The following is a 72,089-nucleotide window of genomic DNA, read 5'->3' as shown; positions in this document are numbered from 1 at the left end:
ACGCATCGCTTCGGCAATGGTTTTTTGTCTCTTTTTTTTTTTCGGGAGTGTTCATTTGTGAAGTGCTCTGCTGTACATACTTTCTCTTCTCCTTAGGCTGTGTTTAGATCCAAAGTTTGGATCAAACTTCAGTCCTTTTCCATCACATCAACCTGTCATACACACACAACTTTTCAGTCACATTATCTCCAATTTCAACCAAAATCCAAACTTTGCGCTGAACTAAATACAACCTTAGTGAAATGAGATGCGTATGGCTCTTTCGTTTTGAGAATTTTTTTCTTGCTTTCTTCTGGAACTATCTAGAACTCGCATCATTGCTGGAAGTTTCTCTGTGAATTGACGTTTTGACATTGCTCATACCTTTTTAGTGTATGGTAAAGATGTGAGTCTCTCAGGGCAGACAGAATTGGATCCTGTAGACGTCAGTAATCTACCACACCATTGCTTGAACTAACTTATTCTTTCTTTGTATCTGATACTCTTCCAATGTTCTTATCAGCGGTTTTTCCTCTGTTGACAAGTACTTATGAGATCTGAGAAATCCTTTTTCTCCTGTTCGGGTTAGTTCCGTGTTATGCTCTAAGTCCAGCCATGTAATTTACTATCTCTTGTAATTTTCGTGTTACTATCATGACACTGACACTTCTAACTGCCTCATTTATATACCTTTCCGAAACAACTCAGTAGATGTGACATTGATTCAGAATTTGTTTTCCATTGTCCGTTGCTTCTGAATGTTACTTTGGTGACTTCCCTGTTTCTTTTCTTTAGCATTATTCCATTTCACGCTTCCCTTGGTCAGAATCTTCTGTTAGCTTGGTCACTCTTGCCAGCTTCTGAAATTTGATTCTAACCAGTGATCAGTCCTGATTCTGTTCCACTGCTAGTCTGCTATCTTGATTTGGATATGCATAATTGGTTGCTTGTATTGGATGTGACTGAAAAGTTGTGTTTGTATGACAGGTTGATGTGATAGAAAAGCACTAAAGTTTGGATCCAAACTTTGGATCTAAACACAGCCTTAGTCTTGATTTTCGTCGAACAACCTTAATTCCTGCAATTAATAGAGGATATTGGATGTTATGGAATTTTGTACTTAGTCTTTTTGTATATGAGTCATCATTTTCAATCTCCTGACGATTACAATGATATAACTAAATATATATGTTACTGCTCCCTTTTATTATATTGCTTTTGAAAGAAATTTTTTTTAAATCTTCTAGGTATTGTATACATGAATAATTCTTATGAGGAAGAAATTGTGTTGCTTAATTTGGAAATGGCTTTCCAAACTTGCTTCTGTTTCAGCGAAACACAATAAATAAAGGGAAAAGTCGTTTTACACCCTCAAACTCTTACGCTTGTCTATAATAGACCCCCGAACTACAAAATGGGGTATAATACACTCTCGAACTGTCAATACTGGACACTTAACACCCTTGCACTATTTTTATCGTGGTTTTTGACACGTCGGATGCTACGTCAACCCTTGCCGCGTCAGTGCATAAGATTATATGGGCTAAGCCCATATTGGCTCGATCTGCTTTGAACTAGCCTAGCATTCTCATGAGTGGCGGCGGTGACTGTGGTGGCAGTGTTTAGTTGCGAGGTGGTGGCGCTTTCAGGGTTGCGCTGAGGCTTGCTGGGGCCGGTGGTGCGGGGAAGAAGCATCTCCGATAGGTTGTGCGTGGTTACTGGAGGAAACCTGTGTGCGTCATCGCCGCGTGTACCCGTGGAGATGGTTGAGCAGGGAAGAAGCAGCTTGATGTGGGGCAGAAGCAACGACGAGCTAGTGGAATGTTTAGCCAACGAAACAAGCAGATCGAGGGGCATGAGCACCTATGGAAATGGCAGCAGATCCAGTCAAGGTAGAAGCGCGTCTGTTCATCTGCCACTTTAGAAAACCATGAACAGGGGGAGAGAGAGCATGTGCGTGAGAGAGAACCTCGACCCACACACACTTAAGCCAATCCTATGTGCTTACGTGGTGAGGGCTGACGTGTCAAAAACCACGGTAAAACCTACCGATTGGGGGTGTGGGGGGAGGGGGGGGATGGTGTTGGTGGTGGTTAAGTGTCCGGTATGTATAGATCGAGGGTGCATTATACTCGGTTTTTTAGTTTGGGGGTGAATTTTAGACAAGCGTAAGAGTTCGAGCGTGTAAAATAGACTTTTCCCACTTACACTATTCAATGACTTGAGTAGTATGAACCAATACCGACCATTGTACTCTTTGGCTGAGTTTGGCTCGAGTTGAAAACTCATCCCACACGCATGCAAAATGGAGCGACTCATTAGTACATGATTAATTAGGTATTAGTTTTTTTTCAAAAAGAGATTAATATGATTTTTTTAAAAAAACAATTGCTTATTGATTTATTTTAAAAATATAACTTTCAACAGTTTGAAAAGCGTACGCATAGAAAATGATAGGGATTAGTTGGGAAATATGGCTGCCGGACACAGCCTTTGTGTGTGTTTTGATGTGTACTGGTACTTCTAAAAATTAGTACAGCCTGAAAGCAAATTCGTAATCATCTTCAGTTACATGATGCATTTCAGAATTAATTGGCTTGAATGTTCCTTATGTGCACAAACATGTAGTCCGCACATTTTTCTGTCTTATATTTTATTGAAGAGTTTTTTTTTTTAAAAAAGTTTTTGGGCATTCGCGCGTGACATCAAATCCTTGTTATTACATTTTGTTTCAACATGTATATGAACTCAAAGACATTTCATACTGTTTTTTTATGATTATTATACATAAATATATGTGAGGCAAAGGAATGATATAATCTTGCTCCTTGGGTTTTACTCAACATTTTTGTCCCAATATGGGATTGCTTTGAACAAATCACAATACCATGGGTTTTACATTATGGAGCCCCTATAACTCGGGGATTTGTCAAATTTGATGTAACGTCTTCTGAATGAACATGATTGAAGGATAGATGTGTATAGTTAGGTTTTGCCCCATTTTATAGATTTGGAACAGTCTTTTGGGAAAAATGTACATCAACTAGATTTGGAATTTTGGATGCCATCAGTGAACGAATATGTTCTCATCCTTATGGATGTTTTTTTTTTCTATGCTGGATCCACCTTATTTACCACAGCTGGCATCAGACATTGTGCACAATATCAACAATTACTACTACCTGATATTAGGATCCACACTATTACAAAGTTGCGCAAGATACATTGTGGTTGCCCTCCAATAGAAACACGTTCTTGCGGTGTTCTTTAGCGAAGAACACAAAGTTTGAGAGAACTGTAGCAAATTTTATCAAAATAATTATTTCCCTATTTTTAACAAATGATGATAAAATGGTAAAACAAAGTCCCTAGCTCGTGCGTGCACTCACGTTTTTTTTCAATAACCATGACACATGCTGTTGTGGTGCTATTCGAATCATGAACATCTCGAATATTTTCATATATAAAAAATGTCACCACCAAATATAATTGAACAAACAACTCGCTTTACCTGCAGTTAGCGGTGGAGATCGATACAAGTGCCGACGGAACCACGTGCAAGAAGCGAACCAAACACGTGGGTATATCATCGTGTTCGTGGATGATTTAAATATAAACACAACAAAAATGATGTAAAATATATATGTGAACACAACAAAAGGTTGAGAACGATGGAAAATTTAACTGAAACTACAAAAATATATTTTGATCCTGACAAATTTGTAGATGATTTAACATTATTTGTTTTTAACTATACGCGTCCCACACAAGCTCATCATAAAAGTCACTAGTAGAGAAACCATCTTTGGTTGGTCGACCCAAATCCACAATAGTCCCGGTTCCATTAAAAACCGGGACTAAAAATGATTTTTAGTCCCGGTTTATAAGAGAAAGATCTTTAGTACCAGTTGTTGTTACCAACCGGGACTAAAAATCAGTTGGTAACTCCAACCGGGACTAAAGTTTATCTTTAGTTCCGGTTGATTCCATGTCAGACCGTATCAGGGTACTAGGATCTTTAGTCCCGGTTAGTAACACCAACCAGGACTAAAAACCTATTTTTAGTTCCGGTTGATGTTACTAACCGGGAATAAAAATAAAAAACACACTATATAATCCCTATCACCGATCCTCTTTTCCCGTCTACACAACAAACTCCTCCCTCTATCTCTTTCTCCCTCTCCAACTTCTTTATCTCTTCCTTATCTCTAACTCCTACCTTCTCTTTCTTTTTTTTCCTTCCATTAGTCACAGCGAAGCAGACGGCGGCCGGCGAGGGGGCGCGGGGGGCCGGTGCGGCGGCGGCCGGCGCGGAGGCGCGGGGAGCCTTGCGGCGGCGGCGGCGCGGGGGACCACGCGGCGGCGGGCGAGGGGCCACTCGGTGGCGGCCGGTGCGGCGGCGCGTGGGGCCGCGGCGGCCGGTGCGGCGGCGCGGGCTCCCGCGCGACGGCGGCCGCCGTCGTGGAGGGGAGGAGGGGAGGCGGCGGCGGTCGGCCGTCGCGGAGGGGAGGAGGGGAGGCGGCGGCGGTCGGCCGGCCGGCTTTTCTTTTTTTCTTTTTTACGATTTATCCTGTGATGTATTTGATTTGTGTGTGATGCGGATATGTGATGTATTTTTTAGAACTTGTGATGTAATTTTTTAAAAGTTTGTGATGTATTTGGAGATGATCTATTTGAGGATTTGGAGATGTTCTGTGATATGTGAGAATTTGGATTTGGGATTTCTCGGCATGATTAGGGGATAGTGTGAAATCAATATTCAATACTAAAACAATGAAAAAGAGAAAAAGAAAAAATATCTTTAGTCCCGGTTGGTAACAACAACCGGGACTAAAGATGCATCTTTAGTCCCGGTTGTTGTTAGATCGATTTTTAGTCCCGGTTATTTGAACCGGGACTAAAGATAGCGATTTTTAGTCCCGGATTCGTAGTCTGGGGGGTTACGAACCGGGACTAAAAAGTATTTCTCCACCAGTGAGTACTCCCTAATACACGCTCAAAAAGAACAACCACAATTCTTTGGTCTTTGCTAAAAAAGCTATGGGCGCGTAATATCTATGGACATTATTATTTAAACCTTAAAGGGAGCAGTAATACAACCACGATTTCACCGCTGTACTACCGGTATTAATTTCCTGATTTAACACCTTATTTTAGTTCGTAAGTACTTAGGGGCTAGGGTTTGAATTTTCGATTTCAGCCAAAATTTCAGTAGCACCAAAAATTTATGAAATTTCGTGATTTTTGGCACTTGTCGGACCAAAATTTATTGAAATTTTACATGTTTTGACTGGATTTGAACAAAATTTGACCAAATTCAACAAACATTTGGTAAAATCCAAAAAATTTGGTTGATATATTGGAACGCGCACAGATGTAGCCTAGGAGGGGAGGACTCAAAAACAAATTGCAGCGGTAAAATTCAACAGGCCCGGAATCTCCTGGTGTAGAACACCGAAACCTCCTTTATGTTTAGACAGTCTGGAACTTCCGGTGTTCTTGGACCGGAAAACATACGAAATTCAAATTTCACTTCCAAGAATTTAGCCAATTCTCACGAGTAGAAACACAGGTAAACAGAGAAGCAATAGGATCACAGATACAATCACAGAAACATCAGGACAAGGAGGATATTTTTTCCCGAAGTTCGGATCTCGCGATCCTACTCTCCGTTGAGGAGCTCCAAAGAGCTGGGTCTCAATTAACCCTTGCCTCACTTGTGCAAAAATCTCAGAGGAAATCCACAGCCTTCAATCCCAACATCTCTAGATCATTTTCTAGAATTGAGTGACTACCAAGATCCAACTCAACATACTTCTAGAAAACACCACAAGTGTGAGTTGCTTTACTAGGAAAACCACTAGGACTTCAACACAAGATTCTTTACTCACTTACCTCGTTCCCTTACGGAGGTAAGGAAAACATTCACAAACTTTCTTGGGACATCCACAATTGCAAAAGAAGCTCAACGGTGACACCTAACCGTCTAGGAGATGATCTCCAAGGGTAATAAGCACCGAAATGTCAGCCCACAAGATACCCCAAGTGCTCACACCAATCCTAGCCTTCACACCTTCTCCAAATATTCTCCTTCACCCTCAAATTCTCACTCTCTCACAAGAATGGCTCAAGATTGGGCGGAGGAGGCAAAGAAACACTTGGGAGAGGCTTGCAACAGTTATGGAATGGAAAAGCAAAAGTGAAATGGCCAAAGGATGAGCTGGGGATGATTGAGATATATATAACGGCTAGGTGACGTCATCTAGCCGTTACTCACATTTTTGAGCTGGAAACAGGTCCGGAAGTTCTGGACAACACTTAGGTAAATTTCACCATTCATCGATCCGGAACTTCCGGGTCCAAAGGACCGGAACTTCCGGCCGAGCAGATCTGTCCTGGGCAGAGCTATTCTCAAAAATATTTTGACACTTGGATCTCACTAAGAGCACTTGTTGTATCCCAGAACCACATCTGGAACCCCTCTTAATAGTATGGTTTTTCGTAAAACTCGATTGCAAAAAGTAAACTAGCCTATGCACACTTGGAGTTCCATTCCCGCTTGAATTTGTGTTGTGGGGGGTCTCCAAGTATCTCTTCACCACACAATGACATCTTGGGACTAAAGCACCTGAGTATAGCTCAATAAAACTCATTAGTCCCTTAACCACATTGTTATTAATCACCAAAACCCACTAGGAAGATAATAATGCACCTTCAATTTTGATTTGCCAATGGGGGTATGAAATTACTGAAATTGCAATCACTGTTAGGGACAAGCACCGAAGTGTAGTCCTGTCCGCTTACCTAATAATGTAACATACCCAAAATATAATCAAATTTGGAAATATAATTGCTCCTGAAATTTTTAAAGAGTTTTTCCTTTGAAAGGTTTGGTCAATAAAAAAAAAATGTCGAAGTAATTAAACCAAGTAGGAATATCTTCATATTCAAATAACAGCCCCAAGTAACTATATAAATTATAACAAGCTAGGATGCTAAGGAAGACAAATTGTGTGAAACAACATTTTAATTGTCATGATTGAATATGTGGTGAAATATTTGATGCAATCGGTCCCCAAGCCTTGAGTGCTAAGAGCGTGCCGGTTGGTTTGATTTACAACCAACAAGAGAAAATAGAAAACATAATTAGATGAACGATAGCCGATCGGCCGATAGGGCCGATGACGTATCGTCAGGACCCAGCCGATAGGGGTAAAACCTAATCGGCTGCTGTAACATCCTGAAAATTCCCGACAATAAAAATCACTAAAATTTCGAACTTTTTAAAACGTTTGCATCATGCTGATGTTATGGTTGTTATTGCTTGCCAAACTATAAATTGTCACCACTGAAAATTAAGCTAAAGCTATAAAACTGATTAATAGTTATAAAAATAAGATATTTATTATGAACCCTATAAATATTTACGCACAACACAACAAAGCCATACAAAGAGAAGGTTAATTACTAATTTAATTTATAGGTCAAATATTAAAATATAATGATTCATATAGAGGTAAAACCAATTTAAAAGGACAACCTATCCACATGAAATGATGATCACCACTGTAGTGATCCTATTTGTAGATGAGTATTTCATTGGAATATTTACATTAATATTTAACATATCTTTCTGGGCATAAAATTCACTCATATAAAATATTTGGCCATGTAAATGAATTGAGCTTTATATATAGAATACATTTATGTGAGTGTTTAATTAAACATTTAGATCAATATTATACCAAGTCTCAATATACTTTTATGGAATAATAGATTAAACGTGTCCTTGTAAAATACATTGTTATACAAATAAACTCGACCAATGTGCTATTGTATTATTAAGGTCACATTAGAATATTTAATTAGTTTTTAAGAAATATCAAAGCTTATAGGTTATATTGGATAATTTTTGGATAATTTAATGGAAAGCAAATTCATTTGGGAACTAATGAATAACCAAATAAATATTCAAATCAAACATTTGAATTCTCAAAACCAAAATATATAGATTACATTTCAATTCAAATCCAATCCCATTCACTTTTGCAGATTAGCCCCTCCCTCTCCCTCTTTTCCCCTTTTCTTTCTTTTGGCACACTATTCATTGTCCGCCAACCGTTTGATCTCAGCCCAACCAGACCGCAACCGTGTCGCGCCTCCCTCCCGTGTACCGCGCGCCGCATCCATCCGCTACTGCCGTGTCGCGCGCCGCACCGTGTCACGCCGCGCCGCGTGGGCCCGCCGCCCGACCGAGCCGCCGGATTCTCGGCAAAAGCTGCGCCGTCACGCGCGCCGGCGTCACCTCGTCCCATCGCGCGTCTCCATCGATGCTGAGGGACAATGGCCGCCACGTCACCCCGTGTCACCCTAGAGATAGCCCTGCATCTCCTTATCGGTGGCCGTTAACACTGCCTGTCGCCGCCTATCTGCGTCGCCATCCCATCGCCCCTGGCCGAGACCGCTGGGTAATGCGGCGCCCCTTCCCCAGCTAGCGATCCGTCTCCTGCGACCCTACCCGTAGGAAATCATGCCAAACATATTCAATGAAACCGAATCATGGGAGGATCGAACCATAGCCGCGTCATTCTCCCCTGTTGCTCTTATGCATTTCATCGAACACCTTGCGATCACCCTCTCACCACCACTAGAGATCACCATTGTGAGGCTCCCCGGCCGGAGCTGGAGGTTGGAGGGAGTGGAGGAAGAGCCGTGCTGCCGCCGTCGCCATGGGGGAAGCCGGGTAGCCGCTGGACATCAAGAAACGCCGTCGAGCACCTTACGTCGCCGCCGTCTGCCCCTGTCCTGCACCGCGTCGAGCTCCACTTCACCGCGTTTCGCCGTCTCGCCGTCTCGCGGTACACCCTCGCGCCCGTAGCGTCCTCCGTACATATAATTGCTAGCGCCGGCTCCAAAATCGGCGATTAGCGCCCATGGCTGTGCCGCCCCGGCCGCCGTTTCGCCGCTGGCGAGCTCTCCGTGGGTAGGTTATCCCGGGAGCTCCCCTCTCCATCTAGTTTGTGAAATCGAATCCCCATACCCCGTAGATTCTCCTGCGCCCTTCAATTCGGCCGGAGGATGTCCCTAGCACCGAAGCCCCTTGTAGCCGAGCTTGGGCATGGCGTCGCCTGATGGCGCCGCGTGCCCCCGTCTCCTCGCGCGCCAGCTGCCACCGGCGGGTGGTCAACGGACCATCTCCGCGTCGCCCCTGGCCGTCGCCGAGTTGCCCTCGCCCTGACCTGGCCACGCCGCGTGTAGTCGCTCACGAGGTTGCGGCTCGGCTGGAGGAAGAAGACGATGGGAGAAGAACGAAGAGAGAGAACCGTGTGGGACCCACCCTGATTAGTGCACAGTAATTACTTAGTTCACCCCGGATAAATGAGCCTATGACGCGTGGGTCCGGATGATTAGAAATCTAATTAAAATCAAAATTCATCTAAATTCATCTAAATTCATAATCTTTCCAATGGTATATAACTCACTATTTGATAAAATATATTTATAATTATTAAATAATTAATATCAAATGATTAGATAATGATTAAACTAAAAATGTGCTAGCAAATAAAAATTTTCATTGTACAGTGAACTAGGTAGAGGAATATTTGTTGTTAACATGTTCTGTCACTATGGGAACCATGTGTAGCTATATGTATTAGTTCAATTTAAAGCAAAGATAGGAGATATTAGTATCATTTACTATTCCATGATTATATATAGTCAAGTTCATGATTTAGTCATTGTCTAAATAGAGGATTAACTTAATGAGTTTATAACTGAAAATCTAAGTACACACATAACAGTCCTTAGTTTGTCCATGAGGTATAATGACAGAGCTAGGTGTGATGGAATCAATCGAATGATAGATTTAACCAGTAGTAGTATATATATAATTTGGTTGACACCTATTATTTAACAGAACAACAAATAACTCATGTTTGGTAAATAATCCAATTAACATATTATTGAACTCGCATGTACAGTACATCCATTTAACACATACACAGTAAGTCAATCACCTACTGTTGCACCTATTAAACTATGAATTATTTGATAAACATCAAAGTTAGATAAAACACTAATTATAAATCTTGACCTCGTTACGAGACCACACAGACAAATAATCTGTACCTATAACCTCACCGATCTAACATATAGAGCATGTATGATTATTAACCCTTTTATAATTTATAATGACAAGTAAAATATGATCGTAATTAAAATAATGCCCCATTGGTAAAATAATAATATAAATGATTCCCTGTGATTGCTTGTTGATCCTAATTAAATTAATCCATCCAACAACAGAACCTTAAATTAATCCATCCAACAACAGAACCTTAAATTAATCCATCCAACAACAGAACCTTTAGTATAAGTCCATTTATCTGAATAGATGCATGCGTAGTCATATAATCCTCCCATAACCCTGTAGGTAGACTAAACCACATATTAGCAAAATGTGTATATCATATATTGTGCTAGTTAGTACCAATAGAGCTATCATGACAATATAAAATACTAAGAAACCTTAGCTCTAGCTTGATTAGAATCCATTAGCAAACACGAGTAGTATGAGCAACCCTATGTTCGACCTTAACAATTATATTTTGTTTGTGCATATTGATTGTTGCTTGAATATTGGTTTCTCTTGCGTATTATAGTATTGGTGTATCGATTAGTCATGAGGCAACGTATGCAGCTTCCAGGAGGTGAAGGTTGATCAAGATTACACCAAGAATAAGAACTATCCTGAGCAGGCAAGTCATCACCCCATTCCTTGAGCATGTTGATCCCAATTGTGAAACTGTTTTGTTTAGAAATAAAATTACATGCAGTGATGAATATCCTACTTGTTATTATGCCATGCCTTTGATTATTGCTTATCTCATTATTCCCTTGTACCCATAATTACGTATGAGTCCCTAGTTACTTATGACAAATGCTTAGTAATGCTAATTTAGATTCATGCATTCTCATATTTATCAAATGCTTTATGCTTGGGCAACTACCTTGGGGAAGGTAGTTGAGATAAGGCATGTGGAGACATAAGCGCCACATTGCCATGACATTGATGAGATGATTTGTGAAAGAAAGTTAAAAATAAACAAATGTTTTCGACTAGGGCGGCTGGAGGACTTGGGTGGTGTCCGGTAAAGGCTAGTGCTGTCCCTGGTCAATTAAGGACTGAGCCATGAAGCTAAGCATGAAACGACTCCAGTACAACCGTACTTCTCGTATGGGTATAGACCTAGCAGAGTAAATAGCCGAGCGGAGGCAGTATCTCTGCATAGTGGTTTTCTTGACGTGTGCGAGGCAGGGCCTATGGTGGGGCAGCCATTGGTAGGACCGCGAGGGGCGGGTGCCTACAGTGGTGTCGCCATCTATAGGACTGCCATGTGTAAACCTAAACTTAACTATAACTTAATGCATGTGTGAGTCTTCCCTTCCCGGGAGCGCTAGAACTCCTCTCACTGCTAGAAACTGTCACACCCTAAAAATCTCAAATATATAAATTGTTGTTTAATTGGAACTACTAGAATTTATTTTAAAAGCCTAGAAGAGAAGATCTAATTTTTAAATAATAAATTCCAATATAAACTGGGGCCAGATAAAATTTCATTAAATACTTTGCTTAATTCTATAATTCCTAGATTTTTCTGGGATTTATTTGAGCTAAGGAAGTATTTTTAATAAATGGAATTGCATTTCATGAATAATTTAAATTGGAAAAGGTTTTAAAAAGTCTCTTTTGGCTTTGGGCCGAAAGTCGGCCCAAAACCTTCTCTCTCTCCTCCTCGGCCCAAGCCGGCCCGCAGCCGCCGCTCGCGTGCACGTCCGCCCGCTGACAGGTGGGGCCCGCCTGTCAGGGTCGTCGTCTTCCTCCCGACGAAACCCTAGCCGCGCCGCGCCGCCGCCGCCATTCCAAATCCGGTCGCCCCTTTCCGTTCTGGTGAAATTGATTGAGGGGAAAGGATCCCCGTGATCCACTCTACCTTTTCCCTTTTGGAATCTTCATCTAAATCGCTTTGGAAATTCGTGGATTCGATCTCGAATCGGATTCATCTCTCTCCTCCGAACCCTAGACTTTCCTTCTCGTCGCCGGCCGCCGTGGGCCTTCGCCGCTGTGTCCTTGCCCCTATAAAAGGATCCCCGGTGTCTTCGCTACCCGTCGCCACCCTCTCCTTCGCCTCTCGTCGTCCGTAGAGCCCTAGCGCCGTGAGCCCTTGCGCCGCCGTCGTCGCCGCCGCTCCAGCCGTGCGCCGCCGTCGCTCCAGTCGTCGCCGTCGCTCGGGGAGGCCACTGTCGTGGTCGCCAAGCCGTCGCCGACCTCGTCCGCCCCTCCGTCGTCGCCGTAGACCGCCGGAACACCGTCGCCGTCGTCAAGCCGAAGGTCGCCGCCGCTTCTTCCTCGTCGTCGTCGCCGTCCGTTGATCTTCCGCCGCCGTTTTGGTCACCGTGAGTTCGCCGTGCCGTCCGCTACCCGTAGGTGCTCTCCGTTCGCGCCGCCGCGCCGTCGTTCGCCGGCGAGCATGCGCGCCCGAGCCACCGCCGGAGATGACGTCACCGCTGACGCCATCGGTGCCGACCGCCGTGGTCTGGCTGTGGACCGATCGATCTCGGCCGTTCGTTTTGGATGGATCGATCTCGGCCGTCCGTTCCCGTGAATCGTCGCCGCGCACCCGGTCCACCGCAAACCCTAGCCGCTGACGCAATAAATCCTCTTTTCCTTTTCAAAAATAATTCATTATTGTGTCATAATTCAATTAAAATCTAAATAAATGATTTAATCCGATTTAATCTTTGAAAATTCATAACTAATTCATCTTAGCTCGGATTTAGTTGGTTCAAGTCCCTAAATTTTTCTAAAATTGAGATCTACATGTTAAAAATATCCACATGTATTGTTCATGCTTGTTTATGTGCTGTTTGGGTGATTTTGCTCTTTTCTCTTTAGATTCCGACATTTCCGGAGAGTCCGTTTTCGCAGGAGAAGAATTTGAAGAGTTCCAAGGCCAGCAAGGCAAGTCACCCAGATCCCAAAACAACCCTTTGAGCATGTTGATCCCGTTTAAAGCTATCGTTTTTATTCAACTATTGCATTTAATTTCGAATCTCATTGGGTGGAATTAACCTATTGTTTGTTATAGCCCTTTTGTTCTTGATTACTTTATTCCTTGATACCTTGGGTTATTATAACTTGACTAGTTGGGCTTTATATATTTGTTCAGCTAGATATTAGAGGTGATTGCTTAGCCATGCTTAGAAACATTAGCACACTATTGGGATAACTTTTAATTCACTAATATTTAATGATGGCTTAATGATAGCTCATGATGGTTAATCATGATTAGTTAATTAATTGATTTGCCAACTAAAACCTGATAATGGTGGGTTGTGAGCACATGGTTTTGATGGTCGTGCTCATGACAATTAAGGACCGGTTCACGAGTTTCGGTTGTGAAACATTAACCGTGCCAACCACAAGCCAGCGTGGGCAACGGCTTTACCTTTTGTATAGCATGGTTTGTTGCGGGGCACCAGACTGAGAAGTGGCGGAGATAAGCCCACGGGGGTCGCTGGGGAGTCCATGCCTTGTTTATAAGGGGGTGATTATGATCCAGGAACGGTGCGCTGTGGTGGATTGTGTTGTGCGAGGGGTACTGTCACAGCTCCTTTCCGAGGTACCGTGGTGGTATCAAGGCGCATGGTGACATGTCGTGGGGCTGTGTCTTGTGGGTACAGTGGTACACCTTTGGTCAGAGTAAAACTATTCGAATAGCCGTGCCCACGGTTATGGGCGGGTCTAACAATGTCTTTTGTGATTAGTCCCACACCTCTCACCATAATAAAAGATGCTATAACTGGTAATAATTTGATGAGCTCCTAGTTTGGAATGGTATATTCCTGGTTTGGAGATAGAACTGTGCAGCCGGGTTGGTTGTTCAGAATGGTTGGGCCTATGCAACAGGGTATGTTGTATAGCGTTAGATTAATATTGTTTAATTATTACTTAACTGTTTTATTAAATTCTGAAATGTTTATTAAATGCTGTTTATGCAAATGAAACCCTACTATGCCGTCCTTTGTTATCCTGTGCACTTGCATATTTGCTGCGTGGCTTGCTGAGTATGTCATATACTCACCTTGCAATCATTCATCAGAGGAGGAGTTCTACAGTGATGCCGATGGTGTGGAGGATTAGATGTAGCCCTGGTCAAGCTGCCTGTGGAGTGGAGTCGTCTGCGCCGTTTACCTTATTTTCCGCTGCTTAGATCTTTATTGATTGAGAGGAACTATCTACCTCTGTAATGACATTTTATTCGCTTATTAATTAGAGTAACAATTGTACTCTATTATCAATTTGTTATTGTGTGCCTCGGCTGATTCCTGGACGAGGGTTCACACACATGTAAGCGTTTGGAATTTTGGATAGAAATTCCGGGCGTGACAGAAACCGTGTACGCCTAGAGTGCATGAGGACTCAAGTTCATGGAGCAGGTACTGCCAAAGTGAGGTTGTTGAAAGGCTTTGCCGTGGCAAGTCTCATTCGTTGCGACGTAGGCTCATGTGTTGGGCAAGTCGCGGAGTACGGGTAAAGTGTACATCCACTGCAGTGTGAGTAAACCAAATCTATTCGAATAGCCGTGCTCGTGGTTATTGAGCACCGGGACATGTATTACACTTGGCTAGACTCTAATTTCTTAATCTGATTGGGATGGGATATGCATGATGATATTGTATTGGTGGAACAACTTCTCGAGAGGCGAAAAGGGGTAGACCCCAGAAAACCATGACGACCAGTGGTGGGAAGCTATCCTTGGGAACACAATGGATGGTGGATAGAACTGTCGCTGTTTAATGAACAATGGAATTAAAACTTGATCAGTTCATGCTAGGTCTTAGGTTTGTGAAATGATATTTGAAAACTTAGCTTTACGCAAAGTAACCATAGCCACTCCTTGTATTATCCTGTACATTACTTCATTTTGTGTGGTGGCTTGCTGAGTACTTTTGTACTCATTGTTGCTCTATATATATCTTTTAGCAGAGTGTTGAAGAGAAGCCCTTGTTAGTATGCTTGCGTACCTAACAAGATGATCGGAGTGCGGTTCCGTTCTAGGTCTCGTTCCCCAGTCGACTGCTTGTGGCATGTCAACTGGGCCCTTGTATTATTTTGTCTTCCGCTGTTGTTTCTCTGATAGTTGTTGGCCTGCCTTGCCCTAATGTAAGCATTTAACTCTCTTAGCCTGAATTCATTCGTGATATGTTGTGATTCGGCTATGTATGTGTGTACCAACTACTGATCTAGGGATTGGTACTGATAAACACAGAAGATTTCCGATTTCCAAAATCGGGGGTCGACAGCTGCGGCTTTGAGATAATCAATGAAAGCAAAACCTTAAACATGCTCTATCGACTGTAATACTATCTCTTTCAATTTTATCAATCGTTTTAAGACAGTATTATGGAAATAGCCGATAGATCAATATTTAAAGCAAAGATAGATAACATACTAGCTAATACTCCAATATAGACTTATATAAGTAAATCACTCTATATAAACATATCAAATAGCAATCGATCACCAGATATGAAGTTTGAGCAAGATCAATCTAACTTGATGCATTTTTATAAAGCAATTCGATCATATAAGTGGCAAATATACATAAACAGATCATGAAACATGCGCTATCATGCATATTAGGTAACATCAGCTGAAACCCCGATGCTATCCTTAATTATGGTTAACTCCAGGTCAGTTTTTATGATTCTAAATATGGCTAGGGATGATGCATCAAAAAGTATATAAAGAAGCATAAAGTCTAAACAATCAAGGAGTTAATCACTTTTTAGGATGGTAGATAACTTAGTTAATCTAATCTAGTAAGACGATTTAGCTGATACCAACATAAACCCTAAAACGAGTATCAACCGATAGGACTAAATCGAGATACTAACACTAGATTAACTAAGATATATGATAGCAATGACTACGATAAAATGACTAATACATCTAAAATGACATAGTAGCCTAGACAACGCAAGCCATCGAGACAAGTTACCTCTTGTCGAGAGATCGCAGCCGATGCCCCGACTCGAAGCAAGAACTCGTCGAAAAGTAAAGCAAAAAGGGTGGCGATGCGCTGAAAGTTGTATTGATTGGATTCGATCCCTTATTACAATGGTTTGGGGCTTATATTTATACCTCGAGTACAAAACCTGTCCATTACGGACATGACTCAAAACTTTGCTAAAGATAAAATTTGAACAAGTCCACATGGCGGATTGTTACCATATCTCTAATTCAAACCGACATAAATATCCTAATTAATAGATACAATTGCCTTAAATTAGCTCATTCTCTATACGACAATATCAGCTATTCCAATCTAGGCCCAACCGAGCCTAAATCAAGCCGTATTGGCTATCTGGCATATTGGCTAAGTCTGTTTCCATCTCTATTTCCAGTTGATACGATATCCAGCCGATGCACAGCCTATCTCCTAATCCAATTCGATTCCGCACCAAATCCGCCTCGATTTGTTCCTCCTTCTCCAAGTATGATGCAAAATTCTGTTGTTAACAAGGTGCTGGTTTTTAGTAGACCGACACCTGTAAAAACCAAGCCGTGAGCATTGAGGAGCAGAAAAGGAGAGGAGCCGTTATCTCTAGAAAGTTATCTCTCTCTCTCTCTCTCTCTCTCTCTCTCACGCACCTTTCTCTTTCTCGAGAGGCAGTGGCGGCGACGCCTTCCCCGTCTCTGCCAGATCCGATGGGAGGGGAGGTATTGGCAGCAGTGGCGGCGCCCTCCCATCTACTAGATCCGGCGGGAGGAGAGGCGGTGACAACGGCGAGCTCTCCACGGGCAGTGGCGGCGGGCTATGCACGGGCAATGGTGGCTCTTCCCTCCGCCAGATCCGGTGGGAGGGGAGGTGGCAGACTACCCACAGGCGACAACAACTCTCCCCTCTGCCAGATCTTGCGGGAGGAGAGGCAACAGGTTTACCACGGTGCGGCTCCCCTCCTCTCTCTCTCTCTCCCCTGGCATCCCACCGGCGGCTCTCCTCCTCTGCACCGCAGTGGGTTGCGGCCTTCTCCGCTGTTACCGCGCGTGGTCTGCTCTCTGCCACTAGCTGCCGTGACGCGGCCGGATCGACGACGTGAAAACGAGGAGGGCGGATCCACGACGGCGACGGTGGGCATGTGTTTGTGTTTGCAATTTTCTTCATTTTGTAGCTCTGCCACTAGCTGCCGTGACGCGGCCGGATCGACGACGTGAAAACGAGGAGGGCGGATCCACGACGGCGACGGTGGGCATGTGTTTGTGTTTGCAATTTTCTTCATTTTTGTAGCTGTGTTTGGATGATTTCTTTGATGATTTTGATTGTGTTTGGTTGATGGGGATGATGTTGATCCCAGCGATGATGGAGAGCTTCCCCCACACTATTACACAAAACATTTTCCTGGACACTGAACCCTTTTGTTTCTAGGTGGGTCGTAAGTGGAACCGCACGGGAAAATACGGAGACTGGTGCAGGCCGTTGCTCGCATGAGAAAATGAGTTTTCCCGTGCGGGCGTCTTAATCCGACCGCATGAGAGAATCCTCATTATACTGTGCGGTCGACTTAAGAGGACCGCACGGAAAAATCGATTTTCACATGCGGGCCTCTTAAGTAGACCGCACGGGAAAATACATTCCCTCTTTTCCCTCACACCCACTTCAAATTTTTCACACTCTCTCTCCCCTCTTTTCCCTCTCACCCATTTCAAATTTTTCACACAATCTCTCTTCCTTTTCTTTTTATTCTCTCCCACACACCTATTTCCTCTCCTCCCCTCTCTCAGGTTCTCACATCCCTCTCCCCTCTCTCTCTCTGGCTCCCACCGAGCGCACGAGCGCCATGACGACGGCGACGACGAGCGACGCACTACTACAAAAGTGATTTTTCTGTACGAGGCCCCATCATTTTTCCATGCGGACCATAACTAGTGGCGTCTGTAAAAATTGAGAGTCATTTTCCCAAACGGCTGCTTAAGTGGCCCGTATGGAAAAATCGATTTTCCCATACGGGCCTCTTGAGAGGGCCGCATGCAAAAATGAGCTCATTTTTATATGCGGCTCACTTAAGCGCCTGCATGGAAAAATCAATTTTTCCATACGGGTATGCAAAAATAAAATTTGAAAAATTTGAAACTAGTGTATCTCACTCATATAAACTCCAACTTGAATGATATTTTTTTCCTAAACGTTTCTAAAATCATGCTCTATCATGTTATTGTGTTCTTACTGGTATTATTTTGACTATTTTTTCTTGTGACTTTGTTTTATCAATTAATAATTTGAATTTCGAAACTTTAAATAATATTTTGAAGCAGTAAATGATTTCATCTGAAAAAGTTATCAATAACAAAGTTGTAACTATATAAGAGGTGTACATTTTGCGAATAATCTTACAAATCACTTTGTCAGATGAAGAAATGACCAAAATAGAAGTTATAGATCTGGATAAGTTATACAACTTTGTTATTGATGACTTTTTCAGTTGAAATCATTTTGTATTTAAAAATGTTATTTGAAGTTGTCATATTTTGAAATTCAAATTCAAACTGTTCAAACAAAGTCATATAGAAACATGACCAATACAAAAGTTGTAGATCTTGATAAGTTTTACAACTATGTTGTTGACAACTTTTCTATTTGAAATAATTTACTATGTGAAAAAATTATTTGAATTTCTTATATTATATAGTTCAAATTTTATATAGTTCAATCAAACTCGGATGGAGAAGCGACCAAAAGAAAATTGGTAGATCTCAACGAGCTCTACCACTTTGTTTTTTGGCAACTTTTTTATACGAGTTCATTTAATATCATAAAATTTGATTCGAAGTTTTCATATTTTTAGATTATTTTTTTCCCTCCTCACCACTTCAAAATTTTTCATCTCTTCTTCTCTCTCCTCTCTCTTTTCCCCTCTCTGATATTTTCCCCTCATCTCTTTCTCTTCCTCTCTCTCTCATTCACTCTTTCTATCCTCTCTCTCTCAACCTTTCGCTTGAGGCGCCGGGAGCGGGCGGAGGCGCAGGGCGAGCGGCGGCGCCGGCAGCCGAGAGCGGAGCAACGCACGGTGAGCGGCGGCGGAAGGCGCACGGTGGCGTCGGGCGGGAACGGTGTGGCGCGCGGTGGGTGGAGGCGGCCGAGAGCTGCACGACGACGACGACGACGACCCTGATGCGGACAACCCCGACGACGAGTGGGCGGCGACGACGAGTGGGCGCCCAGATTTGGCGAGCGGAGGCAGCCGAGAGTGGCGCGATGACGGCGCCGACCCCGCGACGACAACGATGACCCCGATGACGAGTGGGCGCCCGGATCCGGCGGGCGGAGGCGGCCGAGAGCGGCGCGACGACGACGACCCTGATGTGGCTGACCCCGACGACAACGACGACTGGGCGGCGATGGGGCGGCGACACAGGCCTCGTCCCGCCCGGATCCGGCGGCGGCGGGCCTCGTCCCGTCCAGATTCGGCGGTGGCGGGCCTCATCCCGCTCGGATCCGGCGAGAGCGGGGGTGCATGGCTGGTGGTGGGAGCGGGAGCGGGTGGCGGTACAACCAGTGCGGGCGGCGGCTGGAGCGGGGGCAAATGGCGCAGGAGCGGCCGGCGAGCTCGGGCGGCAGCACCGCCGCCTGCGGGCTAGGTTTTTTTTTGGAATTTTTTTTGGCGATTTTTTCTCTTTGTATGCGGTCGGCTTAAAGCGCCCGCATGTGCCCTGGCCGCATGCAAAGTTGGCGATTTTCATGTATGATTTCCCGCATGCTGTTGCGCCAACCGCATGCGAAAATTTCTTCCGCCTGTATGCAAAGACCTCTTTTGTAGTAGTGACGTCTGCGTGACTACGGTGACGACGACGGCACGAGGACGGCGACTGCTGGCGGAGGCGGAGCAGCAGCTGCGCAACCACGGCGACGATGACGGGAATTATTCGATTGCATTCCATGCTTCGGCCAGCCTTTTTCTTCTTTTCGTCATGGTTTTGCAAACTTTGTGTTGCGTCGCACAGTGGATCGGCTGGTTGCCGTTTCTTTGCTCGAGAAATGGTAGCTTGGGGATTGGGATTGAGAAAGGCGAGCTACGCGCTCAGGTACGGCTGCCTGTGCGGGGTTGAACACCGGACTAGGGAGAGACGACGGCGATCCGATCGGATTTTTTCGATTTTATTTTTTTTTGTCCTTTTTTTTTCGTGCGGGTGGTATAACTTAACCGTGCGGGATAATCGACTTGATACGACCGTCTGGAAAAATCGATTATCCTGTGCGGTCATATTAAGTTGACTGCACAGGACAATCGATTATCCCGTGCGGTCAGCCCGTCCGCACGCGAAAATGCCGATTTTCCCAGACACGCGGCTACAGACGGGCCGAACCACCGCACGGGATAATCAAAACGCACGCACGGAAAAATAGGGTATGTAATAGTGCCACCGTCGCTGATGCATCGAGCCAATATTTTTTTTTGATTTATGGAACCTCAAAAGTGCCAATTCCTAATTAAATCGGCACCTATTTTTCATCCACATCAGTGCCGCTTTCTAGGTGCCAGTTGGGAAATCCGATATCTTTGTGGGTTTCCAACTAGCACGAATGATAGTTTGCATAGTAGTGATGGGTCTTTAACAACTCTAAGGAGATCGATTTTTGTAGGTGAAAGTAATTATGATCCACCTGCAATCAATTCCGTAGTAGTCCTTAGGCAATCCCTAATCCAGAAACTATCAAGTAGTTTCCATACTACCATGTCATATGGACTCTATGTATTTAATGGATAGTGTTTTCAAATTAAATTCTTATCCAATCACTTCTCTTTTCTCTTATTTTATCCACCCATGCTCTTGTTTTTATTGTTGGTTCTTGTGTAGAGATGGTCTCTTTATTTTTTTTACCTCTCTACTTATTATTTCTCTTTGCCACATAGGATTTTTGTTTATGTGATAACATATTTAATTCTATATATGGAAACAAGATAATATGTAGGATTCGAGATGGCCTTATTTCCTCTCGGAACCGCGTGATCAATTCAGCTCGCTGTAACTTAATTTAGAACTGCAAATTGATGTACGGGACTGCAAATTGAACTTTATCTGCTCGGGACATTACATGGACTCGTGGCCAACTCGTAACCTGTAAATAACTTAATCTAAAGCAATCTTGTCGATCATATATGACATGTATGGGTATGGCACACGAACGTGCGTACACGTTCGTATAGTACAGGGTTGGGAGAAGAAAGCATATATCCATAAATCTCATGCTGAGAAGCTACGGATTCAACGAGTGCTAGCGTACGTAGCATGCATGTTTTCTTCTACTACTACTAAATTAAATCAAATCAAACATTTGTATCAGTATTATCTAAAGAAATGTATCTGTATGAAAGGATGCAAGTTAAATCAGACTCTCTCATGACTACGGTTAATTAATTATCGCAGTCCTCGCTCAACAAAAGAGTATGTCATATATCGCAGATCAATCATGCATGTCGTAAATTAATTAACCACACTTTATTTAATGAATGAATTAAGTCTTCCATCTATCAAACTACACTATTTCACGGAGAAACATTGCGTCTTAAGACTGACATCTATCTACTACTAATAAAAATTAAAAAAATAAGAAATGTTTCCTTCGTCCGTTTAATAAAAAAAAAGCGAAAAAAAACAAAACAAAAAGAGTCCGATTCCCCTTGAAAAAAAAATCGGATCGGGAAAAAAAGTCCGAGAAAAAACACCGTTTAAATAAAAAAAAGCGAAAAAAAACAAAAAAAAAAGTCCGATTCCCCCGGTGGAAAATAAAAAGGAGAAAAAAAATCTGTCGCAAAAAAAAAGGCGTTCGACTCTTAAAAAGTCCGACTCACTGTGGAGATATTGTAAATTGAAGAAAGGCGTTCTCCGTGTATTCTAAATTAAAAAAAAGGCGTTCTCGAAAAATTGAAGATATTTTTATCGGTACTTTGGTACGTCATCTGTGTATGGGTCGGTTTTTAAATTCGTTCTTTTTGACCGGTATCTATCTATCTACTATCTACTACTACTTAAAAAAAATAAGACACGTTTCCTTCGTTCGTCACAAATAAAAAATAGCGAAAAAAACTAAAAAAAAAAGTCCGATTCCCTAAAAAAGAAAAACAAAAAAAATCGGAGAAAAAAATAGCGAAAAAAAAACCGTAGTCCGATTCCCCTAGAAACGGGAAAAAAAAGTCAGATTCGAAAAACAGAAAAAATAGCGAAAAAAATAGATCCGATCCCTTTTTAGGGGAAAAAAAATCCTATTCCGGCCCACGCACAGTTGTTCTTTGTTTCTTCCTTTTTTCGTTTCTTTTCAGTTTTTTTCTTTCCTTTTTTTGTTTTTTCGGTTTTTTTATTTCTTAATACTATGTATATATACAAACTTTATATACACGTATACAAACTTTATACAAACTTTGTATACGTTTATATTATTTATACATTTTGTATATAAACTTTGTATACATATGTATCTCTACTCCCTTCCCTACTTAAAAAATTCACATCTACAAAGGTACGTTCGATTCCGTGGCAAAAAAACGGTTAGTAAAAAATAAAAAAACGAACGAGAAAACAAAATAAAAAGGGCGGAAAAAAGCGCGGCAAAAAGTTCGATTTCTATTCGCTTTAATAGTCCGTAAATATCTCTTCTCTATGTTAACTAATTAAAAGATTTGTATTTTTCCGTTCGTCACCCCCTCTATTCGTCCGTATTTTCGTCCCTCCCTCAAATCCCAATCCGATTTCGATTTTGTGAATGATCAAAAAAATTAAAAAAAAAGAGAAACCCAAACTTCAACACCCAAAAACACCAAATATATCGACCCGAAACTCCAAATACATCGAGTCCGTCGCCGTCGCTCGGGATTGGGTTGGGCGCCTGCTGGTGATGGGGGAGGGCGCCGCCGCCGCCGCCGCCGGTGGTGGGGGAGGACGCCACCGCGCTACTGGCGGTGGGGGAGGACGCAGTCGCGCTGCGGTGGTGGGAGAGGCACCGTCGCCACTCGCGGGGAGAGGACGCCGACACTGTCGCCGCTGCTCGCTGCCGCCGCCGCTCGGGGGAAGAGGCGCCGCCACCGCCGCCACTGCTCGGGCGGCGGCGCCGTCGCTCGGGGGGAGAGCACCGCCGCCGCCGTCGCTCAGGGGGGAGAGGCGCCGCCATTGCCGCCGCTGCTCGGGCGGCGCCGTCGTCGCTCGGGGGGAGTTGCTCGGGGAGAGGCGCCACCGCAACCGCCGCCGCTTGGGGGAGGGAGAGTGGTAAAGGAGTGGGAGGGGGTGGGAATGAGTCCTAGGGTTAAGTTTTGGGTGTAGTTATTTAGGTTAGGATTAATATGGGCCGTCCATTCGATCGGACGGCTCCAGCTGCTCCCGCATCATGCCGCCGGCCTATAAGGCCGCCGAATGGACCGTGTGGTCGATATCAGGAGGATGCAGAATGGACTTCAACAGAGAGGGGAAAGGAAACAAGCCAAATATATAGAATAGACGTAAGGGAGAGAATATAAACTTTTTATATTCGGCCCAAACCTGAAAGGGAGGATTTTGATTCCTTTTTCCAATTAAATAATTATTAAATGAGGTTTGTATTATTAAAATTAGCAATTAAGCTATGAAAATTCCAATAAAATTCTAAAGAGCTTAATTAAACATGAAGAATTTAATATAATTAAATTTAACCTGTCATTTTTTTTATCATACTTGCTTTACGTGTAAATTGATTTTTTACACAAGGGAGGGAATATAACCTTTCTACATAATGTAAATTTTTCTTTTCCTCAATTTTCTGGTATGTACACCTCCCGTTGTAACGCACAGGCACTTTAGCTAGTGACTACAAAATTTCATCGTATGCCGATAAGTACTGATAAACTATTTCATCTGCAAGATTAAGTAAATGCTAACTGATTACGTACTATACGTACGTGAGCTAGAAACTAAAAGAGAGACCGGCATTCTTACAAAGAGTGTTTAATCGCTCTCTATCTGCATACCGTAGCTCCTATATAAACAAACCAGTTGTCGTCCAGCAATAACGAACATCAACCAACACACAAGAAAAACCACCAGAGCCTCTTCGTGCAGATGGCGCCTTCAAAGAGCATCCTCGTCGTCGTCTTCGCCCTCTTCGCCGTCGCCGCCTCGCTGCCACCGTCGGCGGCCGCCAGGGACGCCCAGGTGTTCAAGCCCACCGTCGCTGTCGATGTCGTGAATCAGGAACAACAACAGCAGCAACAACCTGCAGTGAACGCCATTGCCGACGTCAGCCAGCCATCTACATCTCTGGTTGGATTGCCAGGGCTCCCGCCATTGCCACCGCTTCCGACCATCCAAATCCCGGGGCTCCCGCCATTGCCACAACTTCCGACGATCCAAATCCCAGGGCTCCCGCCATTGCAACCACTTCCGACGATCCAAATCCCAGGGCTCCCGCCATTGCAACCACTTCCAGCAATCCAAATCCCGGGGCTCCCGCCATTGCCACAACTTCCAGCAATCCAAATCCCAGGGCTCCCGCCATTGCAACCACTTCCGACGATCCAAATTCCAGGGCTCCCGCCATTGCCACAACTTCCGACGATACAGATCCCAGGGCTTCCGCCATTGCCACCGCTGCCATCAATTCCTATCACTCCAGGATCACCAGGAGCACAAATCCCCATCAACTCCCAGAGTGCATTGGCAACGACGTCTACCACACCACAGGTGATCACAGAGTGCTTGTCGTCGCTGATGCAGCTGATGCCATGCATGGAGTATCTGACCAAGGATGACGAGCCGGCTCCCCCGAGTATCTGCTGCGACGGCTTCAAGTCGCTTGTGGAGAAGGCGCCCATCTGCCTCTGCCATGGCATCAATGGCGACATCAGCAAGTTCATGCCGGCGCCGATCGATTTCGCACGGATGATGTCTCTTCCGGCCACCTGCGGCGTCGCCCCGCCTGTCGAGGCTCTGACCAAGTGCTTCAGTAAGTTCTAATTAGCTTCTTTTCTCTATTGTTTGCTGCAACTTATTTCTGAATTTCACCTGTATATACTTTTTTTTTCAATTGTTTTGTGTGGATTCAATCTTATGTATGCATGTAATGTTTGTGTTCGAAAAGATTGATTTATCCATGTTATATATGTTTGACAGCGGGACCAGTGCCGCCGTTGATGCCTGCTCGATCCTAATCCTGACGCTGCTCCATCTCCGGGTAATTATACATTAACAATTCATTCTGGAAAAAAACTGAGATATGCTAAACTTTATCTATCCTGAATTAACTCTACGATAAGTTCTGTACCCTTACTTGTTCATGTTTTGCTTTAATTTTATTCTGCAGGGCCATCTGCGTAAGTTTATATATAGCGCAAGAGAGAATGGATGCTGATTAAGTAGGTGCCTTCAAGATGAAGATTATTAATAGAATTTTGATAGTTTATATGAGTAAATGCTGTCTAGTTTTTGTTAGTTTCTGTAGTCAGCAAGACGTTATGAATGAGGTTATAATTAATTAGGTCTAGGGAGGAACAATAATATATATGGATCAGGTCTTAGTTCAGAACAGTGTCATTTTGTACGTACTCTGGTACAAATATATAAATCTACAAATATTGTTCAATATTTTTACTTCATTGTAGTCGTTCTGTTGACAAAAATTATAAATTACTCACTAAACAAGAATTTAATACACAAAATTATAAAATGTAATCCCTGAGGTCATATATTGCTCCATTCATATATTTTAGATTGAACTTCTTACCATCAATAACTTCTCAAATGCTTAGTTTTAAAATAAAAGATTTTCTTCAAAAGGAGTATCACAGTATTTTCATACTTTTATAATCTTTTTTAAATCTCTACTACTTAAAAAATAAGAGATGTTTCCTCCGTCCGTCAAAACAAAAAAATAGCGAAAAAAATTAAAAAAAGTTCGATTCCTACCGATTCCCTCTTATAAAGGGAAAAAAAAGTCCGACTCTAGATCCGATTCACCCTTAAAAACGAAAAATAAAATTGATGTGCCGGATTAAAGATCTGTTTGCAAAGTTGGAACCTACCGGTCGAGAGCATTCTATTATTATATGCTTTTAATTTTGGGTCTTTACTTTTGCATTTGAGTCCCTGCAGTTTTTATATTTACATTTGAGTCCCTATAATCTTGCAATAAGATACTTGAGGTCTTTTTTATTAAAAAATAATAAAAGAGAAAGAACAAAGGCAGAAAGCTGCATAAAAAGAAAAGGAAAAACCACACAAAAAAAGAAAATAAAGAAAAAGAAAGGAAAATAACAACAACAAAACTCCATTTCTCCTAAGTGGCGAAAAAACCGTAGATCTGATTTCTATAAAAGGCAAAAAAATGGTAAAAAAAATGCTAGATCTGATTGCTTTAAGAACGGAAAAAAAGGTCCGATTCCTATAAATTGGAAAAAACATCTAAAAAAGTTCGTCCGATTCCCTAAAAAGAAAAAAATGGTTCGTATAAAATAAAAAAATAGAAAGGGCGAAACAAATTCCGATTTCTAATCAGTATATATCTCTTCGCTATGTCTAATCTAATCTAACAATTTAAAAAGAGAAAATGCACGACAAAATAAAAACAGTTCAAAGAAACGTGTGAGAAAAGTCAGAAAGAAGTGCAAAAAAACACGCTAATAAGGTTTTCCATCTTCCATAAAAAATAAAAAAACGCGTGAGAAAAATTATTTCCATCGTCGGTAAAAAAAATTTAAAAAAAACATGCGAGGAAAAAACTATCAAAAAAATGCGCCATTTCTAAAATATGGTTTGAAAAAACCGTGCAAAAAAACATCGTCTATTAAAAAAACAAATCGGTCCAAAAAAACTGTCAGAAAAACACTAAATTGATGGATGCTTGAGCCGGATAGGATCATCGTTTTTTTGTCATCTACTACACGGCTTTTATTTCGTCATATATTCTCCTGTATTGGAAATAAAAAGCAAAAAAGAACATTCGAAAAAAACAAGCAAAAAACACGCGAGAAAATAATTGTCAGAAAAAAATGCAAAAAACACACGAGAAAAGAAAAGCAAAAAAGGAGAAAAATATGGTTTTCGTCGTTAGTAAAAAAAGCAAAAAGAACATGCTAGGAAAAAAATGTTAGAAAGAAATGTGCCATTTTTGAAAAATGGTTTGAGAAAATCGCGTAAGAAAAGAAGCATTGTTTATAAAAAACATGTCGCTTATTAAAATACAAACATTGTTATTGACCTGATTATGCATGAAAAACGTATATTATCATTAGAATTTTTTCACCCGTTGCAACACACGGGCATTTTCGCTAGTATAAAATTGATATTCAAATCTAAGTTTGAAAAATTCAACCAAATCTTTTCTCAACGTCAAATATCTGTGTGAGAAGATTATGAGATTTCCAAGTACTTTTTCAAAATATTTATGACTCAAACTACAATGTACAAGAGTTATTTAAAATTTTCAGTGCTGTATATAGAACTTGAATATGCTCCCCTCCACACAATCATTTTTCTGCCCGAACAGCCAGTGTTAATCCATCACCAATGGTTCCGGATGAACCGCAGTGCTAAGCCACTGCGTGTAGTTGCTCTATTACCAAATGGTACTAATTGAAGTTAGATCTATATATTTTGAGAATCAAAATTTGATATCTGAGTGTATAAATAACGAACCATTTATTTGTTTTCAGTACAAAATTTTTTCATGTTTTTAAATCGACTAAGAATTTGTTGAGTTAACGTTAATTTATAGTTTAATTTACATTTTTACAGTTCTTTGGAAGATATCCGAATGGCAAAGATACCTATGTTCTACGATTTATCATTAATTAGGTACTGACATTCATAGCAAAGATATCTATGTTGTACTTACAAGTACAGAGAGATAGCTCCAAATATATACACCCTCCTTCTCTAAATGTTTGACACCGTTGATTTTTTTAAACATGTTTGACCGTTCGTTTTATTCAAAAACTTTTGTGATATGTGTAAAACTATATGTATACATAAAAGTATATTTAACAATAAATCAAATGATAGAAAAGAATTAACAATTACTTAAATTTTTTGAAAAAGACGAACGGTCAAACATTTTTAAAAAAGTCAACGGCGTCAAACATTTTGAGATGGAGGTAGTACCTTCTATATCTATATCTATAATAATTAGGCACTTTCTATAAGCTCCCAAGTTAACTAGGAAAATATGGCCTTTGATCAAATCGATAGGATAATCTTCACCGTTGGTCATAAAATCAAATCGCACATCACACCTTTAAAGCGATCTAATATCCATCCAATTTTAAAGCCCATCTAGAGCCCATCTAACCATTACATAACCGTATACGTATCTCATCATACAAGCTTCTGAATTATATTCGTAAACATCATCTTGCTAATATATCTCTGTCCCGACTCGAGATGTGGCCATGTCGAACTCCCTCGCAATTGACAAAACCCCAGAAGCAAAAACAACATGAGCTGTAGCTATATATACGGACGTCAATGTTTAGAGGGCTAGAACCCTGGAATTAACCTTTGCTGAATAGTGCATTTGTGTTGTTCCATGCACCTAGGCGACGGTTGACGGCAGATCCTGGAGTCAACATGTCGAAACAAGATTTCGACAATAATAAAAGGGATGGCTATCAAGTTAGGAAAGTTGATGGGCTTAGAGACAAGGAATTTTATACAGGTTCAGGCCTTCTTATTCAAGAAGTAATACCCTACTCCTGTCCGGGGATGATTCCGCCGAGTGTGTTATTGATTGTATAAACTGGAAAAAAGAATCATGCCCCAAGAGGCACACGGACCCTCCTTATATAGGGGAAGGAGTCCGCTTTACAAAGTGCAGTCTATATCTTAACAAAATATGGAATCACAGATAAAATACAATCGTAACCGACTAAGATCTCGGGTATTTCCTTGACATACAAGTTAGAAACTAACCCGAGTCCTCATAAAGATATTCTATCTATATTTGGTACCGTATATCCGACTAAATTACAACTGTCATGTAGATATGGGATATCTATAATCTCCACAGTAGCCCCCGAGACTTTCGCAGTTGACAAAATAGCCTTCTCGAAACAAAAAGCAGTAATCCGAGTGCTTCAATTCAACTTGCTCCAGCTTGCCGAGTGCTAAAATCAAAGATTGTGAAGGGCGAAAATAAAACATGGTGCATCAAGTAGACTATGTGATCAGTTGAAAAACTAAACATGTAGTCAAGAACCGAGTGGTTTTATAGCGAAGCATGCACGGTACTCAGTAAAATACCCAGCCGACTGCTTCTCAACTTGACCATATCAAGGATAAAAAATACGAAAAGGGCCGAGTGATAAACACTCAAGAGGTCCAAAAATAGATATATTTGATAGGAATCCGAGTAAGAAACTCTTAAAATGATCCACCAAACATGACAAAAATCATGATAATCAACGAGTCTAATAGCCCAAGCTATGACTCTCACCATAACCAAATTAAGCATATAACATGCTAAGAGAATGACTCTTAATAAATTAGTCATCTCAAATCAACCCAAACAGCTTTCGCAGCCTAATAAGGCTTACAAAAATAGTATAACACCTTCTTGTCGGGCACCTTTTGTTTGCATCGTGTTAATTCCAAAGAATTATCAAACCGCATTAAAAAGGATTTTAATAGCATTGGGCCACATCATTGTGAGCACAAATTGTCAAAGCAAAAAGTGTCTAAGTCCCTAAGGATCACAACGGGCCACGCTGATTATAATATTGGGCTGAAGTACTGTACAGGCCCAAACCCATTAGCACTCCCGATACCCTAAAAATACTGAAGTCCAAGCGTCACTTCGTCTTCCCCACCGAGACTCTCGCCATTTTCCCCATCTCCTGCTATAGTACAAAACTGCGCCGGCGAAACTAGGGTTCATCAATCCGCTCCAATCCATTCTCAAAAACTTCACGAAATCTCTCCCCGTGTCCACCGCCCCGATTCTTCATCCCTTTCCAGCCATATCTCGGATCAAATTAAACCATTCAGTTCACATTCATGGCGGAAGAAAGAGAAAGCTTCGAGAGTCAGTGGGCGCCCTCCGATGTGACGGAAGATAATCTGAAGGAGATGGTGGCGCACGGCGTTCTTCCAGCGAAGGAGATCATTGGATGGCGACCGGCATTCGGCGAAGTATTCCCAACCCCCGATACGCATGAAATCATGGTATTTGTTCATTTCTTCTATGGCGGTTTCTCCCTTCCAACCTCAAGATTTTTTCGGGGGATTCTGAATTTCTATGGAATCAGCCTGCATCATCTGAACCCAAACTCCATAGTTCACATCGCCAACTTCATTCATGCCTGCGAAGCCTTTTTAGGTATTAGGCCACATTTCGCCTTGTTCCACCGTATCTTCTTCCTCAAACCTCAGCCAAACAAGAGCAAACCATGTGTTGTTGGGGGGCTGGTTTCCAACTCAGGGGAACCTTAAGCCAAAAATACTTCTCTATGCCCTTCAAAACCTCAAACAAAGGCTGGCACGCAAATTGGTTTTATGTTCAAAACCCTGAGCCTGCTATCCCCGAGTACTCCTGTCTTCCTCTAGTTTATCAGGATACTTGGAACTCACTGCCAATGGGAGATGAAGCTGCGCAAGCAGTGGAACTGATGGAGCGCATGATAAAGCTGAGGGAGCAGGGTTTGCAGGGAGAACAAATCACTCGGCACTTCATAAAAAGCCGGTTAGCTCCAATCAAAGAATGATCCCGCACAGCTTTTGAGTTTGACGGCAAACATGATCCAAATCGTGAACATCCAGACTCTCTCGACTTTAAGATCATGAAGGAAAGGATGTACAAGATCTTCTCAAATGCCATCGTCATCAGCTATTCGCACTTGCTGCCAGTCGTGCCATTCAATGCCTTCAATCCTCCTCCACCGGTATGTAATCAAACACTTTAACCTTTCACAAAATATGGTCTCGTCTTTTTGTTGAATCCATTAACAATGAAGAATATCACGCCCAGGAATTTGCTTTGATGAAGTCGGATCCTCCAATCGCCCAGCATCAATCACGTCGCCACCAAATAGGTCAGGGAAGCGGAGGACCAAGAATCCATTCCGAAGCTCGGCCAAATATCTCCAATCCAGCCGGCCAGCCAGATTCACGCAAAAGGAAGTTGGTGTCGAGTGACGACAAAGGCGATACTGCTAGAAAGCATGGAGATCAAGAAACGACCAAGAAACTGCCAAGATAGGCTACTCCAAGGAAAAAAACATCCAGTCGTCCAGTGCCAAAGATCAGAAAGTCTTCCAGGTACAAATCATATAACGATTGTCCTTGCATTGATGCACGCCCAGTGTAGTAATAATACTGATAACCAAACTTGTAGGAAACCATCCGATATAGATCCTTCTGGAAAATACTCAGACCCGACTAACATGGAAGCGGATTCCTCAAAAGAAACCGGGCCGACTGCAAAAGATCACCCGAGTGACAATCCGCAGGCCAGCGACAATGTGGAACCCATCGACGAACCCACGACTGCAAGCCAGTCGGCCGAAGCTGGAGTCGGAGTTAACCAGGAGCCCCCGGCTGGAAACCAATCGGATACAGGGCCAAGCCAAAAGATTCCCGATGTTGAAGCTCAAACAAACGGTCCTCCTGGAAAGGACGCTGGCAACGACTCAGAAACCAAATCTCCTGTGAAGACCCAAGATTCCACTCGTCCCCGATCGGGAATCATCACAGGTAAACACGCTATCTGAAATCACTTCGACCCAACAGACTTTATCTGATTACTTCATCTTTATTCATGGATACACTAGGGCCAATGATTGGTGATGAAGAAGAGATCCTCCGGATACGAGCAGCTGAGGATTTGCGCCCTCCCATTCTGGTCAAGTGGTGGGACGACAACATGCAGCCTCAAGGAATCGTAATAAATAAGCAAAAAGAGGACGAAGAGTTATGCCTACTGAAAAAGGCGCTTGGTCAGGCAACCCGCATTGTAAATATAAGCTCTTTGGCGCCTGATCTCAACCATCTCGTTTGCCATTTAGTTCAAGCGCTGACTAAACTGTCTTGCAGAGGATTCATCTTAGGAATGAAGCTAAAACGGCAACCTTAGAGAGGTTAGTCCCTCATCTCGGAACCCTCGAAGCCACCAGGAATCAACTGCACGAAACAAAAGAACTTGCCAGGAAGAATGAACACGATCTGAGGGATCGGATTGCTGAGCTCTAGGAATCCAATTTTGAACTGAGTGGCTCATCAAAAGGTACGCACAAACTTTGCCCAACTAATTTGTGCTGTTATCTTTGTAATCTTGATTAACCAGAATCAATGTAGTGCAAGCTGCCAAGATATCTCAACTGGAGAAGCAGATTCAGACTCTGGAAAATGACAAGGCAGAACTGGCAAGACAGAGGGATTCGGCTTTAAAGGAGGTTGAAGGTACCAATAATCAATACCTCAAAAGCCATTATCTTCTACATGCTAATTCATTAATGTGAATCTGTTGATGCAGACCGCAAGATCAAGTCCCAGGCACAGTTTGATGTCTTAGTTGATAAGATCAACAGGCTTGAAGGGGCCAGGGATAAAGTCGCCAATGCCGCTACCCCACTAATCCAGGCCATGTTTTTCAATAACGCCGGTCCGAGTACACTTGATGCTTCCGAGATCTTCGACAAGCTGAGAGTTGCTTTGGATACATATTTCAAGAACATCAAAGAAGCTGGAAGTATGGGAGCAGGTCTGGCGTTGGCAATGACCAAATCCCTTTATCCAAGAGTTGACATTGATGCCATTGATGGCTTTGCAGATGGGACAAGCGAAGAAGCTGCTCTTGACCTCATCAGCAATGCACAAAAAGCTGCCGATAAAATAGCAATCGATGTAGTTGAGAGATTCCAGGACACCGATCTTCGACCGACTGGTCCTGATAATTCTGATGATGAAAAAACTGATACTGATTAATATAACAATGAATTTGATGATTAATGATGATGGAGGCACAATTTGTACAATACTTGATGAATTTATGCTATGCTTGGTGTTCCATACTTAGCCTCTGATTTCTTAAAAGCCTTTGTCAAGCCTTATTGAGCCTAAAACCCGCAAAAGCTATTAAAAACCTTCAGTCCTCATTGACTAAGTCGAAAGACCAAGCAGGGCAATGACAAATCAAGCAAGCAAATTGAATTGATAAAAATCACACTCCATTATTATCATAGTAGCCCCCCGACTGAAAACTTCATGGAAAAACTTGAAGTTAGCAGTCAAAGAGGAAAGATACAAACGAAATGCCTAAGCATAAAGGTGATCGGAAGAGTGATCTGGCCGAGTGGTGTAGCTGATAATCCTGGGATAACACCGTGGAAGGGTGCATTAGTCGGCTTTAATTCCGTGCGAGGAATCTGCATATCGTCCAGGGTCTTAGCGAAAAGGATGTTGAGTGCGCTGCCACCATCGATGAGAGTTCTTCGGAGCTTGACATTGCGAACCACTGGGTCTAGTACCAGGGGGTACCGTCCCGGGTGGACCACTCGGGTCGGGATGATCCGAGCGGTCGAACTTGATTGCTATTTCTGACCACCGAAGGTATTGGGGGGTGTTAGGTTGTACCGCATTGATCTCCCGTTCTGTTAGCTTCTGCTTTCTCTTAGATTCATAAGCCAGAGGTCCGCCGAAGATGTGATTGAGTTCTTTGCGATGGTCTTGAAAACCAGTCGGGGCATTGTCTTCATCATCTTTCTTCTTTGATGTGCCTTGATCTCCGTCTGAGGGCTTACGTGCGTTCTTGATGTATTGCTCCGCAAACTATTTGTAGACGAAGCAATCTTTGGCCACGTGGTTAGAGTTGGGATGATGTGGACATTGGGAGTTCATTATCTTGTCAAAGGTGTTGACGCGGGAACGTTGTCGGGAAGATGGAGAGGTTGTTGCCACAAGTTCTTTGGGCTTACGCTTGCGATCCTTGTGGTTGTTACTTCCACTCCCTCCTGCAGTCGGCGTGTTCTTCTTTGGCTTCCAAGTGGTGCCCAACTGCTTGGACGCAGTAATAGCATCTTCGGCTTTGGCATACTCGTTATCTTTTTCAAACATCTGCTTAATCGTCTTGGGAGGTTTGCATCCGAACTTGCCGACTAGGTCCTCGTGGCGAATGCCTTTAGTAAAGGCGGCGATGATGACGTCGTCGGTGATGTCGGAAATCTTGTTGCGTTGCTCGGAGAAGCGTCGGATGTAATCTTGAAGGGATTCTCCAGACTTCTGAACGATGTTGTAGAGATCAAAGTATGTGCCAGGGCGTTCAAAAGTGCCTTGGAAGTTGGCGATGAAGTGGTCGCGTAGTTCTGCCCATGATCCGATTGTGCCGCGGGGTAGCCCGTGAAGCCAGGACCGGGCAGAATCCGCCAAGGCCACGGCAGATAGTTCGCCATGGCTTTGCTGTCTCCTCCTGCTGCGTGAATTGCAAGACCGTAGACGGTGAGCCAGGATTCCGGGTTGGTGGTGCCGTCATACTTCTCGATTCCGGTCGGCTTAAAACCGGCTGGCCAATTCACTCGACGCAGATCATTTGTGAAGGCAGCAACTCCGTCCATGTCGACATCGTAGCGATCTGGTGAATGATAGCCTCTTGCCGCGCGGCGCTGGTTGATGATGTCGCGAAGATCGACGGGGCGCCTTCGATGTGGGGAGTGTGGTCGTTCAACTCGGCGCTCCCTATATCGTTCAGGAGGCGAACGAACAGATCGTTCATCATGTCCCCTGCTCCTGCGACTAGATCCGGCGCCGGCAATGCTGGGGCTTGGCTGGTGATAGTCTTGAGATCGAAGATGAGGGACTCGGCTACCAGTCGGGGTGTGGGCACTTGCGGAGTTGGCTGGAACCGAGGCAGCGATCATGGTCTTCGTCTGGTTCAAGATATTGACAACATGATCAGCTTGATTGAGTGCGTCTTCCTTGAGGAGGGTGTCGAGGAGAGTGATTGCTGCAACCGCGTTCTACTGGGGGGTGCGAAAAACCGGTGTTCCATCGACATCTTGTTGCCCGATGAGATCTCTCGCTCGTCGCCCGGATTCCAAGGCGCGCTGTCGTCGATCTTCAGCCTCCTTTGCAACTCGCTCGCGATCTTGTTGCTCACGCTGTAGTCGTTCTCGCTCTTGTCGTTGTCGTTCTTCCTCCAGTCGGCGACGTTCGGTTTCTTGTCGTGTGCGCTCTTCCTCCGCTTCTCGAGCTCGGCGCTGTTCCTCCGTTTCGTTGTCAGCCATGAATACGCCGAAAAAGAGAGGCATGTAGTTATCCTCATAGCTGTCGTCGAAGTCGCCGTGGTCGTAGTGGTAGCCGAAGTCGTCGCAGTCGAGGAGTTCGGTTGGTCGAGAACTGACGCCAGGGGAGCTAAGGTAGCCATCCAACTCTTTCGTCGAGACTGTGCCAAGAGGTTGGAGTATAACGCTCACCTCTCTGGATCTAGATTGGATCGGGGCCGAAGTCGGAGCTCGCCTAGATCTTCGAGTGGGAGATGTCTTGGCTGTGAAGATAGCGGCCAAATCATCAGGAAGTCTCATCAGGATTGAGGGATAGGACCCGCCGTCTTGATCTGGTCGCGGAGGAGTACATTGGATCTCGTCCGAGTGGTTTGAAGCCGACTCGGGGGAGATGATCTTGGAGTAGGCCTCGGCCGAGTTCAGAATACCGAACGGCGCGGGGACCTGGTCTCTCCTCGACTGGTTCGAATCTGAGTTAAGAAGAGAGATCTTGCCGAAGTCGTTGGTGATGAAGTTGAGGCTGCCGAACCGAAACACCTGCCCGGGAGGGAAGGCGAAGTTGTCGATGCCGGAGACAGAACCCATCGCACTTAGTTGGCAGAAACTTGACGCTACCCCTACCTGGCGCGCTAACTATCGAAACAAGATTTCGACAATAATAAAAGGGGGTAGCTATCAAGCTAGGAAAGTGGATGGGCTTGGAGACAAGGAATTTTATACAGGTTCAGGCCTTCTTTTTCAAGAAGTAATACCCTACTCCTGTCCGGGGATGATTCCGCCGAGTGTGTTATTGATTGTATAAACTGGAAAAAAGAATCGTGCCCCAAGAGGCACGCGGACCCTCCTTATATAGGGGAAGGAGTCCGCTTTATAAAGTACAGTCCATATCTTATCAGAATATGGAATCACAGATAAAATACAATCGTAACCGACTAAGATCTCGGGTATTTCCTTGACATACAAGTTAGAAACTAACCCGAGTCCTCATAAAGATATTCTATCTATATTTGGTCCCGTATACCCGACTAAATTACAACTGTCATGTAGATATGGGGTATCCATAATCTCCACACAACATTCGATGAATTTTAATGTAATTGTGTGGCATCTAGGCGGTAGCACATGGTGTCCTAGAGGAAGAAACAATTATGTTTAAAGGAAAGAGGAAGCCAGACAGATAGATTAACGAAAATTATGTATGCTTCTTTGTATGGTCGAGAGACGTCCCGTTGAGTAGAGATAGAAGCTAAGTTCAGATTGATCTCCATGATTGGCTCATACGTATGTGTCACACCCGGAGTTTTCCCCTTTCCCTTAGTTTCTAATTCGTCAATAAATTATCTATAGAAATTACTTTGGTTAACCGGGAGAAAACCTTAAGTAACAATGTATTTAACAATCGAAAATGTTAGGGAGAATTTTTTTTGAATTCTCTTTGCTCTAAAATCATTAACGGGACTTAAAGCAGAATATTCAGAGCATCGGGATTAATGTTGTTAACTTAAACTGTCAGGGATTTGAATTAATAATAATTATTTTTTTCTTCTTGCCTTTGGTCGTGAATCGTGCCCGATTCACTCCTCTCTTCGTACGTGCCTCCGCGGTTTCGTTTTGCATGACGAGCCAAGTCCGATTTCGCTTCCAGTTCCGTTTCCGTTCTTTCCCCAAAACGGCACCGTTTTTCCTTTCCGATTTAGGAAAGTCCTAATCCTAATCCAACCCCTCTACCTCTCCCTCTCGGCCGCTGCCCTCCCCCTCTCCCTCTCTGCCGTGCGCCCCCCTCCTCCCTAGCCAGCCGAACCGAGTCCCTCTTCCCCTCTTATTAGGTTCCTCCCTCTTCTCCTCCCAATCCTAGTCCTAGTAGGACCCACCTAATCCATCTATTTTCCCCCTGTATAAGTCTTCATACCCCTCAATTTTATTATTTCCCTCATATTGCAAAACCCTAGACCTAGCCGCCAGCCACCCCTAGCCCCGCCGCCGTCGGTCTGCCGTGCCGCCGCCTGCCGCGTCGCCATCGTCGCCGTTGCGTCGCCGGTACTCCATTTTCCCTCTTTATTGATGTGTTTGCCGCTGCAACCATCAATTCATCATTTTAATCTATTCCGTTTGTTTCTCATCTAGAGTCGCCGTCGCCTCTTTGTGTTACTGCTGGATTGTTGTTGCTGTCTCCTCGCCGATCGTCTCAGTTTGGTGAGGAACTTTCTCGTGATCTCCTAGTTTAGGTGTTAATTCTTTAAGCGTTGTTGTTGTAACCCTAAAAGTGTAACACCGCCAAAACCCTAGCGTCGCCGCCACTTAGCACCGCTGCCGCCCCGGCCGTGCGCCACTGCCACCGCCATCACTGCCGGCCGCGCGCCGCTGCTGCTGGCCGAGCCGCGTTGCCGTCACCGTTTAGCGCCGCACACTACAAGAAATGTGATCTTCTGTGACAAATTCCTCATGACGATGGTGCTATTCGTCACTATGCCATTTTGTTTTATGACGTTTGATAGGGGATGGTGTTAAGAACCAAATTTGGTAAGTAATGAACCAAGTTCGGCATTGGAATCGAAGTGGATTCGGCAAAGGGATTGTGATAGAAGAACAGAGCGCACCGGCTGAGGAGGTATTGGCTGGAGTCTGCATCGGCTGAGATGACATCAAACAGGGGACAGTCGATATAGCCGATTTCATTGAGATGGTTATGAAATCGTTTCTGGGATCGATCAGAGTGCTACGAAAGGATTGCCATGATAGAGATAAGCTCCCAGATAGGCAATTGTATCTATTAATTAGGATATTTTCCTTAGAGATATGTTTGGGCAAAAGTCTGCCGTAAAGACTTATGTGTATCTTAGAGTTTGTTAGAGATAATAGTCGTGTCCGACAAGGAAATATCATGTATCTCGGGTATAAATATAACCCGAACCCATGTAATTTAACAACAACCATTCAATAACAATCTCGGCGCATCGCCACCCTTTTTCACGTTCGTTTGTTTCGACGAGTTCTTGCTTTCGGGTTGAGCTGCATCGGTTTCGATCTTCAACTAGAGGTAAACTTGTCATGGCGGCTTACGTTTTCGGGATTAGTGCTTACATCTTCATGACACTCTAATCCTGTTTATGTAATTCGTCGAGTTATCATATACACTTTATAATCTTTATTAGTGATTCTATCTAACCCGCAATCGGTTGTTTTTACTGCTAAAGAGTAGCCGATAGAGTTAGATATTGTTATTAATCTAGATTATACAGCGTATCTACCATCTTTTAGAGGTTTTCATCATCTTGCTTAGATCTTACATTTATCTTTATGCTTAATGCTGCATCGGTTAAGTTCGATCTATTAAGTATTATCTATACCTGTTAATATCTAGCTTGTTTTATGATTATCAATTGAGATAGTGTCGGAGTTTTAGCCGATCTTACATGATTTAGCATCTTTTGCCTTCATATGCTTGATTGTTATGCTAAATCTGCCCTTTGTATTAAGATCTCATCGCACCAGAGTATATTAGGCTTTCTTGTTTGATATATTTTGCCCTTTGTATTAAGATGCTCCAAGTTTTCAGGGCAGGATGATACATCTACAATGGAACACATTAGCCGATTCTTAGCATAATGTGGGGAGGCATCGGCTGAAGAAGCTCTGAAAGTTAGATTTGTTCCATTGTCTTTGGCTGGATCGGCTTTCACATGGTTTTCATCTCTACCATCACATTCTATCATAGGATGAGCTGATCTTTAGAAGAAATTTCATGACTACTTCTTTGCTGGCGTCGATGAGATGAAGCTTTCAGATTTGATATCAGTTCAGCAACAAGCAGGAGAATCGGCTATGGAATATATTAAGAGATTTCATAATATCCGCAGTCGATGATATGGTTTGCGCCTAAGTGATGAGCAACTAGCAGATCTTGCATTCCAGGGATTGTCAGCACCTATCATAGACATATTCTTTTGCCACGAGTTTGACAATCTGGCTCATCTAATGCAAACAGTATCGGCTCAAGAAAGCCGATTACAAAAAGCAAAGGAAGATCAATTTTGGAGTTACCAAGATTAGACATAAGATAATTTTAAAGCATGAGTTCTCATACTCCAAAATTGGGGGGCATGTGTTAGCGGGGAAATTTGGTAAGTCCCTAAGAGAATTATCGCATTGCCAATAGTCAGATTCCTGCTATATTCGGTTAAGAAAATTAATCTATTAAAGAAAGCTTATCCAGAAGTGACCGAGTTCAAGGAGGATGCAGCATGGCAAGTTATCTATTAATTAGAAATAGTTGATTAGTTTCCTTTTATCTTTAGGAAAGCGTGTTTAGTGTCCAATAAGGACTTTATATTTTCCTTTTATCTTTTAGGGAAGTTTCTTTCTTGTCCTACAAGGACTAGTATCTCCCCATGGGTATAAATATGTACACCCGAGGTCATTGTAAAACATATCTCGATCAATAATAGTACTCTCGGCGCATCGCCACCCTCTTTCCCGAGGTTTTTACTTATCAACCGGCGGAATCTAGCACCTAACGTGGGGCTGGATCGGTTCAGTTCGATTTTCGGCGAAGGGGTAAGCCCTGCGTTCCGTCGGCCCTAGTGAATCTGTTGGCTATATTGGTGTTGTTCAAGGCTGCATCGCTTCGATATCTTTGATCGCTCTGGTTTGGTTGATATATTTGCCTACCTAATGTCTCAATTCTATCTCTAGTTGCATTGTGTTTAGAGACGCATCGGTTTAGTTGGGACTATCTCTACAACCACAATGTTGTTATAAATAGATTTGTTATATCCATCACATTAGACAGATCTATCGGCTCATTGAGTATTAGATTGTCATATATAATCTCGTGCTGCATTGGTTAGGTCCGACCAACTAGATTGTTGCTGATAATATAAATCTTGATGAGCCGATAGGTTCATACTAGTGTTTTATCGGGGTGCTAGCCGATATGTTATATGCACATTGCATCCGCTTATAAGGATTACATAATATATAAGTTGGATCTAGCCGATGAGAATAAAGGTTTCATTGATCTATGTAATCTTATAGATTTTATGACATCGTACCTCCAGCTGATATATGCTTTAACCTTCGGATCAATACTTGTTCTATTATATCATATTGTTAGCCGCTTGGTTTATACTGGATTAAATTATTATTATTTGTCATCATCAGCCGATCGCCTTTATATCATTATCTACATTGGACATATAACCGATTGTTCAAAACCCAATCGCTATCGGCTGGTATCGGCTATCGGCTGGAATTACTACATCGGCTTGTCAGACAATCGGCTCATTGATCTGCTATTTGCTTATCTTGTCAGTTGCAGGATCAAACTGACTGGCACACCCGCATCTCGTCAACCTTTGGACCTGCACTAGAGCTAAGCAGATTTCTAAGGCCAGTGTGTGTTTCATGCGTCAACAACAATGTACGGACAGAGGATGAGGTGGAAGAACCGCGGCATAAAAGGTGGCGGTGGCGGCAGCAGCGATGCCGACGCACGGTCTGCTACGGAGAGCGAAAGAGGAAGTGCTATGCGGAGCAGGGAAAAATGGCAGCGCGTGATGCGGAGTGGGAGAGAGGAGCGATGCGGTGCAGGGAAAACGACACATGATGCGTAGTGGGAGAGAGGCGGCGTGCGATTTGTAGTGGGAGAGAGCCGAAGTTTTAGGGTTAGTTAATTGGGTTGGTTTAGCTTGTTGGGCCGATTGGACCAAATTCACTCTGGCAGGTCTTTTTTTCTATGGAATAAGTTCACTTTAAAACCGGTATAATTTGTCTCCCTCAGTAGTTTAGCTGATGTGGTGCTTTGACTTGGTCTAATTTGCTGAGTCATCCTATGGTGCCCACCTATCAGTGATGGGGCCGCCTAATGGGCGGGTGATCGCCCCAGGCAATCACCCCCCATTCCCCCTATACACTACTCTTCCTTCCTCTCCCCTTCTTCTCTTCCTACTACACCATAAAAAAATAAAAAACACAAAGTTGAAAAAACTTATGTATAGAAATACTATATATAAAAATTTAAATTCAAATTTAAATTTAAAACAGGTATGTAAACTTTTGACTTATAAACTTTGGGTCTATAAACTAATATTTGAATTCAAATTCAAATTTGAATCGAGTATGTAAACTTTAGACCTATAAACTTTGGATATATAAACTTTAGGTGTATAAATTTTAGATGTATAGAAATACTATATATAAAAAACATTTGAATTCAAATTCAAATTTAAATCGGATATATAAACTTTTTATTTATAAACTTTGAGTCTCTAAATGTGTAAACTTAATATGTACAAAATTTAGGTGCATAAATTTACTAAAATAGAAAAGTAATGCGGTAGAAAAAAAACCAGGTGGAGCCAAGGGGGGCGCCCTAGGGGCAATCGATCGCCCCTTAGCATTTTCGGTCAGTGACCCTTATATTTCTTGTCTTCCTTCCCTTTCCCGTCCATCAGATCGGTACCGCCCCATCTTCCTCATTCCGCTCCTCATCGGGCTGCCATTGGGGAGAAGCGCGGATGTCAGGGGGAGTGGGAGCAGATCAGTGGCACCAACGACGAGCTGGTTCATGCCAGCGTGCTCGCCAGGTTGGCGGCCGGCGAGAGTCGCGAGACGACGGGCACTTTGCTAGTATTACCGACCTAGAGTAATTAGTATTCTTTCCTATCATTTTGAGAGTATTGAATGGTACTATTCCAACTGTAACAACTATTCCCTCCGTCCAAAAAAAGACAAACCCTGTGTTTCCGTGTCTAACGTTTAACTGTCCGTCTTATATAAATTTTTTTATAATTAGTATTTTCATTGTTGTTAGATGATAAAACATGATTAATACTTTATATGTGACTTGTCTTTTTAATTTTTTTATAATTTTTTAAAATAAGACGGACGGTCAAACGTTAAATATAGAAACCCAGGGTTTGTCTTCTTTTTGGACGGAGGGAGTATATAGCTTCTAAATTACAAAAAAATTATTAAAAAATATACATTTATCAAAAAAATGTTTATATAATATAAAATATTTTGGAACATTTACATTAATTTAAAGAATAGATGATTGAAGTTCGAAAAATGAATAGCGATCGACTCGTGTCAATTAGTTGGCGACAAATAGAGCACACCTTTTTTCAGGACATTTGTCAATATTTGAATGGAACAACAAAACCCAAGCACCACGCGTCACACTAGCTAGCAATAGTTATTTCTTTATTGAAAAGGAAACCGTGATGACGTTATATTCCGCACGTGTTTAGAATTCCATCTATAACCTCTCAAAAAAAAAGAATTCCATCTATAAATTAATTGGCCACAGAATCAGTGATATAACTAGCTAGGCAGATCTGCACTCCCACACACAAAAAAAAAAATCAGTAATCATGCACAAGAACAACGATACCATCATGCCATCACAACTCATAGCCCAAAATGACCATGCATATGTCCTCACCTTTCTGATGTCAATAGCCATGGCCATCCTCTTGCTCGTTGCGTTGTTCTATCGGATCAAGAAGCAGGCAGCTGCCATGGCGGTCAAGAGGAAGCAACAACCCAACCTACCACCCGGGCTAGGTACCATGCCGGTGGTTGGCAACATGCACCAAATGCTGATGAACAAGCCGGTGTTCAGGTGGATCCACCGCCTGCTCGACGAGATGGACACCGAGATCCTGTGCCTCCGTTTCGGCCGCGTCCACGTGATCGCCGTCGCCTCGCCGGAGATGGCCCGGGAGGTCCTGCGCAAGAACGACGCCGTGCTCGCCTCCCGGCCATCGTCGTTCGCGTCGCGGGCGTTCAGCTTCGGGTACAAGAACACCATCATGTCGCCGGCCGGTGACCAGTGGAGGAAGATGAGGCGGGTGCTCGCCTCGGAGATCCTCTCGCCGGCCATGGAGCGGCGGATGCTCGGCCGGCGCGTCGAGGAGGCAGACCACCTTGTCAATTACGTCTACAGTAACTGTAATAATGGCACTGTAGATGTCCGGCACGTAACGAGATACTTCTGTGGCAACATCATCAGGAAGCTGGTGTTTGGTCGGAGACACTTCGACTCCGGCGATGGCAATGTCGGTCCTGGCCGTGATGAGGAGCCTCACATCGACAAGCTCTTCACGGCGCTGGACTACCACGGCGCCTTCTCCGTCTCCGACTACTTCCCAACACTGGTTGGGCTTGACTTGGATGGCCATGAGGAGGTTGTCAATGGCCTGATGGACACATTCAGTCGGCTGCATGATCCTATCATAATGGAAAGGATGGAAGAATGGAAATCTCTCAGGAGAAATGGTGATAAGAGGAGAGAAGTTGCCGATTTTCTGGACGTGTTGATCTCCTTGGAGGATGCACAAGGGAAACCGTTGTTGTCACTAGATGAGATCAAGGCAGAAACACTGGTAATAAGCTCTATTACACCATCACATAATTTTTTTTTTCAAACTTGGACTATATAGATATGTCCTCGGAAGAAAAATAGTACGCTTGAAGTACTTATATTTTGGTCCAAATTTCTAATGGTAGAAGTGATTATATTTTAGAAACAATTAGTGAGGTCTTTGGTTCGCTATATGTAAAGATATACTATGGTGGGGTTTCATTCATTTTGAAGTTAAAATTAACCGTTAGTTATGACGATTTGATAGCGAACGTGCAAAATATCTATGGTTTCTTTTTGAAAAATAGCTATGAAAATGTTTGAAAAGAATTGTAAGTCTAGGATAATTCACATCTATTATCTCATTCTAAACTCAACCCACGCATCGAGAAACAAAAGAGACAGATCAAAACTATATATGAACATAATATTGTAGTGTTCATCTCTGGATTTTTTTTCTGTTTTCTATATATTTGTCCAGTCTAGATTTGACTGTTGAGACCTCAGTAGATGTCAGTACATACTTAATATTATTGTCAATTTTCCAAAAGTTCTCATGAAAATTTTGATTGTATTTAAGAAGTATAAAGGCATATTAGAGGTTGCCCATTGAAGGATGAAAATCCAACACTGTTTTAATTTGATCTTATGGCCGCAGGAAATAATCCTTGCTACCGTGGACAACCCATCAAATGCTGTAGAGTGGGCACTGGCAGAGATGGTGAACAATCCAAAGGTCATGAAGAAAGCAGTGGATGAACTCGATATAGTTGTTGGTAGAGAAAGGCTTGTTGAGGAATCCGACGTTCATAACCTCACATACCTCAAGGCATGTATCCGGGAGGCGTTCCGCCTCCACCCCTACCACCCATTCAACCCACCCCATGTTGCCATCGCAGACACCACCGTCGCCGGATACATGATCCCAAAGGGTAGCCATGTCATGTTAAGCCGAATTGGGATCGGTCGAAACCCTAGAGCATGGAATAAACCACTCGAATTCCGACCAGAGCGACATCTGAAAAGTACTGGTACTGTGGTGCTAGCTGAGCCAGAGTTACGTTTTGTATCGTTTAGTGCTGGTAGGCGTGGCTGTCCTGCCGTGTCACTTGGAACTTCAATTACAATGATGCTATTTGCAAGGCTTCTGCAAGGGTTCAGTTGGAGCATACCACCAGGTGGTGACAGGATTGAGCTTCAAGAGTCAGCTATAAGCCTGCAATTGTCTAAACCATTATTTATGCAAGAAAAACCACGATTACTACTCCATCTATATAAGGCAGATATATTAAATTAGGTAGCTAAGACCATTTTGTATGCAAGCAAGACCACGATTAGTCGATTACTACTCCATCTATATGAGGCAGATACATTGAAATAGGTAGCTAAGACCATTTTGTAGTTTTTTATCTAGAAGTGGCGTGATGTATTCTTGTCCATTAGTGCCAGTTATAACTAAGAACGTATTGGCACTAACATTTATAATAATTAGCGCTGGTTTTTAAGCCGCAACATGTATTGTAGGCTGTCAGGAATGTGGAAAATTGCATATCAAGGCCAGTTCATAGTGATAGAAGCTGGCTAAGCACCTTAGAGTTAGATACTACAAACCCCACCCTTGTGTAATATGGCATTTAGTCCAAGGAAAATGATAAACCGTTTGGGAAACCTAGGACAATCTAAGCAAACATTCTTTGCTTGGCTGCTGTACTACAATCGGCTATGGTTTTCAGAGTGACTACAAAGCCGAGGATGGCCGAACAATAACTATTATGTTTGATATTTATGTTTTGGAACATGGGGACGATGCAACACCATTTGAAAAATTTCTCATTCTCGCTAGCTAGCAGTTGGGGCAGGGATTTGGCAAAAGAATTGGGCAGAATTTTCTTTCAGCCGCTGTATCAGGGAACAAATCACTAATTGAAACTAGTGCGGACAGCCGAATGGGCCGGATGAGCAACAAAAAGAAAAGGTATCCGATCTAATTCATCTTTATGTTGTGGGATATTTGGAAAGAGGGAAACAGATCGATTGGTTTTCAAAAGCAGGGTAATCAACAAGATAACGGAAGAGATGATCATGTGCCAGATGGCAGTAGATCTGTGAAGGGTGTAGTGAGAATATTACAACCAGAAGATTAGCCAAGATGGGCGACAAGATTCTAGAGAGAAATCACTGTCAACCTGTTTTCATTGTTTCGTCGTTTTCATTTGCCTCTATAATTGTGAAGTTTATGGATATCCCATACCTACATGGCATGTATAGTCCGATTGGGTATGGGGTGCCATGTATAGATAGAATATTTTTAAAAGGACTCGGGTTAAATTCTAAACTTGTATGTTAAGGAAATATCCGAGATCCTAATTGGTTACGATTGTATTTTATCTGTAACTACCTATTCCGTTAGGGATATGGACTGTATTTTGTAATACGGACTCCTTCCCCTATATAAGGAAGGGTCCGGGTGCCTCTAGGGACACGATTTTCTCCCAGATCATACGATCTATAATATACTCGGCGGATCAATCCCCGGACAGGAGTAGGGTATTACTTCCTGATTAAGAAGGCCTGAACCTGTATAAAATTCCTCGTCTCTAAATCCATCCACTTTTCCAACTTGATAGCCACCCCCTTTTAGTATTGCCGAAATCTTATTTCGACAGTTGGCGCGCCAGGTAGGGGTAACGCCAAGTTCTTCGCCGATTAGTGCGATGGGTTTCGTCTCCGGCATCGACGACTTCGTCTTCCCTCCCGGGCAGGCGTTCCGGTTCGGCAGCCTCGACTTCATCACCAACGACTTCGGCAAGATTTCTCTCCTCGACTCGAATTTGAACCAGTCGGGAAGAGACCAGATCTCCGCTCCGTTCGGTATCCCGAACTCGGCCGAGGTTTACCCCAAGATCATCTCTACCGAGTTGGCTCCAAACCACTCGGACGAGATCCAATCTACTTCAAAACGACCCAATCAAGACGATGGGGCCTATCCGCCAAACCTGATGAAACTCCCCGATGATCTGGCTGCTGTGTTCACCACAAGGGCGTCTTCTCCTCGTAGGCCTAGGCAGGACCTGGCTTCAGCCCCGGTCCGGCCTAGCTCTAGGGAAGTCGGCGTTATACTCCAGCCACTCGGCACGGTTTTGACGGAACAACTGGACGGCTACCTCAGCTTCCCCGGCGTCGACTCGCGACCAACGGAGATCGTGGAGTACAACGACTTCGGCAACCGCTACGACTACCGCAACCTCGACGACTTCGACGAAGGCTTTGAAGACAACTACACGCCTCTCTACTTCGGCATCTTCATGGTTGACAACGAGACGGAAGAATAGCACAAAGCCCGGGAAGCAGAAGAGCTACGCATACAACAGGAAGCCGAATGACGCCGACTGGAGGAGGAGCGCCAAGCACAAGAGCGAGAACGGCTGCAGCGTGAGCAATAGAAACGCGAACGGGCTGCAAAAGAGGCTGAGGACCGACGACAACGGGCCTTGGACGCCGGGCGATGAGCACGAGAGCTTATCGGGTAGCAAGACGTCGAGGGAACTGCGGTTTTTCACACCCCTCAACAGAACGCGGTTGCAGCGATCACCCTCCTCGACAGCCTCCTCAAGGAAGACGCACTCAATCAAGCTAATCACATCGTCAACATCTTGAACCAGACCAAGACCATGATCGCTGCTTCGGTCCCGGTTAACTCTGCAAGCGTCCGCACGCCGACTGGCAGCCGAGTTCCCCATCTTCGATCTCAAGACTATCATCAACCGACCCTCAGCGTCGCCGGCGCGGGATCTAGTCGCAGGAGCAGGGGTCACGACGAGCGATCTGTCCACTCGCCTCCCGAACGACACAGGGATCGCCGAGTTGAATAGCCACGCTCCCCACCTCGCAGGCGCCCCGTCCATCTTCGCAATACAATCAACCAGCGCCGCGCGGCACGAGGCTACGCCCCCCACCATTCACCGGATCGCCACGACGATGACGTGGATGGAGTCGCTGCCTTTACAAGCGACCTGCGTCGAGTGGATTGGCCAGCCGGCTTCAAGCCGACTGGATTCGAGAAGTATGATGGCACCACTAACCCGGAGTCCTGGCTCACCGTCTACGGTCTCGCAATTCGTGCAGCAGGAGGAGACAGCAAAGCCATGGCAAACTACTTGCCTGTGGCTCTAGCGGATTCTGCCCGGTCCTGGCTTCATGGGTTACCCCGTGGCACAATCGGATCATGGGCGGAACTTCGCGACCACTTCATCGCCAACTTTCAAGGCACCTTTGAACGCCTTGGTACACATTTTTATCTCTACAACGTCATTCAGAAGTCTGGAGAATCCCTTCGAGATTACATTCGACGCTTTTCTGAGCAAAGCAACAAGATCTCCGACATTACCGACGACGTCATCATCGCCGCCTTCACCAAGGGAATTCATCACGAAGACCTAGTCGGCAAGTTCGGGCGCAAGCCTCCCAAGACGGTCAAGCAGATGTTTGAAAAAGCCAACGAGTATGCCACAGCCGAAGATGCCATTATCGCGTCCAAGCAGTCGGGCACCACGTGGAAGTCGAAGAAAGATACGCCGACTACAGGGGGAGCGGAAGTACCAATCACAAGGACCGTAAGCGTATGCCCAAGGAACTTGTGGCAACGACTACACCTTCCTCCCGACAACGTTCGCGCGTCAACACTTTCGACAAGATCATGAACTCCCAATGTCCGCATCATCCCAATTCCAATCACGCGGCCAAAGATTGCTTCGTCTACAAACAGTTTGCAGAACAATACGCCAAGAACGCACGTAAGGCCTCCGACGGAGATCAAAGCACGTCGAAGAAGAAAGGCGATGACGATGATGCCCCGACTGGTTTTCAAGACTATCGCAAGGAACTCAACCACATCTTTGGTGGACCCCTGGCTTATGAATCTAAGAGGAAGCAAAAGCTGACCGAACGGGAGATTAACGCTATTTAGCCCAATACGCCCCAATATCTTTGGTGGTTGGAGACAACAATTAAGTTTGACTGCTCGGATCACCCTGACCGAGTGGTCCACCCGGGGCGGTACCCCTTGGTACTAGACCTAGTGGTTCGCAACGTCAAGCTTCGCAGATCCCTCATCGACGATGGCATTGCACTCAACATCCTTTTCGCCAAAACCCTGGACGACATGCAGATCCCTCGCGCGGAATTAAAGCCGACTAATGCGCCCTTTCACGGAGTCATTCCAGGGCTATCCGCTACGCCACTCGGCCAGATCACTCTTCCGGTTACTTTTGGCACTCGGGAGAACTTCCACACATAAAAACGTTTGCTTCGAAGTTGCTGATTTCGAGACAGCGTATCATGCCATACTCGGACGCCCGGCGTTAGCCAAGTTCATGGCCGTCCCGCACTATACCTACATGATGATGAAGATGCCTGGTCCTCGAGGAGTTATATCCCTGCGGAGCAACATCAAGCAAGCCGTTACATGCGACAAGGAAAGCAGCGAGATGGCTCAGACCCGCGAGATCACGCTCGCCCGAGAAGAAATCCGACTGGCTACGTCCATAGCAAGCGAAGGAGAAGTGCCTGCAACCAAGATACCCAAGAGCGGAGAAAGCGACGCCAAGACCAAGAAAATTCTTCTAGATCCCTCTGATCCTACTAAGACTGCTGTAATAGGCGCTGTGTTAGATTGTAAATAGGAAAGCGCGCTCATCACCTTTCTTCAAAATAATAAAGATATCTTTGCGTGGAAACCATCTGATATGCCTAGTATTCCTAGAGAGGTGATTGAGCACTCTTTACATGTTAAGGAAGACGCTAAACCAATCAAGCAACGACTCCGCCGCTTCGCACAGGATAGGAAGGATGAGATCAAGGAGGAACTGACCAAGCTGTTAGCAGCCGGCTTCATCAAGGAAGTCCTTCATCCCGACTGGCTGGATAACCCAGTCCTGGTTCGGAAAAAGACGGGACAATGGCGTATGTGTGTTGACTACACCGACCTCAACAAGTCATGTCCCAAAGATCCTTTTGGGTTGCCTCGCATTGACCATGTAGTTGACTCAACCGCCGGCTGCGAGCTACTCGGCTTTTTAGATTGCTATTCAGGGTATCATCAGATCTGACTAAAGGAATCTGACTGCTTAAAGACTTCATTTATCACGCCCTTCGGAGCATATTGCTACATCACCATGCCCTTTGGATTAAAGAACGCAGGAGCAACTTATCAACGCATGATCCAGAGATGTTTTTCAACTCAGATCGGCCGCAACGTTGAAGCTTATGTGGATGATGTAGTCATCAAGACCAAGCAGAAGGATGATTTGATCACGGATCTAGAAGAAACCTTTGCGAGCATCCGCGCTTTCAGGATGAAATTAAACCCTTAAATTACATCTTCGGAGTACCGTCAGGGAAGCTGCTTGGATTTATGGTGTCTCATAGAAGCATACAAGCCAACCCGGAGAAAATCAATGCCATTCTCAACATGAAGCCGCCAAGTTCCCAGAAAGATGTTCAAAAGCTGACTAGTTGCATGGCGGTGTTTAGCCGGTTTGTTTCGCGACTCGGCGAGCGGGAATGCCCTTCTTCAAGCTATTGAAGAAAACAGACAATTTCCAGTGGGGACCCGAAGCATAAAAAACCTTTGAAGACTTCAAAAAACTTCTCACTACTCCACCAGTCTTAGCTTCACCACACCCGCAAGAGCCGCTGTTATTATACGTGTCGGCAACTTCCCAGGTCGTAAGCACAGTCCTGGTTGTTGAGCGTGAAGAAGAAGGCCATGTTCTGTAACATCCTCAAATTTTTAAACTAAAATTTGACTGCATCATGCTAGCTTTTGACTGGTTTTAATCTTAGATTAGCAAAATCAAAATTCTCTTTAAAAGTTATCTTTTTATTTTTGATTTTGGTTCGAGGATTACCCTTAGAACCCCCTTAACCTAGTTTACCAATAAACCATAAATTTTGCCCTATCCTAAACCTTAGTGAATTTAGCAAATTTTCTTTAAATTCCAAAACTTAGAAACTTTCTCTAGATTACCTTTCTATTAGTGAGACATTTTTATAGTGCATAATCTTTGCAAAACTCTTCGAAAGATCTCTAGATAAATTCTTTCTCCTTAGGCAAAATATTCGAAATTCCTAAATACTTCTTTTGGGCCGAAATCCTTTTCTTTCCCTTCGGCCCAATTGGCCCAGCCGGCCCAAGAGAGGCAGCCGCCTCTATCCTCCTCCAGGTGCGCGTGTTCCACACGCCCACGCCGCCGCCAATGCCTTCCCTCGCCGCTAAGGAAACGAAGCCGGCCGCTGTCTTTCGAATCTTCACGCCACCGTCGTCGTGCACTCCTTGACCTCCTCCTCCACAACCGCCTCTCCCCACCGCCCTTCTCCTCTATAAATAGCCGGCCATCCCTCCCCTTCTCTACATACAAATGGAGCTTCATCTCTCTCTCTCTCTCCCATGTCCGGCCATGGCTGCCCCCGGCCGATCTCCCTCACTGGAGCTTCGCAAGCCAAACCCTTGCGCCACCAACTCTGCCTCGCCGAGGTGATTCCATTTTTCCCGTTTTCCCCTTCTCTTCCACCCCATAGCAGCCACCATCGCCACTTCTTTTAGTGGCCGGAGTAAGTTCTTGCAGCTGCCGTTCCGGCCATCCCTCTCTCTCCCTCCGCCAGCCACCACCCTCCCCGGATGCGCGGTGCTCGGGAACACCATCCGCCGCCGGCGTCGCCGCCTTCCAGCCGCCGGAAAACCGGCACCCCTCCTCCCCTTCCTCTCTGTACAACCGAAGGAGAAAGAAGGAAGAGACGGGAAGAAGGAAGAAAAGAAAAAGACAGAGAAGAAGATAAAAGACGGGTGGGCCCCTCTATAGTAACCTTTCTAACTTCTCAATTTAATTCAAATCCAATCTTTAGAAGCCCATATCTTTTAAAATATAAACCCAATTCCTGTGAAATTTGGACCAAAATTCTTCTAAAATCTTTCTCTATCTTTTGAGGCTATTTTTGCTATTTTCTCATTTTATTTCATTTTTTGCCTATTTTTGGATTTTATTCGAATTCCTTTTGAATTTGAATTTTATATATTTAACCCTAGGTCTTGAGGATTCTTCTGACACATTAGATAATATCAGTCAATCTCAGGACATCGAGTAAGGCAAGTTACTATTTACCTTTTGATCATTTAAGCCTATATTTTACAAATTATTTATTTATAGCCTTTCTATTCAATACTCTATTTTTATATGCATAATTCAACCATAGAAACCCAGATAATTTAGTATTGCATATTTTGCTTACAATCTGGTTAAAATATTTTATACTTAGATTGGGACAGTACGTAGGAATTGGATGATTTCCGGGTGGCTAGTATTGTTTCGATCGATATAGTTATCACCAGGTACTTATGTCAAACGAACGGGTACGACCGCAGTTCTAGAATGGGGACAAACCTAGTCATTATGTTACTTAGCAATGTGGTACCTCTGTGTAGTGGTTCTTATTTTTAAGTCCTCGAGCAGGAAGCAACTATAGCCGCGAAGGGCAATTTCTACCATTACCATGTACAGGTAATTAGTTTGTTAAGCTCAATTATAATTATGGTTATAATTCTAAACCCTGATCGAGATGACGTGGTGTCATATGATCAGTTCCCCTTAAATACCCCGGGAGCGCCATAACTCCTCTCGCTGCTGTTAACGTCACGTTCAGAGCGCATGAGGATATAAGTTCATGGAACAGGTACCACAATTGTTAATAACCTAATACTGGGCCATGACTAAGCTAATGAATATTGGCAAGTCGTGGACTACGGGTAAAGCGTACATCTACTGCAGTAGAGTATTCATGAAACTATTCGAATAGCCGTGCTCACGGAATTGAGTACCGGGACTCATATGGTACCCTGGTTAGAAACCTAAAGTATATATTTTACAAACTCTTTCTTTAATATTTCCAGATTTTCTATTATTGCTTTCTGCAAAGAACTCTACTCCATGCCAACGCATAACATATTTCCATGGTAGCTTGCTGAGTATTGTGAATACTCACCCTTGCTCTCATTAACCTTTTTCAGATTTGGGTCAAGAGTAAGACCCCTATGACTATTATTATGATGACTCTGATAACCTAGAAAATCCCTAGAGGTTATACCTTCCTAGTCAGAATGTACTAGAACTTCCGCTGTGTAATATTAGTACTTATGTTTAATTAGATGAATACCTATTCTTGTAAAACCCTTAGTATTGTAAACTTTAACGTATGCAATGAAGAACCAGCTGTATTACATGTATCAATATTTACTGATCCAGGGATTGATACATTAATCTCAGTCGGATCCAAGTTATTAGTTTTGGGACCCGACATGTTCAAAAAGTCCAACGACCAATCTACTTCGTTAGCGAGGTTCTGGCCGACTCCAAGACAAGATATCCTCATGTCCAAAAGCTATTATATGGTGTTTTGATTACCTTCAGAAAACTATCTCACTACTTCCAAGGCCACTCGGTCACGGTGGTCACATCGTTTCCACTCGGGGATATACTTCATAATCGCGAAGCAAATGGGCAGATCGCAAAGTGGGCCCTAGAATTAATGTCCTTGGACATATCTTTCAAGCCGCGAACTTCGATCAAGTCCCAAGCTTTAGCTGACTTCGTCGCCGAGTGGACTGAGTGCCAAGAAGACATGCCCGAGGAGAAGATGGAGTATTGGACCATGCATTTTGACGAGTCGAAGAGGCTTTCAGGCACTGGAGCCGGGGTTGTTTTAATTTTCCTGACTGGAGAAAGATTGAGCTACGTATTGTGGATACATTTTTCTGCATCCCATAACGTGGCGGAATACGAGGCGCTGCTTCACGGATTAAGGATCGTGATCTCCTTGGGAATTCGGCGTCTGATAGTTCGTGGAGATTCTCAGTTGGTTGTTAATCAAGTTATGAAAGAGTGGTCGTGCCTCGATGATAATATGACTACCTACCGACAGGAGGTACGCAAGTTGGAAGACAGATTCGATGGACTTGAGCTCACCCATGTTCTTCGGCACAATAGCGAGGCAGCCGACAGGCTAGCTAATTTCGGTTCAAAGCGAGAAGCAGCTCCTTCCGACGTTTTCGTTGAGCATCTCTATGAGCCAACTATACCAAGGAAAGAAATAATTGAGGCTACGGATACTCAAGACATAAGCATGATTGAAGCCGACTGGAGAGAGCCCTCATAAGATTTTTGACCAAACAAGAACTCCCTCAAGATAAAGATGAAGCCGAGCGGATCTCCAGGCGCAGCAGACTCTATGTCATCCATGAGACCGAGCTGTACAAGAAAAGTCCATCGGGAATCCTGCAACGCTGTGTATCTTTGGAGGAGGGGAGGCAATTGTTAAAGGATATACATTCAGGCATATGTGGTAATCACGCTGCTTCACGAACCATTGTTGGCAAGGCTTATCGGCAGGATTTCTTCTGGCCCACAGCTGTGTCCGACGCTGACAAAATTGTGCGAACATGTGAAGGTTGTCAATTTTTCGTCCGGCAAACTCATCTGCCAGCTCAGGAGTTGCAAACCATCCCCTTGTCTTGGCCGTTTGCGGTTTGGGGGCTCGACATGGTCGGCCCGTTTAAAAAGGCTGTCGGTGGTTATACTCACCTCTTTGTGGCTGTTGACAAATTTTCCAAGTGGATTGAAGCTAAACCGGTCATTACAATCACGGCAGACAAGGCTAGAGATTTCTTCATCAACATTGTGCAACGGTTCGGGGTACCCAATCGGATCATCACTGATAACGACACTCAATTTACTGGCGAAGTATTTAAAGACTTTTGTGAAGACTTCGGCATCAAGATTTGTTACGCCTCCGTAGTGCATCCCATGAGTAATGGACAAGTTGAACGCGCCAATGGCATGGTACTTCAAGGGATAAAAGCGCGAGTTTTCGACTGACTGCATCCCTATGCCGGCAAGTGGGTAGAACAGCTGCCATATGTACTTTGGTCCCTGCGCACCACACCCAGTCGGGCCACAGGCCAGTCGCCGTTTTTTCTAGTTTATGGAGCGAAAGCAATGTTGCCCAGTGAGGTAGAATTTGAATCTTTATGTTTTCGTAACTTCAACGAGGAGCACTACAGAGACAACCGAGTAGATGATCTTAATCGACTGGAAGAAGCCCGCGAAGCAGCTTTAATTCAGTCGGCTCGGTACTTGCGATGGTTGCGCCGTTATCATAATCGCAATGTTCGATCACGAGCCTTTTTAGTCGGCGACCTGGTTCTGAGAAAAATTCAAACTACACGGGATCGACACAAGTTATCTCCCTTGTGGGAAGGACCATTCATAATTTCCGAAGTCACTCGGCCAGGTTCTTACCGACTCAAGCGTGAAGACGGTACTCCCATCGACAACTCTTGGAATATCGAACATCTTCATCGATTTTATGCTTAGGCATTACTTTTGTATTTCCCTCTTTGACTGATAACATCAAGTTTTTCCTTGAGTTATCAGTCGGGGGCTACTATAATAATAATGGAGTGTGATTTTTATCAATTCAATTTGCTTACTTGATTTATCATTGCCTTGCTTGATTTTTTGGCTTAGTCAATGAGGACTGAAAGTTTTTTAATAACTTTTGCGGGTTTTAGGCTCAATAAGGTTTGAGAAAAGCTTTTAAGAAATCAGGACCTAAGTTTGAAATATCAAGCACAGCATAAATTCATCAGTATTGTACAAATTGTGCCTCCATCATCTTCATCATCAGAATCATTGTTATAATATAACATCAGTCGGTGTCAGTTTTTTCATCATCGGAATTATCAGATCCAGTCGGGCGAAGGTCGTTGTCCTGGAATCTCTCAACTACATCAATGGCTATCTTATTGGCGGCTTTCTGCGCATCGTTGATGAGGTCAAGGGCGGCCTCTTCGCTCGTCCCGTCTGCAAAGCAATCAATGGCGTCAATGTCAATTTTCGGGTATAAAGACTTGGTCATTGCCAACACCAGGCTTGCTACCATACTCCCAGCTTCCTTGATATTCTTAAAGTATGTATCCGGAGCAATTCTCAGTTTGTCGAAGATTTCGGAAGCATCAAATGTACTCGGACCATTGTTATTGAAGAACATGGCTTGGACGAGTGGGGTAGCAGCGTTGGCGACTTCATCCCTAGCCCCTTCAAGCCTCTTGTTTTTGTTGACCAAGACGTCGAATTGAGCCTAGGACTTGATTTTGCGATCTGCATGAATAGATTCATATCAACGAGTCGGCATAAAGAAAGGAATGGTTTTTGAAGTATTAGTCACTAGTACCTTCAACATCTTTCAGGGCCGAGTCCCTCTGTCTCGCCAATTCGGCCTTGTCGTTTTCCAGAGCTTGGATCCGCTTTACAGTTGAGATATCTTGGCGGCTTGCACTGTATTGCTTCTTGTTAATTGATATTACGAGGGCAACATAAGTAAGTTGGATAGAGATTGTATTTACCTTTTGATGAACCGCTCAGTTCGAAGTTGGAGTCTTGAAGTTCGGCGATCCGATCCCTCAGATCATGCTCAGTTTTCCTGGCAAGCTCCCTAGCTTCGTGCAGCTAGTTTCTGGTGGCCTCAAGGGTTCCAAGATGGGGAACTAACCTCTCGAGAGTCGCAGTCTTCACCTCGTTCCTGAGATGGATTCTTTGCAATGCGAGTTTGTCGGCATCTGTGCAAAGTGACAAACAGGATGGTTGAAGCTGTGTATAGGGAGACTTACGTTTATGATACGAGTAGCTTGCCCGAGTGCCTTTTTCAGCAGGCATACTTCCTCATCTTCCTTTTGCTTGTTTATCACAATTCCCTGAGGTTGCATGTCGTCGTCCCACCACTTGACTAAAATGGGTGGGCGAGAATCCTCAGCTGACTGTATTCGGAGGATCTCTTCTTCGTCGCCGATCATTGGGCCTTAGGCATTCATGAATAAAGGTGAAACAATTGAAGAAAGTTTGTCAGATCAAAACGGGTTCGGAGGATGTGTTTACCTGTAATAATTTCCGGTCGGGGACGAGCAGGCTCTTGTACTTTAACAGGAGAGCTGGACCCTGGATCAGCACTGGCATCCTTTCTAGAAGGGCTATTCGTTTGAGCTTCTACTTCGGGAATATCTCTATTTGGTTCTGTACCCGACTGGTTTCCAATCGGGGACTCCTGATTAGCACCAACTCTAGCCTCGGCCGACTGGTTCCTAGTCGGGGGCTCGTTGCTAGCTTCTATATTGTCGGTTGCCGGTTGTTCGTCACTCGGGCGATCCTCTGCAGCTGGCCCGGTCTTTTTTGAAGGGCCCGTCTCCATGTCAGTCGGCTCGGAGTCCTTTCCGGAAGGATCTATGTCAGATGGCTTCCTGCAAATTTGAGTTATGCCATTAGTGCTATTTCAATAGTGGGTGAGTAGCAATACAAGGAGGATGGCCAAATGATTTGTACCTGGAAGATTTCCTGATTTTCGGCATGGGACGACTGGATGTTTTCTTCTTCGTATTGGTTTGCCTTGGTTGTTTTCCAGTCACCTCTTTATTGCTAGATTTTCCAGCATCATCGCCCTCATCATCACTTAGAGCCAATTTCCTCTTGCAGGAGTCTGACTGGCTGGCTGATTTCGAGCTTTTGGTTGAGTATCAGACCGAATTTTTGGTCCTCCACTCGCCTGACCAGTCTACCGGCGAGGTGATCGGCGTTGAGCAATTGGAGGATCCGATTTCATCAAAGCAAATTCCTGTGCATGATAGTCCAAGTTTTCAGTTGACCTTACAGAAGATAAAAGCATGCTTTGGGAGAAGCTGAGTTGTATAATACGTACCGGTGGAGGAGGGTTGAAGGCATTGTATGGCACAACTGGCGTAAGTGTGAATAGCTGACCACGATGGCATTCGAGAAGATTTTGGACATTCTCTCCCGCATAATTTTAAACTCAAGAGATTCTAGGTTCTCTCGGTTGGGGTCATGCTTGCCGTCAAACTCAAAGGTTGTTCTGGATCTTTCCTTGATTGGAGCCAGCCGGGTCTTGATGAAGTGCCGGGTGATTTGTTTCCCCTGCAGACCTTGTTATTTCAGCTTTAGCATGCGATCCAACAAGTTGAGCGGTTAGACGGCTTCTTCTCCCATCGGCAGTGAGTTCCAGGTATCGTGATAAACTGGGGGAAGACACGAGTATCCGGGAAGCACTGGCTCAGGGTTTTGCACATAGAACCAGTTCGCATGCCAACCTTTATTCGAGGTTTTGAATGGCATGGAGAAATATTTTTGGCTCAAAGTCCCCCCCAGTTGAAATCCGGCTCCTCCAACTACGCATGGTTTGCTTTTGTTGGGTTGGGGCTTGAGGAAGAAAATGCGGCGGAATAGAGCGAAATGCGGCCTAAACCCCAGAAAAGCTTCACAAGCATGGATGAAATTGGCGATGTGGACTATGGAATTGGGGTTTAGGTGATGCAAGCTAATTCCATAGAAATCCAAAATTCCTCGGAAGAAACTTGAGGTTGGAAGAGAAAATCCGCCATAGAAGAAATGAGAAAATACCACGACTTCATGTGTGTCGGGGCTCGAGAATGCTTCGCCGAACACCGAACGCCATCCAATGATCTCCTTCGCCGGAAGAACGTCGTGCGCCACCATCTCCTTCAGGTTCTCCTCTGTTACATCAGAGGGCGCCCACTGACTCTCGAAGCTTTCTCTCTCTTCCGCCATGGATACGAACTGGATGATATGATTTGGTCCGAGATATGGCTGGAAATGGATGGGGAATCAGTGCGGTGGTTGCGTGGAAGGTTTTTGTGGAACTCAGGAGGATGGATCGGAGTGGATTTGTAAACCCTAGCTTCCGCCGGTGTGGTTTGCACTGTAGCAGAGAATGGGGAAAGTGGCGAGAGTTTCAGCGGGGAAGACGAAACGACGCTCTGACTTCGGCGTTTATTTCGCTAGGGTTTCAGGAGTGCTAATGGGCCTGGGCCTATACAGTACTTCAGCCCAATTCTGTTGCTAGCGTGGCTAGTTGTGATCCTTAGGGACTTAGGCATTTTTGCTTTGGCAATTTTTGCTCACAACAATATGGCCCAATGCTGTTAAAATCCTTTTTGACGCGGTTCGATGATTCCTTGGAATTATACGATGCAAATAAAAAGGTACCCGACAGAAAGGTGTTATACTAATTTTGTAGGCCTTATTAGGCTGCAAAGGCTGTTTGGGTTTTATTGAGATGACTGATTTTAATACAGTCATTCACTCGGCATGTTATATGCTTATGTTTACGGTGAGAGTCATAGCCTAGGCTATTTAGACTCATCACTTGTTGTGTTATCACATTTACATCACGTTTGATGGATCTTTTTGAGAGTTTTTACTCGAATTCTTATCAAATGTGTGAATTTATGGATCTTTAGAGTGTTTTTCACTCGGGCCTTTTCATATCTCCATTTTTGGTATATTAAAGCTAAAAGCAGTCCGCTGGATGTTTTATTGAACGCCGCATATGCTTTACTATATGATATTCGGTTGGATGTAGTTTGTATATTGACTATATGTTTAGTTTTTTAACTAATCACATAGTCAGGGGCTACACCTAATTAGGTGCATCTAGTCGATGCACCCGGTTTTTTCTATTTTTAGACCTTCACAGTCTTTGATTTTTGGTACTCGGGAGATCAGGGCAGAAGAAGTCGGAGTACTCGGATTATCATTCTGTGCTACGAGAAGAGATTGTTTCGTCGACTGTGAAGGTCTCCGGGGCTACTGTGGAGTTTATGGATACCCCATACCTACACGGCATGTATAGTCCGACTGGGTATGGGGTGCCATGTATAGATAGAATATCTTTAAAAGGACTCGGGTTAAATTCTAAACTTGTATGTTAAGGAAATATCTGAGATCCTAGTTGGTTAAGATTGTATTTTATCTGTAACTACCTATTCCGTTAGGGATATGGACTGTATTTTGTAAGACGGACTCCTTTCTCTATATAAGGAAGGGCCTCTAGGGACACGATTTTCTCCCAGATCATACGATCAATAATATACTCGGCGGATCAATCCCCGGACAGGAGTAGGGTATTACTTCTTGATTAAGACGGCCTGAACCTGTATAAAATTTCTCGTCTCTAAATCCATCCACTTTTCTAACTTGATAGCCACCTCTTTTTAGTATTGCCGAAATCTTGTTTCGACAATAATTGATATGCATGCTCTCTCCTTCCATTAATAACTAGTAGTATTTTGCAGTGCTGTAGATAACGGTTGATACGGCCGTATATATTGACGTTAAAATGGTGGCGCCGACCTCTCCGTCATGTTTTAGCAAAACGGTGCACATTAGTCGTTCTGGGACGTATAATCACCATCACTACCAACTAATCGGCCGAATAACCGGGCCTAATCACGTGACAAGGCCCTACCCAGCCAGCCCACGATAACATACTATTCCATTAGTTGTTTAACTATCAGCATATATATAGGTGCAGAACATTGTTTGCAATCCCAAAACCCTGGAAGCTCATTCCTGCCGCTGCAACCTGTGAGTCTAGGGTTAGTTATTTTCATCTAATCCTCTTTCAAATCTATCTCCCATATTTTGTTGTCCTCATTTTAATCTTCTGTTTGAATCTTGAATAGGACCTTGTTTTAGTGTCACTTATATAGTGTTTCCTGCTTTCGATATTTCCTTTATGCGTTACGAACCAAACATATCACTATTTGATACACAACTATGAGTGTTCAGACCTATATTTTACAATATGTCGAGTTAATGTCATGTTATCCTTATTTTTATTTAAGAATAGTAGGTGTATATGTAGTTATATGTATTTATCTGTCAAAAATAACAAGCTATTATGAGTTATGTACATATATTTGTCCAAAACTTTAAATTTCGTGAAATTCTGATTAATCGTCCGCACTCCGATTAATCGTTCAGTGGTACCCTCTCCGTCCGACATCCGTATTCCGTCATCCACAGCACCGCCTTCCACCCGATCCTAGGCGATGCACATGGATAGTATACCCACATAAATTCAGCTCTCTCCAGAAAAATGAATGCCAAGCCCAATAAAGAAACGAAACACATGCCAAGCCAGATAGGAATTTCAGAAGAAACCAACACGGCCTAAAAGGAAAAGAGAGGAATCGGACCACAGGCCAAAATTGGTAGAAAACAGGACTGATCGCTCATGCGATAGCCTTTTTGAACTTTTTCCACTAGTTAATCACTCGAACAATGGGAATTTCAGAAGCCCTATACACTCTTCTTCTCCCCCTTCCTCCTCCCCTTCTTCTCTTCCTGCTACAGTACACCATAAAATTTAAAATAATAAAAAAACAAAGTTAGAAAAAAATATGTATAGAAATACTATATATAAAAAATTTAAATTGAAACTCAAATTTGAAACGGGTATGTAAACTTTTGCCTTATAAACTTTGGGTCTATAAACTTTAGATGTATAGAAATACTATATATAAAAAATATTTGAATTCAAATTCAAAATTTGAATCGGGTATATAAAATTTTGACTTATAAACTTTGGGCTATAAACTTTAGATGTATAGAAATACTATATATAAAAATATTTGAATTTAAATTCAAATTTAAATCGGATATATAAACTTTTGATTTATAAATTTTCGGTCTCTAAACTCTACATGTGTAAATAACTTGAGGTGTACACCAAAAAAAGGAAACGTACAGGAGAGGAAGAGGGGGGGGGGGGGGGGCGCCACAGGCCATCACTAGGGGCGATCAATCGCCCGTTAGCCATCTCGTGAACAATGAGCATTTCGACTCCTAGGTCATACAAAACATACAATATGTGATTATATCGCACAGATGGGATGAAAACGGTCTGAAAATTTTTGGGATTCCAGATATATTTTCAGAAATGGAAAGTATAGAAAGGAATTTTTTCGGAAAGTTAAAAAAACAAACTAATTCAAATTTTGATGGTGTGAGAGATATTATCGTTTAAGAGATTAGAATTCTAAAAAACATAACATTTCCACCATCAAATTTAATATATGGTGTGAGAGATATTTTTGTTTAAAAGATTAAAAAATATCACTAGTACTTAGGTGGTGTTTGAAACTCATAGATGAAGATGAAAATTAAGTGTTTTACGCAATACAAGATGGTATTAACGTGTATTTAATTGTGTTTTAATTATTACAAAGTTAAAAAATATATTTATCTGATATTTTAGAGCAACTTGCATATAGATAGTTTTCTCATGAAACACATCGTTTAGCAGTTTGAAAAGCCTGCACATGCACTTTTTAGCACTTGTACTTTGCACAAGATTGAGATTTAAAATTTTTACTATGCACAAGTACTGTGGCAATACTGTTACTAATGCATGTTATAAGTTACTATATTTTCCTCGGTATTTTACTGCCGAAAGTGTATGTTACTACCAAAAGTGTAGTACCAACCCATAAGTTTTGCATGTTATGAGTTTCGCAATAAAATAACTGAATTGTTCTATAGCGGATGAGAAGAAAAAATAAATCGGTCACCATATTCCTTTCCCACTAAGTTTGAAATTCTGTTTTGCATGTAGCCTGCTAATCATGAAGATGGGGAAGTCATTTCCCGATTACGTGGCTTGGTTAATTGCGCTAATCAAACAATTTAATAATCCAACAAACTATTTTCTAAATTTATTTAGTTCGATGACCGGCTCTGCATGCTAACCGGTTATTGTATATTGATTCCCAACGCTTTGCGGCAGGAATCTATCTATACCTCTATACCTATACTAATCGGGCACTTTTTTGGAGCTCTCACGTTAATCAGGAAGATCAAGCCATTGATTAAACAAACTATAATATGTCAACCGTTGATTACAATCTAATCCAAGTTCCACGTGGTGGGTCTTTTAAAGCTAGCCCATGTAACCTATATTTTCAAGCCCATCAATATGATCCATTCACGCACGCATTCTTTTTTTCTTTTTCTTTCGAACGTGGGTATTTGTTTCTTTTTCTAAACCGATGAGTCCATCCATATTTACTGAGGTCGATCTGATCAGATGCAGTGGAAGATACGGGAGGGCACGGCATGGCCATCGCGCCGGCCGGCAGCGGCAAACGACGGAGAAAGGCAGGAGGAAACAGTACATACAAGCACATCGTACGCCAGTTATGTTCTGCTCGCTCGGCCGTGGCAAAGGCGAATATATCAACGTTATCGGATCTAGCAGCACACAATCACTAAGGCGAGGTTGACGTACGTGCGGCCCGTGAGTGCTGGAAAAGCACACAACGTCAGTCGAATGCTAATTGTTGTTTTCTCCATTGTTAAGGTTTGATTCTAACTTCTAATTTCCAGTTCAATTCTCTTTACATGCATACTTCTCATCTGTCACAGCGTCCAATAGGAATTAATCTACGTCACCATACTGTATATATTGTTGATGTTTGGATGTTGATTCAGCATCAACAAGTTCACTAGCACCTGACGAGCCAATCCATGGTCATCGTACCATAATAATTCATAGAAGTCTTCCATCTATTTGCTTTGACAAATTCGCTGGCATTTAGGAAGATACATAGTGGTCGCCGCATGTACTATTCAAGTAAGTATTCCATCAATTTGCATAGTGTGACTTTTTATCTGTATTTGATCTACTTTCACCATTCTTCTTATATTCACCCTTTCCTTAAATATAAGCGATTTCAAGAGATTAGGAATGAAGGAAAAATGAAGATAAATTTAAAAAAGGGGTGAAGGGGCAGTAGAACGATGGTTAGGGATAAGATTGATCGAAAAATATTAAATGAGAGATGGCTTTACAAAGTTCTACTCTTAAATCCCTTATATTTGTGGATAGAATTTGAAGTCTAGGATCAAAAATATTTGTGGATGAAGGGAGTATATTTGTTTTACAATGTATTTTTTTCCTATGTGATATGAATTTGCTACCCTTATTATTATATTGTTAAAAACTTTTTTCATATTTATGTTCAAAAATATGTTCGGACTTTCCTAAACTATTCCCGCAAAAAAAAAACTCTCCGTATATTATTTAGTAGATTTTTTTAGATAATGGAATGTAACATTCCGGCCTTTACTCAAAGAGTTAGAACTCACACAGAAGAAAACTTACACAGAAAGTTCACGATAGCAGAAACAACGCTAAGCAAACACAAACTAATAGACACCAACAGAAGAAAAAGATCCCCTAAGTACTAAATTCTATTAGAGAACCTCCACCTGATATTGGCAAATAGATGCATAATTCTATTATTTAGTTGATTCATCATAAATTTTGCGTTATACAGGTGGTCATGCAAAGGCAAAGGGCATGGAAAAAAACAATAGATATGCATGTGCAGTTTTTTTCGATAATAATGCATGCGTGGAAAAAAGAAATAGATATGCATGCGTTGCTTCAGTAATATACATGCATGCATGAAAAAGACAAATGGTGTGCAGTGAAACATGGTTTATTTTCGTCCCTATTTTCCAAAACCATGGAAAAACGAATAATCCCATGCATTTTGTTGATCCTACTTTATCCTAACATGGCACACAATGAAAAATTATTGGACACGGAACCAATCCATTAACATTATGGTAGGACAGTACAGCAGAATTCTTGATTTGGCTCCTAGAACTAATCCATTAATATTTATACGTAGTACTTGGTGTCCTCTTACTATATGTTAATACTATATGTTATTTGATTTTGATCCTTTATGCCATGTTCTCACGATATATAAGTATATATATGTGTATCATCCTATATCACTATAATCTGTTATAATCTGTTGCATGCTTCATCCAGTTGAACAATTTATGTTTTCATTGATATTCATTACTTTAGAAAAATAAATCATTCCTCCAACAAATTCAGATGAAGTACTTTTCTTTTAATCAATGTTGAGGAATACACATGAGTAAAATTGTTTTATTTATTATTAATATAATAATAGTATATTGGGACATTGTATTAAGAAAATATGCCATTGGAAGTCATACTCAAAATGAATTAATAAATATGAATTTTATCATTTAAGTATTCTATGGATTAGGAATCAATATTTAACAATGTATATTTCATAAAAACTCTTCTTTTAATATAATCTAAGAGCCATTGTAATTAGAAAAGACCACATATTCATACATAACTAAAATTTTAATATTTATGATGATATAAATAAAGAGCCCGTGCAACGCACGGGTTGACGGCTAGTTACTAAATAATTCTCAATATATTTTTTCGACAATCAAGCTAGGAGTAAAAAGAAAAAAAACATTAGGATTTATCAACACTTATTATGAAACAAACAAATGATACCCGCGTTTTAATGTAAAACGTATTGATAATTATATGTTAAATATTATAAAAATAATAGATAGATTTGTTAAAATATTGTGCAAATAATGTGAGGGGTGATGATTGGATATACTTACATATTGATTTGTAGAATTAAATAGGGACCATTGCTCTATGCCCCCACTTTCAATCCCAACTTCTATTTTACCCCCACTTTTTAGGGTTTGCAATTTTACCCCCACTTTTTAAAAACGAACCAGCTGTTTGCCCCCATTTGTAACGCATGTTTGGTGGGTCCCACGTTTAAGTGTTAAAGAAATACAAATGGAAATTAAAAAAAGATTTATGAAATATCAATTTTACCATTCTACCCTGAGTGAATGGAAATGGATGGAATCCCTCTCCTCCCCACCAAGTGTGGTTGTGCCTATGAACACCCAAACCACCCTAGACCTAGAGGCGGTGGCGGCGGTGTAGGCATGCGCGAGGCGGTGGCGAGCGTGGGACAGCGCTCCGGCGAGGCGGTAGCCAGGCGGCAGCAAGGTGGGGGGGTTCTGGCATGCACAGTGAGCAGCAGCCACGCGGCGATGACGAGCAACAGCTACGCTGCGGCGGCGAGCAGGCACGGCAAGAAGCGGACTGGCGGCGGCGGTTCTGGCGTGCGCGGCAACGGCAAGTGGACAGCAGGTATCTGACGGGGCAGGCGGCGGCCACGGGGGTTCCAGCACGGCGAAGGCAGATGGCGGCAGGGCTTCTGGCGTGGCAAGGCAAGCGGCGGCGAGGCTTCCAATGTGGTGATGGCAGGGGCTGCCAGGGCTTTCGGCACGGCGCGGCAAGCATTGGCCCCAAGCCTTCCGACGCAGTGAGCATCGGTGGCGGTTGGGCTTGGTTGGAAGTGGGAAGAACAGAGGCTCGGTGTATGTGAGGTGAAGGTGAGGGGAAGGGCATCAATGGAGGAAATCCTATCAATGGAGCATATTTTCATTGAAGAGATTAACATGTAATTTGATATATTCTTATCATTGTGGTTCTCCCTTGATTCAGTTTGATTCGTAGGATAAATTACATTCAGTTTGATCTACGTATTGTGGTTTATTATAGGGGCAAAAAATGCAACAAACAACTAAGGGTATAAATGTCATTTCACCCTAAAACTAACACAGTCAAACTAGCTATCAAAAGTGAGGGCAAATGTCTAGTTTGTTTTCAAAAAGTGAAGGTAAAATTGTAAATCGTAAAAAGTGGGGGTAAAACAAGAGTTGGGGTTAAAAGTGGGGGCATGGATGCAATTGTCCCAATTAAATAAATTGTAGAAAATGTTGTATGTTTGCATGAGGTTAATATGTATTATTGCTAGTGTGTGATGATGTGGTATGGTTGCATATTGAGCTTTGTACTTAGTGGGCTACAACTTTATAGAAAGTATAGATTCCCATCAACCAGATCCAGGGTACGTATTGGGAAGTAGATGAACGGTACACTACCAGGGGATAACTACTCCCGAGAGTAGGAAATAGATATTCAATGTATAAAAATATTATATATACACGTAAAACATTTCATACGTATATATACAAATTTTATACATATAATTTTTTTTACATGCATGTATTCTCCTACTGCACAGAACTTACCAAGAACCACGTGTGAAAGTGATTGGGATTCGGTGACATTCCCCATGACACTAAGTCACTGACGTGTGGGACCCACGTGGGTCTAGGCACATGTGGGTCCCACATATCGGTGACTCAATGTCACCGAGAATGTCACGGGGGAATGTCACTGAATCTGCGTCCGTGTGAAAGGGGGGCACGAGTAGGGGTGGATAGGAAGCTCGTGGCTCGTTAGCTCGCTCGGTTTGGCTCAGCTCGTTTGATTTTCCTAACGAGCCGAGCTGGCATTTCAGCTCGTTAGAGATAACGAGCAAGCTCGAGCTGGCTCGCGAGCTGCTCGCGAGCCTTAACGAGCTAAGGGGTTACCAGGCCAAGTCAGGTCCACAGCCAATAGCACACATACGTATGGCCCATTGGCCCAATAGACACATCAAAATAACACTAGTTCACCTCACCCTAGCGAGAAGCAAGTCCCTGTCCGCCGCTGTATCTGCATCTCGTTGTCTCGCATCGCATTGGCGCATCTCGACATCTGCATCTCGCATCGGCAGCACATCGCAGGCTCGCAGTCACAGCTCTCCACTCGCCCATCGCCATCAGTGTCGTGCCGCCGCCGCCGCCGCGTGAGCGTCACCGCCCACCGCACCAAGTGGCCGCCGCCAACCCCCATCGCCGTTGGCGCCACCACCGCGTGAACTCCACCGCCCACCACACCAAGCCACCGGTGCAAACCCCCATCGCCGCCTCGTGAGCACTACCACTGCTAGGAACTCAGGCAATCAGGCCGCCACTCTCTGCCGCCACCGCCCGCCACTCTCCGCGCTGCCGCCACCCGCCATCTCGCCATCCACACCACTGCTTACTGCCATGGAGGAGGCGCCTAAACCACCAAGCGTGGAATCCCATAGCAAATGTGCAAGCGCGAGGCCAATCTCGTCGGCAGCTACAGGTGCAGGTGCAGCGGCACGTACACGCTCCGCACGGATTGCTCAAACCAAGGTTGGCCGTAGTCGAGGATCCGCAAGGACCGCAATCACAAGTGGGGCAATTGGATCACCGTCGCCAGCATCAGCATCACGAGCTAATGTCTCCACAACTGTGGAATGCATCTAAATTCCATAATCACTTTCCTTCTTGGTTTATACAATTATCTTGAATATGTATTTGTGCAGTACAGATGTACTGATGTAGACATGTAGTCATGTGAAATTGTGAACTCAATCTGAAATTATTTAGCTTTGAATATGTACCACTGTGAATTTTTCATTTAGCTTTGAATGAATCACTATACCTACTACCAAGGCAGCTAGCAGCTAGTAATCAGTTTGTGTGTGTACGAATTGAATTTGTGTAGGAAATGGACATGGTGGCCTTTTCAGATGGAGGGGAGGATGAAGAAAACAGCTTTGACTTGAATGATGAGATGTCGGTGAGCCTACCTTCTTCAAGAAGTGGCAGTGAGGGAGATGATGGAGATGACACATCAAAGGCTCAAAAACGAGGTGCAAAAAGGCCAAAGGCAGGTATTTCACTATCTCCTTCCAAAGTTAAGATAACAAGAGGAAAGCGTGCTAGTTGTTGGAAATATTTTAAGGTGATCAATGTTCCCTCCAAGAAGGAGAAAGGGAAAATAGAATGTAAGGCAAAGTGTAGGTTTTGTCATCACAGCTATGCATATCGTCCTGGGGGAACCACTACAACACTGAATCGTCGTTTAGATAAGTGCACGATATATCTGAACAAGCTTGCAAAGGCTAAAGGTCAAGGTACACTTGATTTTCCTCTAGCTGATGGTTATATGGTTGTGCATCCTACTGAGTATGATCATGATCACACTAAACTTTTGATTGCCCGTATGATAATTCAACATGATTACCCATTTAGAATTGTTGAGCATAAAGGGTTTAATGCCTTGATGAAGTGGATGAATCCTAGCTACGAATTCATTAGTCGCAAGGCCATAAAAAATGAATGCATGAAATTGTATGAATCTGAAAAGGAACAACTCAGGAAAACTCTTAGGGAGGCTGAGACCATAAGTTTAACTACAGATATGTGGACACTAAATCAAAACCTTCAGTATATTTGTTTGGTGGCTCATTACATAGATGTTCATTGGGTTTTTCAATGCCGTGTCCTAAACTTTGTTGAGGTGGAGCCTCCTCACACCGGTATTGTCATAGCTCATGCTATTTTTGATTGCTTTGGCTGATTGGAAAATAGAGGATAAGGTCATGACTATAACCCTTGATAATGCTTCAAACAATGACACAACTGTTTCAAATTTGAAGTCTAAGCTTGCTGCTAGAAAGAATGCTCAGTTTGATCCAGATTATTTCCATGTTTGTTGTGATGCCCACATAGTCAGTTTGGTTGTTAATGATGGCCTGCAACCAATTCAACCTTTGATACTAATGTTAGGAATATTGTGAAGTACTTTTAGAAGTCTCCAGCCTGTATGTATAAATTTGTGTGTGTGTGCAATACTTATTCAATTAAAGTTGGTAGAGGGTTGTTTATTGGTGTTAAAACAAGTTGGAGTTCGACCTATTGGATGCTACAGACATGCATTGAGTATAGAAATGCTTTTCATTATTATGGTGAATCAGACACCAAATATGAGTAGGATTTGTTTGAGAAAATTCAATTAATCTTGGGAACCATGTCTAGTGCAACCACTATATTTTCAGGGTCAACCTACAGCACTGCCAATGTTTTCTATCCATATATAGCTAAAGTGAAGATTGCAATATTAGCTTCTAGAGCACAAGCACAATCTGCACTGTTAGAAGCTGCAAGGTTAGGGCAGCAGTCTGGACATTATGAACCTGATCCTAATGATGTATTGCTGGTGACTATGGCTGATGCAATGTTGGAAAAATTCAATAAATATTGATAGAACACAAACAATATCATGATCATTGCTACAATCCTTGACTTTCAAAATGAGATAGAATTTTTTTATGAGACAAGGTGTGTAACAGAGGTTGCTGCCACAGCTGATGAGATGGAAAAACTCTATAAAAAGTATGAGGTGATATGTCGCCACAACCAAGGTGGGAACAGCCCACACAATGGTCACTCGGCCTCATCCTTAAGCTCTACAACCACCTCATTGGCTTCAATTATTCCAAGTGGATTCCAGTCCTTTTTGCAGTCAAATGCTGAAGAATCCTCAAAGTCTGAGTTACTCATCTATCTAGATGAACCAAATGTGTCCCTCCATGATACCACTTTCAACTTACTCAATTAATGGAAGTTAAATGCCCATAGGTTTCCTGTTGTGTCCAACATGGCAAAGAGGTTCTTGGCTGTTCCAGCTAGCAGTGTGTCATCAGAGTCCACTTTTAGCACTACCGGAGTTCTTTGAAGCCAGAAATAGTTCAGGCTTTGGTTTGTGCTTCAAGTTGGATAAGAGCCTCTCAAAATGACAATAGTGCACCTATCCCTGTGGTATGTAATGTAATGATTATTTTTGCTTCTTTATTTGTGTCAAGTCTTTTGTATAAATTGTTCACTTTGGACTGTTTTGACAGGGAGAAAATGGAGATGATGACACCGAAATAGTGGACTTCCCCAATTGTGTGGTGGCAAGCAACTTGTAAGGACAATTTATATTTATCTAATAAGTTTCTGACTTTCACCCATTTATATCATACTCTATAATCTGTTTACCTGCAGGCTACAAGCCTACACCCTATGGGAGAAAGGGAGTGTGGGACTATGGCCAGGAGAAAGGGAGCCGCTAGGCTATTTGTGTTTTGTGTTTGTGTGCAATTGTGTTGGATGAAAATGATGAACCTTGCAGGTTGCAGCTTTACTAGTTATGCACTTGTGCTAAATATTGGTGTATTGAACTTTTGAACTTGAAGTATGGATTATTGTACGTTTGTACTGGGCTGAACCTATGTTTAATTACAATCTTTTGTTGAACTATTTCGAAGTTAGTTGCGAGTTTGGACTATGTGCATGTGGCTGCCTTTGTCTGGTAACTTGTGAGTGTGGACTGTGGACTGTGAATATGTGATAATGTGATGTCAATATGTGATGAACTGATGATGTATGTCATTAACTCAGTAAGTGTCATTGTGACTGTGGTTTATGTACTTGTGAAATGTGTTTAATCCTAGACTTTTGGCAGATTACTTATATGTGAATGTGATATGTAGCTTTGATATTTTCATGTAACAATTTATCATACTATCATTATGCATGCTTGCTGTTGGCTGTTGCTGAGAGCTAGGGGCAATAATGGTAGTTTTTTCGATGGTTTGGCTCGCGAGGTTAACGAGCTAGCTCAAGCTTTTAAACGAGTCGAGCCGAGCTGGGTTTTTAGCTCGTTGGGATAATGAGCCGATCCAAGCCAACTCGTTATCCTAACAAGCTTTACGAACCGAGCCGAGCTGGCTCGCTATCCACCCCTAGACACAAGGCTACCTAATCGCTAAATAGTGATTTTGCATTGCATTCCAATTTAAGCCTTTAATTAACTGATATTCGCCGCTAAACTTTTTAGACAAGATGAATTACCACTAAACACCATATAAAGTAGTGGTTTTGGTCCCAGTGCAATCCAGTCAGCCAAGTGAATAAAACAAAATTGAATAAGTTTGCCCGGCCCACATGTCAATTGTCACGCCCAGAAATTTAGCCTAAATTTCCCGACTATTTTGTGTATTAAATCCCTGTCCAGGACTAGCCAGGGTACACAAAACGACAAGTAATATACATTCCAAACATAAAAAAAGCGTAAATACTTACAGAAGAGGCACTTAGTCCTCACACCGAAACGAAAGCAGCAGCAGCGGAAAAAGGCGATCCTAGCGGGGCTTCAGCTCCACTCCACAGGCAAAACTCAACTGGGGTCTGAGCCTTAGTCTTCTAACTTCGTCTTTAGCTCAGAAGCACTACACTTCAGAAAAGGGGGAATAATAGCAAGGCTGAGTACAACTACCGTACTCAGCAAGCCACACCAATGATGCAAACGTGTGCAAGGGGATTCAAGAATGGCTTGTGGCTATTTGCATAAAGGCAGTTATAAAACATTTTATTGAGCAAAATAGTAAAACAATTGATTGATTAGGGTAATATTAAATCTCCACTGATCAACGCTATACCACGTTGAACAGGCCCAACCAACCCACCTGAACTACAGTGCATTGGGTCGATTTATTAAGTGTGAGACTAATCACGGTGAATCTGGTCGATCGCCCATAACCGCGGGCACGGCTATTCGAATAGTTTTACTCTGGCCAAAGATGCACAACTGTACCCACAAGACACAATCCACCGGCATGTCACCGTGTCATCATGTGCCCATGATGAACACGTCACCACGTCGAGTGATTGTGACAAGATCCTTCATATAGCTCTCCTCTAACCATCCACACCACGCTAAGGTTTCACCCCTACTCCTCGCAAGGCAGCGGGCAGTCCCCTCGTGCGCCGCGGTGAATCCGGCAGCTAGACAACCGGACACCTAGGCCGACCCAACTCCATCACGCCCACCCTCGCCACCGGTGCCTAGAAAAGGGTCGAGCTATACTTCAGATCAAGCAGTTACCCACTCCCGCTTGTGGCAAGCGCTG

At 43.2% G+C, this 72,089-nt stretch overlaps 3 protein-coding genes and 1 long non-coding RNA gene across 4 annotated transcripts; 3 read left to right on the top strand and 1 right to left on the bottom strand.

Annotated features, from left to right (window-relative positions):
• The first annotated feature begins 24,101 nt into the window (after positions 1 to 24,101).
• LOC127772043 (uncharacterized) lies at positions 24,102 to 25,579 on the top strand. Its single transcript, XM_052298017.1, has 3 exons — positions 24,102 to 25,013; positions 25,181 to 25,241; positions 25,371 to 25,579. Exons 1-2 carry the CDS (start codon positions 24,131 to 24,133, stop codon positions 25,216 to 25,218), a joined length of 921 nt encoding a protein of 306 aa, XP_052153977.1. The 5' UTR covers positions 24,102 to 24,130; the 3' UTR covers positions 25,219 to 25,241; positions 25,371 to 25,579.
• A 17,065-nt stretch (positions 25,580 to 42,644) lies between these two features.
• Positions 42,645 to 44,933, top strand: LOC127772029 (tyrosine N-monooxygenase-like). Its single transcript, XM_052297998.1, has 2 exons — positions 42,645 to 43,658; positions 44,295 to 44,933. Exons 1-2 carry the CDS (start codon positions 42,645 to 42,647, stop codon positions 44,931 to 44,933), a joined length of 1,653 nt encoding a protein of 550 aa, XP_052153958.1.
• Positions 44,934 to 55,393: 10,460 nt separating this feature from the next.
• LOC127770208 (uncharacterized) lies at positions 55,394 to 67,171 on the bottom strand. Its single transcript, XM_052295875.1, has 5 exons — positions 66,957 to 67,171; positions 57,061 to 57,222; positions 56,620 to 56,978; positions 56,366 to 56,542; positions 55,394 to 55,548 (listed from the first exon to the last, which is right to left on the bottom strand). The coding sequence occupies exons 1-5, from the start codon at positions 67,169 to 67,171 to the stop codon at positions 55,394 to 55,396; spliced, it is 1,068 nt and encodes a 355-aa protein (XP_052151835.1).
• Positions 67,172 to 69,253: 2,082 nt separating this feature from the next.
• LOC127772154 (uncharacterized) lies at positions 69,254 to 70,398 on the top strand. Its single transcript, XR_008017299.1, has 3 exons — positions 69,254 to 69,954; positions 70,038 to 70,102; positions 70,183 to 70,398. It is a non-coding gene; the product is annotated as an uncharacterized LOC127772154 (long non-coding RNA).
• Positions 70,399 to 72,089: the final 1,691 nt, after the last annotated feature.

Source organism: Oryza glaberrima, chromosome 4, assembly GCF_000147395.1.
Source record: "Oryza glaberrima chromosome 4, OglaRS2, whole genome shotgun sequence".
NCBI classification, from domain to species: Eukaryota; Viridiplantae; Streptophyta; class Magnoliopsida; order Poales; family Poaceae; genus Oryza; species Oryza glaberrima.
This window is presented reverse-complemented; position numbering and strand designations above follow the sequence as displayed.

Excerpts from the sequence above, each read along its gene's own strand:
- LOC127772043 (XM_052298017.1), top strand. The coding sequence starts at position 24,131 with ATGGCGCCTTCAAAGAGCATCCTCGTCGTCGTCTTCGCCCTCTTCGCC. Across the intron at positions 25,014-25,180 it reads GGCTCTGACCAAGTGCTTCA|CGGGACCAGTGCCGCCGTTG; the intron begins GTAAGTTCTAAT and ends TATGTTTGACAG.
- LOC127772029 (XM_052297998.1), top strand. The coding sequence starts at position 42,645 with ATGCACAAGAACAACGATACCATCATGCCATCACAACTCATAGCCCAA. Across the intron at positions 43,659-44,294 it reads AGATCAAGGCAGAAACACTG|GAAATAATCCTTGCTACCGT; the intron begins GTAATAAGCTCT and ends TTATGGCCGCAG.
- LOC127770208 (XM_052295875.1), bottom strand. The coding sequence starts at position 67,171 with ATGGGGGTTGGCGGCGGCCACTTGGTGCGGTGGGCGGTGACGCTCACG. Across the intron at positions 56,543-56,619 it reads CCGACCGGAAATTATTACAG|GCCCAATGATCGGCGACGAA; the intron begins GTAAACACATCC and ends TGAATGCCTAAG. Across the intron at positions 55,549-56,365 it reads GGCACTCGGGCAAGCTACTC|ACGGGACGAGCGAAGAGGCC; the intron begins GTATCATAAACG and ends ATTGCTTTGCAG.